General features: G+C 42.2%; 1 long non-coding RNA gene across 1 annotated transcript; it reads right to left on the reverse strand.

The window, feature by feature from the left end:
• Positions 1–25,131: 25,131 nt before the first annotated feature.
• Positions 25,132–54,110, reverse strand: LOC142070953 (uncharacterized). Its single transcript, XR_012666890.1, has 4 exons — positions 53,705–54,110; positions 42,262–42,424; positions 41,076–41,190; positions 25,132–25,185 (listed from the first exon to the last, which is right to left on the reverse strand). It is a non-coding gene; the product is annotated as an uncharacterized LOC142070953 (long non-coding RNA).
• Between the last annotated feature and the right edge of the window lie 17,979 nt (positions 54,111–72,089).

The raw sequence follows: 72,089 nt of genomic DNA on the forward strand, positions 1-72,089 counted from the left end.
TAGCAAAATAATAAGGTCCCTTTTGAGCTTGGATAGTGCCAGGAACCCACTTATGGTCATCTATGTAATCTCAAGCAAGAACACGTTGTCCCATCCATAACTCTTTAACAGAACAGAGTCCATGGTTCTTTGTTTGATCTGTTTGCTTGTTAATTATCTCCCTTTGCAGATCAGGTTTCAACAAATACAGACAAGATCAGAGGTTGTGTCCTTGGAACAAATTTGCAGGCAACTGGTTTGTTGTTGCATGCACAGCATTCCAATATGCTGACAAGAAGTTTGCAAATGTGGCCTGTAATGAATGTGTTTGTCCTGTTGCAACTCTGAAAGCTTGTTTCATGGTTTGAATAACGCATTCTGCTAAGACATCTGTTGCAGGATGCTATGGTGCAGATGTAACATGACTGAGGCCATTACTTTTCATGAAAGTTTGGAAGTCCTCTGAAGTATATTGTGGACCATTGTCACTTGCAATATGTTTTGGCAATCCTGTGTGAGCAAAAAGGCTTCATAGAACTTGTATGGTACTTGCAGAAGTCATGGATGACATGCATGAAACTTCAGGTCACTGAGAATATCCATCCATTACTATTAGAAAATTGGTACCCAAGAATGGTACCTGTGAAATCCAGATGAATTCATTCCCAGGGAACAGTTGGGCATTTCAAAGTTGAAGTGCTACCAAGTCAGTCATATTTTGCACCTTCTGACAGCCAGAACAGTTCTTAGCTAACTGCTCAATCTGTCAGTTAACGCGTGGTCACCAGACATATCCTCTAGCCAATGTCTTCATCTTCACTATGCCAAGGGGCCCTGCATGCAATTCCTCCAGGATCCTTGCCTATAGTTTTGTAGGAATGATGACATGAATTCCCCACGTCAGACAACCTTGAGCAACTGTGATTTCATTCCTCCCAGTGGAAGATTGGCTTTAAACTCTCCACTGTTTCTGTCTTCCAGCCTTTTAAGGTAGCTTCATATACTTCTGCTAAGGTAATGTCTTTGTTTGTTTCTTGTTTCAGTATCATCTGAATAATAGGAATTACACCAATTTGTGCCACATGGAAGATTTCAACAGCTGCAAGTTCACCTTTTTGTTGTGTGGAGTTTGTATCCAACAGTGATAGCCGTGACAACTCATCCACATTACACAACGTTGAACTGTTCCCTTAAATTTAACATCATAGTTATGGGCCCACAAGAATAAAGCCCATCTCTGAATTTGAGCGGCAGCCATCTCTGGAATGCCCCTTTTGAGGTTAAAAATGGATAACAAGTGTTTATGATCTGTCATATACTTCCTAACATACAGGAAGTCCAAATGTCCAAATTTTGTAATTCCACAGACCATACTCAAGGCTTCAAGGTCTGTCTGGGCATAGTTGTATTCTGCTGGGATCTGGAAGCAAAAGTGATAGGTCATTCCTGACCACCAGGCATTACATGGCAGATCACTCCTCCAATCCCATAGGTAGCGCATCACATGCCAAGAAAATTGCTAGCTCCAGGCCTTAGTGAGTTAACACTTGCTCAGAAGTAACTAGCTGCTTTGCCTTCCAAAAAGTGTCTTCACATTGCTTAGTTATTTTCCAGCATTTCCCTTTCTGAAGCAACTGATTCAGAGGGTAAAACAGGTTTGGCAAGAATTTGTAGTAATAGTTTACAAAACTGATGAATGAATGAATCTGTCATGCAGCTTCAGGGTAAGATGCCCTCATAACTGCTTCAACTTTCTCCAGTGACTTATGCAGTCCCTTAGCATGTATGATGTGTCCACAGGACATAACTGATACCTTGAAGAACTCACATTTATCACTGTTCACTTATAATCCATATGCTTCCAACCTTTTGAAAATGTATGCCAGACTCTTCAAATGGTCCACTTCACTGGATCCAGTGACAATGATGTTGTCTGTGTAACACCTACAGTTTGGTATTCCTTGCAGTACCTGGTCCATTAACATCCGCCAGACTGCCGGGGTGGAAGCCACTCCAAAGACGAGTCAGTTGTACTCACACAACCCTTTTTCAGTGTTGATGGTGAAGAATTTCCTCGACCCTTCCTCTATTTCTGTTTGTAGTTAAGTCTGAGCTAAATCCATTTTCATAGAATCATAGAATCATAGAATATAAGGGTTGGAAGGGACCCCAGAAGGTCATCTAGTCCAACCCCCTGCTCGAAGCAGGACCAAATCCCAGTTAAATCATCCCAGCCAGGGCTTTGTCAAGCCTGACCTTAAAAACCTCTAAGGAAGGAGATTCTACCACCTCCCTAGGTAACGCATTCCAGTGTTTCACCACCCTCTTAGTGAAAAAGTTTTTCCTAATATCCAATCTAAACCTCCCCCACTGCAACTTGAGACCATTACTCCTCGTTCTGTCATCTGATACCATTGAGAACAGTCTAGAGCCATCCTCTTTGGAACCCCCTTTCAGGTAGTTGAAAGCAGCTATCAAATCCCCCCTCATTCTTCTCTTCTGCAGGCTAAACAATCCCAGCTCCCTCAGCCTCTCCTCATAACTCATGTGTTCCAGACCCCTAATCATTTTTGTTGCCCTTCGCTGGACTCTCTCCAATTTATCCACATCCTTCTTGAAGTGTGGGGCCCAAAACTGGACACAGTACTCCAGATGAGGCCTCACCAATGTCGAATAGAGGGGAACGATCATGTCCCTCGATCTGCTCGCTATGCCCCTACTTATACATCCCAAAATGCCATTGGCCTTCTTGGCAACAAGGGCACACTGCTGACTCATATCCAGCTTCTCGTCCACTGTCACCCCTAGGTCCTTTTCCGCAGAACTGCTGCCTAGCCATTCGGTCCCTAGTCTGTAGCTGTGCATTCGGTTCTTCCGTCCTAAGTGCAGGACCCTGCACTTATCCTTATTGAACCTCATCAGATTTCTTTTGGCCCAATCCTCCAATTTGTCTAGGTCCTTCTGTATCCTATCCCTTCCCTCCAGCGTATCTACCACTCCTCCCAGTTTAGTATCATCCGCAAATTTGCTGAGAGTGCAATCCACACCATCCTCCAGATCATTTATGAAGATATTGAACAAAACCGGCCCCAGGACCGACCCTTGGGGCACTCCACTTGATACCGGCTGCCAACTAGACATGGAACCATTGATAACTACCCGTTGAGCCCGACAATCTAGCCAGCTTTCTACCCACCTTATAGTGCATTCTTCCAGCCCATACTTCCTTAACTTGCTGACAAGAATACTGTGGGAGACCGTGTCAAAAGCTTTGCTAAAGTCAAATTTAAAGTCAATTTTGCTGAGTTTCTTCCCTCTGACTAACGATCGGAAAATATCTTCAGTGTGAGGTAAGGTGAAGTGCTCCACCCAGACCATGGGATTAATGGTCACCACAAACCCTGACAGCACCTTTTTGCTTCATGACAGGAACAATGGGAGTCACCCATTCACTCCACTTGACCCTGGTTAGTATGCCCACACCTTCTAGACATTCCAGCTCCTTGTCTACTGCGTCTCTGATGGCAAGCAGTACTCGTTGAACCGTAAAGAACTAAGGGTTTGCCCCTTCTGTCAGAATGATGTTGGTTTTGATGCCCTTCAGGTGCCCAGTGCCCTTCTGGAGCACCTGCACAGCTCTAGATAGTATCTCCTCTAGCTGCTGTTGTGAGCTAGCTCTCTGATGGACTTCAGAGCCTTGATGGATTGCCAGTCCAAACGAATGCTCTTCAGCCAATATAATCCAAACAATGCTGGTTCTCCTGTTTTTACAACGTAGAGGTCCAAGTTATGAGCTGATCATTGTACTGTACATTTACTGTGCATACTTCTAATGGGGTGATTTTCTCTCCCGTGTGTGCCTTCAACATAATGTTGGTCCTTTCCATCTTGCTGTTGCTTAAGGTTTCCAGGAACTCTGTGTGTGGAATTACAAACAGAGCTGAACCCATGTCCAGCTCCATCTTAAGGGGTTTCCAATTACCACAGTTGTCAGCCAGATGGCTTCTTTGCCTTCATCTTGCATGGAAGCGACTTCCAGGCATGCAATGTTTAACTTGGCTAAGTCATCCTTATGCCATGAGCTTCTGCTTGCAAAGCATGCACCTTGTGGTGTGTTTCTGGTCTCTTCTTCTTGCCACTTGCCATTTTGTTCTTTATGGTAGACCTGCAGACCACTTGGATGTGCCCCTTTTCCCTCACAGTGCTGACAGTTCCTCATGTCAGAAACGGCAATCAGCTGCACTCTGTCCATCCTTAAGCCACAGTGATAGCAATTTCCCCATGCCTCAGTCTTGTCTTTTCGCCTTGCAATGGAATGTAATTTGTGTGTAGAGTGTTCATTCTTGCCCACAGATTGAAGCTCATATGACTCTCAGATGGCAGCCTTCATAGAAGTAGCTATCTCCATAGCTTTCTTGAATGTGAGGGTGGTTGTTGTCAGGAGACATTGCTGGATCGCTTGATATCATGCCAGTTGACCTCTCAGGGCAACTTGTAGGGTATCTCCAAACTTGCGGAGATCTGCTAGTCTTTGTAGTGTGGCTCCATATGTCAGGATGGTTTCACCTTCCAGCTGGTTGTGTTTATGGAATCTAAAGTGCTCAGCTATCTCCCAGGCATTTGGTGCAAAATGGTCCTGTAATATTGTCACTAACTCAACAAAAGTCTTGGTGCACAGCTTGGCTGGAGACGTCAGACTGCAACATGGGGGGTAGGTCTTATCACCCATATAATTCAGTAACACAGTCACTTGTTTCTCATCTGGTGTGTGTCATGGAGCACAAAATATTGCTCCAGACACTCAGTGTGCGTAGGCCAGTCTTCTACTGTACCGTCAAACATGCCCATATTTTCTTTATGGGACCCCATGATGTCACAGCCTGTGAAACGGTATTTTCACTATCACCTGTTAAACCAGTGTTGCCTCTTTAAATCTTTGTGAGTCTATTTAGGCCATTGGCACTCTTTGTCTAGCTATAGGGATATTGGGTGTGCCCTTCCTTCCCTTAGTCAGGCTAGTTACTGAGGAACCATCTACTGCACCAGGCCTGTGTCAGCCTCCCACTTCAGCACAGCTGCTGCACTCACTTACCAGCTCCTGTTGCTGGAGAACAGTTAAAACAACAGCTGCAGCATGAACCCATCCTGTTCATCACCACTGTTATATCTGGACCAGGAACTTGCCAGTTAAGACATGGACAGAAAGTTAAATAACCTGCTTGTTAATTCAGCTGCTGAGCTGCTTCCCTACTAGGGATCTGGATACATACAGATGGCCTCTAGTGGTTAGGCATGGAGTATGCACAATTACATCACATACATTACACTATAGAATAGAACAGAGAATAGAATGGGGCTCTGGTTCTGTGGATGAAGGGAAAGCAGTGGATGTATTGTTTCTTGACTTTAGCAAAGCTTTTGACATGGTCTCCCACAGTATTCTTGTCAGCAAGTTAAAGAAGTACGGGCTGGATGAATGCACTATAAGGTGGGTAGAAAGTTGGCTAGATTGTCGGGCTCAACGGGTAGTGATCAATGGCTCCATGTCTAGTTGGCAGCCGGTGTCAAGTGGAGTGCCCCAGGGGTCGGTCCTGGGGCCGGTTTTGTTCAATATCTTCATAAATGATCTGGAGGATGGTGTGGATTGCACTCTCAGCAAATTTGCGGATGATACTAAACTGGGAGGAGTGGTAGATACGCTGGAGGGCAGGGATAGGATACAGAGGGACCTAGACAAATTGGAGGATTGGGCCAAAAGAAATCTGATGAGGTTCAATAAGGATAAGTGCAGGGTCCTGCACTTAGGATGGAAGAATCCAATGCATCGCTACAGACTAGGGACCGAATGTCTAGGCAACAGTTCTGCGGAAAAGGACCTAGGGGTGACAGTGGACGAGAAGCTGGATATGAGTCAGCAGTGTGCCCTTGTTGCCAAGAAGGCCAATGGCATTTTGGGATGTATAAGTAGGGGCATAGCGAGCAGATCGAGGGACATGATCGTCCCCCTCTATTCGACATTGGTGAGGCCTCATCTGGAGTACTGTGTCCAGTTTTGGGCCCCACACTACAAGAAGGATGTGGATAAATTGGAAAGAGTCCAGCGAAGGGCAACAAAAATGATTAGGGGTCTGGAACACATGACTTATGAGGAGAGGCTGAGGGAACTGGGATTGTTTAGTCTGCAGAAGAGAAGAATGAGGGGGGATTTGATAGCTGCTTTCAACTACCTGAGAGGTGGTTCCAGAGAGGATGGTTCTAGACTATTCTCAGTGGTAGAAGAGGACGGAACAAGGAGTAATGGTCTCAAGTTGCAGTGGGGGAGGTTTAGGTTGGATATTAGGAAAAACTTTTTCACTAGGAGGGTGGTGAAACACTGGAATGCATTGCCTAGGGAGGTGGTGGAATCTCCTTCCTTAGAAGTTTTTAAGGTCAGGCTTGACAAAGCCCTGGCTGGGATGATTTAATTGGGGATTGGTCCTGCTTTTGAGCAGGGGGTTGGACTAGATGACCTCCTGAGATCTCTTCCAACCCTGATATTCTATGATTCTATGATTCTATAGAGGTGCATCATTACATCGGCATGAAGTGAATTGCAGGATCGGGGCCTACATAAGGAAAGGTAGCAGAATTTAGCCCCCCTATAATCACTGCATGCTCCAATTCCTGACTCCATGGGGAGTTGGATCAGGCCCTAGTTGGGGAAAAGAAGTTGAAGGTATTTAGTTTTCAGCTTTTGCTCAGATATGACTTAACACTACACAAGATAAAATTTGAATGTCCCTTCAGCACAGGCATAGGGGAAGAAGAAACTCATTCCGGTCAACGTTAAGCAGCTAGTATTCTGGAAAATGAGCCACCAAAACTTTTCCTACCTTTGTGAACTGAGTTGAACTGATATGCGGTGGGAGAGGACATTGCATTATTGTTGGAAAATGAGAAGCACTGGGGAAATAAAATTGTCAGGGTTTTGCTTGGAACTGAAAATTGTTGAAGGTTGAAGTCTTTAAAGTAGGAGGTTTATCAACAGAAGCAGAATCGGTGGTTTTTATCTGACTAGCAGTGAGGTCTGCAAAAGGTACTTCCTGCTGATGAAATTATTTAGCTAGAGATTTGGGTCCAGATTTTGCTGTCAGGAAGCCCTTGAAAACTTGTTTGCTGCTGTGGAGCTGTGGGAGCCAATAGATTTGAAATTAACTACAGATTTTTATTTTTTTTTTTTTGAGGGAGCCCAAAGTGTAACAGCAAGGATTCCAGTGCAAGTGGAACAGAGAAGTATCCTTTTATTTTGTGGTGGGCAGGAGGGTATAGACTGTTGCATGTGAAATCTCACAAAGCAATTTTTTACATGGGGTAGTAACCAGTACCATGGTACAGACTGGAGACTCTGTCTTGTGCTGTGGTTTACATGTTCTCAAAATGGAGGGCCACAGTTTGCTACTCATTGCAGCCAAGATTTTCCTAAGTCACTGGTGATTCTGGGTACCCAAAGTGAGATGTCTAAAAGGTGCCTGGTTTTCAGAAAGTGATGAGCAGCCAAACTCTGCAAATCAGGCCCCTTGCACGTGTCTCAAGTTGGACATAAAAAAGGAGGCACCTAAAATAAATCACGAGGCTGCAAGTGGGAAAATATGGTATTAAATGCCAGAATCTATATATTTAGAGCTTCTTAGTTTGTTGGAACCCAATGGCTAAAGGACTCTGAGCAATTTAAAATATTGTTTTTGGATTTTTAAGATAGGCCAACGTGCTTCAAATAAAATTCAGGGAGGAAGTAAATAAGCACCACAGCAACCCTGAAATAAAAGTAGTAAAGTAAAGGTAGCAGAAGTAAAGGTAGCAGAAGCAGAAATAGTATTGAGCACTTCACATTTTCAAAATGATCTAGTGGACAAACATTGGCTCTCATTCTGCAATCTCATGTGTACAGGCAGTCTCTGCACCCAGGACCTCGGTATTCCTGCTGGTGTGGGGGTCTCCCTGTGTATCACATTTTAGGCGCAGGCCCGCTGACTCATACGCGTGGGGGGAAAGAGTTAAGATTAAAGGAGAAAAAGGAGTCACAAACACAAACTTTGGCACTCTTGCAAGCCCCCAAAATAGCTCATCGCATTTCCTAATGAGCAGGAGCTGCTTGAAAAATGCTAGGGAAACTTATCTGAATTTTAATCTAATTACTGGATGAAAAATTTTCAACCGGCTTCTATTAGGTGATGTGTGGTCATAAAATCTCATGTAGGAATACCTCCCTAACTGAAGAATAGTTTTGCTACCTATGAGGAATGCCACCATCCCTGTCTCCAATGAAACCAATGAGAGAGTTTTGCTATTGACTTCATAGGCAGCAGAATAACATCTACAATCTGATTAACAGATTATTTGAGTCTGGGTAAACAGAGGTTTCAAAGACACAAAGATAAAAGGTTCTTCCTTTCACGTCACACTTACCTCTTTCTGTCGTAGCATAAAAGTAGATAAAATGTTTCTTTGGTTGTAATTCATAAATAAAGCTGTTTTATTCATGTTCAAATCCTTCCTCGTATGTGGGCGTGTGTGTGTACGCACGCTAAGGGAAAACCCAGTCAACTGCAGAATGTCACACACCTTGATGCAGACTGAGGGAAAAGGCTAATTTGGGCCCAGATTGTGGCTTTTAAGGCATTGTCCTACACCATGGCAATATAATGCAGCACCATCCCTTTGGGATACGTAGCCTGCTAGCCTCTCCACGCCTGGGTGATTTCAGAGAATAATGCGGGGAGTGGGGAATTGGGCCATAGATTTACTTTAGCCCTGATCCTTCTTGTCCTCACTGAGGTGGTTTCCTCCCTTTGGGATGAATAGAGAGAGTATTTCCTGCCCTGCACACTGAGGTGTGAGCGAAAGGAGTTGGGGGAAGTTTAAATGGCCTGGCTTTCTCTCTTCCACAATCAAATGACAGAGCCTTCACACTGACTAAAATCAAAGCATTCCTGAAATAGCTCATAAAGGTGAACTGAAAATCTTCTGACCTGCCAGAGGCGAGTTCAAATGTCTTCCCCTCGTGCCACCTTGATGGCATCTCTAACAGCTGAAACAGGGCAGGGCGTTTCATTCCTAGAATCCATTAGAGAGGGAAGGTGGGATGTGAGTCCTTAGTATCAGAAAGAGAAACCCAGAATTTGAGCTGTTCCAAAGCTGGTTCCATTAAAAAAAAAAGAATGAGAGAGAGAGAGAGAGAGAGAGAGAGAGATTTTGACATTGTTTCCAGTTCACAGTGTTCAGAATGGACTCGTTTCCCATGTGACGTGATTTTTGTTTTACTGAAATCTTTACCAGGATCTTTCATTTACCAAAACCTCCGTTTTCAGTTAGAAAACAGGATTTAAAGTAGCATTTTTCAAATGCAGCCCACCAGGGCCTTTTCGTGAGGCCGCAACAGCCTCCTGGGCAATGATGGGGGGTGGGGGGGCAAAGCATCGGTCCCTCCCTGTTGCTCCTGGATGTGCTGTCCTGCACAGCCTCTGGAGACAGGTGGGGCATAACGCTGCAGAAGCAAGGTGAGTTCTCGACCCACCTGGGGGGCAGGGGCAGGGGGGCTCTGGCTTCAACCCTGGGGTGGTTGGACAGCAGGCTCCAGCGGTAGGACTTCAGGAGCCTGGCTGCGTGGCCTCAGGCTCCGGCTGCAGGGCTTCGGGCTCCAGCCCCGGGAGCTGGCCCTGGGTGCTGATCCCTGACTCTGGCTGGCAGCAGCGAGCACCAGCCCCTGGCTCTGGCTGTAAGGCAGCGGGTGCTAGCCCTGAGCTCTAGACTCACAGTGGCAAGCACTGGCCCCGGGCACCAGCCACCAGTGTGGCTGGAGCCCTGGGGTGGTTGCACAACAGGCTCCAGCCACAGGACTTTGGGAGCATGGGTACATGGCCCCAGGCTCCAGTCACAGGGCTTCGGGCTTGGGGCCCTGGCTCTGGCCACAGGCACTCACACCTGGCTCCGGCAACGGGCACCGACCCCAGCTGCATGGCAGCAGGGCTCACCCCCCATTGTCCCGGGCCACCGCTGCTTCCTTCTGCGACCTCCCTCCCCACCCGCATCCAGGGCTTAATTTGTCCTGGGGCTTGCTGAGAAAAGTGATATTAACAAACATACAAGGATCGCTTTTCACAGCAGACTTACCAGCTAGCTGGGAGACTGTGAAAAGTGATCCTTGTATGTTTGTTAATATCACCACTTATCAGTTTTCAGAGCCTGCTGTGAAAAGCGATATTAACAAACGTACAAATATCACTTTTTACACAGCATTTTTATTAAGGCCACACAAAAAATTGACATAAATAAAGTACAATTATTTGGATGTGCATACGTGCATATTTATTTGTTTTTTCTAAAGTTAATTAAATAACTCATGCGATTAACTCAAAAAATTAATCGCGATTAAAAAAATTAATCGCGATTAATCTATTGTTAAACAATAGAATACAAATGGAAATTTATTAAATATTTTTGATGTTTTTCTACATTTTCAAATATATCTATTTCAATTACAGCACAGAATACAAAGAGTGCGTTACTCACGTTATATTATTTTTTATTACAAATATTTGCACTGTAAACAAAAGAAATAGTATTTTTCAACTCACCTCCTACAAATACTGTAGTGCAATCTCTTTATCATGAAAGTGCAACTTACAAATGTATTTTTTGTTACATAACTGCACCCAAAAACAAAACAATGTAAAACTTTAGAGCCTACAAGTCCACTCAGTCCTACTTCTTGTTCAGCCAGTTGCTAAGAGAAACAAGTTTGTTTACATTTACGGGAGATAATGCTGCCCACTTCTTAATTACAATGTCACCTGACAGTGAGAACAGGCATTTGCATGGCACTGTTGTAGCTGGCATCTCAAGATATTTACGTGCCAGATGCGCTAAAGATTCATATGCCTCTTCAAGCTTCGGCCATCATTCCAGAGGACATGCTTCTGTGCTGATGACGCTTCTTAAAAAAATAATGTGTTAATTAAATTTGTGGCTGAACTCCTTGGGGGGAATTGTATGTCCCCTGCTCTGTTTTACCCACATTCTGCCATATATTTCATGTTATAGCTGCCTCAGATTATGACCCAGCACATGTTGTTTGTTTTAAGAACACTTTCACTGCAAATTTGACAACATTTAAAGAAGATACCAATGTGAAATTTCTAAAGATAGCTACAGCACTCAACCCAAGGTTTAAGACTCTGAAGTGCCTTCCAAAATCTGAGAGGGACAAGTTGTAGAGTATGCTTTCAGAAGTCTTAAAAGAGCAACACCCCTATGTGGAAACTACAGAACTCGAACCACCAAAAAAGAAAATCAACCTTCTGCTGGTGGCATCTGACTCAGATGATGAAAATGAACATGCGTCGGTCTGCTCTGCTTTGGATCGTTATTGAGCAGAACCCGTCATCAGCATGGACATATGTCCTGTGGAATGGTGGTTGAAGCATCAAGGGACATATGAATCTTTAGCATATCTAGCATGTAAATATCTTGTGACACTGGCTACAACAGTGCCATGCAAATGCCTGTTCTCACTTGCAGGTGACATTGTAAAAACGAAGCAGGCAGCATTATCTTCTGCAAATGTAAACACACTTGTTTATCTGAGCAATTGGCTGAACAAGAAGTAGGACTGAGTGGACTTGTAGGCTCTAAAGTTTTACATTGTTTTATTTTGAATGCAACTTTCATGATAAAGAGATTGCACTACAGTACTTGTATTAGGTGAATTGAAAAATACTATTTTTTTTTACAGTGCAAATATTTGTAATAAAAAATAAATATAAAGTGAGCACTGTACACTTTGTATTCTGCATTGTAATTGAAATCAATATATTTGAAAATGTAGAAAACATCCAAAAATATTTAAATAAATGGTATTCTATTATTGTTTAATAGAGCAACTAATTGTGATTAATTTTTTTAATCGCTTGACAGCCCTAATGCAAATATGTAAAAGATACATGGGAGCTATTACTTCATCTATGCTATTTTTTTTTCTTTTAAGCCCTAGATGAAAATTTTAAAGGGCCAGGGTAAAAGATCCTGTTGCATGATTTATTACACCACTAAAACAAAACTGCTCTCTATCCCTAGCTGTGTTTTTAAAGAAAATTACTGTCTGGAAGCTAGCTCTTTCAGGTTCATAAAGTTTCATCAAAGTAACTGGAGCCTCTGTAGTTTCTTGCCAGGTGATCACAGCTCTTTTACTTGCAGTGACATTTTCTCAAAGTTTTCCCGACCCAGGTATTATGATTCCCCCAGTTTTGAAACAGGGAGAGATTCTGGTGCCTTCTGGTACTTGTGCGGAAAGCCCTTTCCCTATACCAGTAAGCCCATAGGAGGGGACTGTAAGCCAGCAGGCCAGCTCAAAAAGCAGTGTATCAAAAAGCATTCCTAACAGCATCAGGATTTTAGTCCCTTTTCTTTAGGGCTTGAGTTTTATTTCTCAGAATAAAGCAGTTCAGCATATAAGCCATGTCCTTTCCCCTGCAGGAGCCTAGATAGGGCCAGCAGATGTTCATCCTCAAACCTTCTGTCTTGGAGTAAAGGAGAGTAGTTCTGCTCCCTTCTGCTCAGGCTTTCTTCCAACAGACTGGCTTCCAGCCTTCCTAACCTTATCCCTACAGGATTTCATTCCCAGGCAATCTGCCTGGGAGCTAAGGAGAACCACGCTTCTCTCTATCCTATTCCCTGAACTCAGGCTGCCATTTATATCCCAACAGACATAGATCTGAGTCACAATCTCCAACCTTGTGACCCCACAGCTATCCCCTTCACCTGGCAGGGCGGGTGGAGCCCCAACCCTTTTAATGGGCCAACTCACTCTATGATAGGGAGGCAGCCATAATCTTGGGGTTTGTACACCAAAGCTTTCTGTATACACTTTCTGTGCATGTGCACAAGGGAACCTCTATAAAAGAGGGGTGGGCTGCAGAAGGAAGACCCATCATGCCCTGCATGCCATGGAGGGGGTCACCAAGCCATTCTAATGTAGATGAAATGCAATGCATTTCTGTGTATTCTGAATGGGATGAAAACCCCAGGTCCTGATCTCTTGTGATAATGAAGAACCCTAAGAACCCTAAGGCTCTTCACAAGGGCAGGTGTATTCATCCTTCTGACCAACATGGTTGTTCCTACCTACCCATGGCTCCCCTGTGATTTCAACTGAATGTGGTAGGGTTTGTTGTTTCCTGACACTTCTCTTAGTGCTGTGTGCTCCTCCTAACAGCTCCACTTCAAAGGTGGCTGCATTTTACTAGCAGGCAAAATGATTCCTATGTCTCGCTGGTATGATCATAAATAAATGGTGGGATTTTCAAAAACGCTCAGGGTTGACCCCACTCTGCTCCCATTAAAGTCAACGGAAGTTCAACCATTGACTTTCGCCTGACCAGAAGTAGTTCTTTGGGATCCACTTGGGTGCAGAGTGCAATATCACCACAAACATCCCAAATCTCAAACTTCTGTGAACTCAAAGAAAGTCTGGAGCTGGGGAGAGACTGAATCTCTGTGCCTTGGGCCCATCTCTACTCATTACGTATATTTGATAATTTTTAATAGAAAGTTCCCAAGGTAGCTTGATGACTAGTCAATAGCTATAACTCTTGCAGTATTCAGGAAAGCTGCCAGACATTGTCTAATACTCATTATACTCTGTTGGCTTTTTTCAAGAAGCATGTTCCTAGTGACAAGCTAAGACATAATTATGACTGATCACCTCTCTCAAAGAAGGTGTGGCATCGGAATCTACTGTACTCCACTTAAAAGGAGGCTGGAGTTCATGATGGACTGATGAGCGAAATGTCATAAAGAGGAACTGACACGCAATATCCTAATTCAGAAGAATGTGCAAACCAATCTCCAGAACACAACAATTCGCTGACTTGCTGAAGCTAGCAAATGATTGGGAACATGATCTAAAAGCCCAGTATCCCATTTATCTCAGGCTAAATGTCGATAACATAGTTTGAAAACTTTATCAGACACAGGCATGTCCTGCAGACATTTGGGCCGGGAATTTCCTTGCTCTAACCCCTAGATGACCTCCTGGTTAAATAGTTGAAGGAAACTAGAGAGATGAGAGGGTTAGCCTCTCACAGGTGTCATACCCACATTTGTTAAAAAATATCATAGGTTCGGCTGATGCTCTGCAGCCTGTCCAGCTACAAACCCCACAATTTAGAACTGCACACTGGTGTGCAGCCCCGCTGTCCGCACTGATAAGCTGAGGAAGAAATTGCCACCACAAATTGTAAAGGGTTCTTTAAAGCTCTGCCCAAGTTACGGGAGTCATCTGTGTACAATAACAGAATGTGGAGGGTAGTGGTTAGAGCCAGGGGCCAGCAGCAAGATCTCTTTTGCCATATTAGAATAATAGAATCATAGAAGATTAGGGTTGGAAGGGACCTCAGGAGGTCAGCTAGTCCCACCCCCTGCTCAAAGCAGGACCAACACCAACTAAATCATCCCAGCCAGGGCTTTGTCAAGCCTGACTTTAAAAATCTCTAAGGATGGAGACTCCACCACCTCCCTAGGTAACCCATTCCAGTGCTTCACCACCTTCCTAGTGAAACAGTGTTTCCTAATATCCAACCTAGACCTCCCCCACTGCAACTTGAGACCATTGCTCCTTGTTCTGTCATCTGCCACCACTGAGAAGAGCCGAGCTCCATCCTCTTTGGAACCCCCCTTCAGGTAGTTGAAGGCTGCTATCAAATCCTCCCTCACTCTTCTCTTCTGCAGACTAAACAAGCCCAGTTCCCTCAGCTTCTCCTCGTAAGTCATGTGCCCCAGCCCCCTGATCATTTTCGTTGCCCTCTGCTGGACTCTCTCCAATTTTTCAACATCCTTTCTTTAGCGGGGGGCCCAAAACTGGACGCAATACTCCAGATGTGGCCTTGTCAGTCCTGAATAGAGGGGAATAATCCCTTCCCTCGATCTGCTGGCAATGCTCCTACTAATGCAGCCCAATATGCCGTTAGCCTTCTTGGCAACAAGGACAAACTGCTGACTCATATCCAGCTTCTCATCCACTGTAAACCCCAGGTCCTTTTCTGCAGAACTGCCGCTTAGCCAGTCAGTCCCCAGCCTGTAGCGGTGCATGGGATTCTTCTGTCCTAAGTGCAGGACTCTGCAATTGTCCTTGTTGAACCTCATCAGATTTCTTTTAGCCCAATCCTCCAACTTGTCTAGGTCACTCTGGACCCTATTCCTACCCTCCAGCGTATCTACCTCTCCCCCCAGCTTAGCGTCATCTGCGAACTTGCTGAGGGTGCAATCTATCCCATCATCCAGATCATTAATAAAGATGTTTAACAAAACTAGCCACAGGATCGACCCCTGGGGCACTTCGCTTGATACTGGCTGCCAACTAGACATTGAGCTGTTAATCACTACACACTGAGCCCAACAATCTAGCCAGCTTTCTATCCACCTTATAGTCCATTCATCCAATCCATACCTTTTTAACTTGCTGGCAAGAATACTGTGGGAGACTGTACAAAAGTTTTGCTAAAGTCAAGATATATCACATCCACTGCTTTCCCCATATCCACAGAGCCAGTTCTCTCATCATAGAAGGCAATCAGGTTGGTCAGGCATGACTTGCCCTTGGTGAATCCGTGTTGACTGTTTCTGATCACCTCCCTCTCCTCCAAGTGCTTCAAAATGGTTTCCTTGAGGACCTGCTCCATGATTTTTCCAGGAACTGAGGTGAGGCTGACCAGCCTGTTGTTTTCCAGGTTCTCCTTCTTCCCTTTTTTAAATATGGGCTCTATATTTGCCTTTTTCCAGTCGTCCAGGACCTCCCCCGATCACCACGAGTTTTCAAAGATAATGGCCAATGGCTCTGCAATCACATCAGCCAATTTCCTCAGCACCCTCGGTGCTACTAGTCACTCTTTCACTGACTTTACATAAGTCACATACCTCTCAGTAGCCTCCATTTTCAGACGAGTTTAGCTTCACCTTATCAGGCCCTCAGCACCCACACCTGTGGCGATTTTTTCAGAACTGCTCAGCGTCCAACATGCCAAGCTGTTTTGAAAATCTATCCACAATGGTGGTGCTGAACATCTCTGAAAATACCGGCCTGTGGTTCAATTGAAGCATATGTACTGTGGCTACAGTAATTCCTGCCTTTAATTTAAACGTTAAAACCAAACTGCGATAAATGCGGCAGTACGAACCATCGCAACGCCAGAAAATACCAATACGTTTACAATGCAGCTTTAGTTCACAGACTTTTATGGGGAAGGGTTTTTATTTATAGTACCAGCCACAAACAGAATTAAAGGACAGATGAAAGGCAATACACAAATAGATAAGGACACAATGCTTCCTCTGTGTGTATGTGTACACAAACTCAATTTTAAGGTGAATTAACATAGATTTTTAGATCCTGGAATGCAGCTAGACAGCATAGAACACTGGTGACATGGGGGGACACAAAATTATCTTAAAGCTCACCCTGCACTTCCCTAATCCTTCAGCAGCTTTGAACATGCCAAGCACCTGTGCCATGTTAGAATAGCCTCAGGGCTGCCCTAACATAGCCTAGGTTGCAATTTATATTTGCATATGCAAATCCAGGACTCAATCCTCCAGACCGTATTCATATAAAACTTCAATGAGAGCTTTGTGTGTATAAGTACTTCCTGGATCAGGCCCCGGTTACACAAGCACAAATTTAAAATGTTGGCCCCTGAGAGAAGCTGAGATGCAATCTGGTCTGGTACATGATCTGACAAGACTAGAATCCAGGAACTCCTGAGTTCAGTCTGAACCCAGCCATGGTTAATTTGCATTGAATTTCCCAGCTCAGGTCAGTTGGATTCATATGATTAAATAAGGTAAAGCTGTCTGGGTTTGGAAGAGCATTTAATTTGCACCTAACAGTAAATCTGCCTGTCAACACGAGTTTCAACAACCATAAAAAAAAATTAAATGTAACAATGTCAAAAGTTCCAAGTAAAACATTTAATTGTAACCCTATGTTTTCAAAATAATTATGATTGTTTCCACACAAAAAGAGAGTACAAAGTAAAATCTGAAGCGAGTCATTCATACGTTAACTCCCTTTGTACTGCACTTACTCTAAATAGCAGCAACTGTTGGAGTTTATGCAGTAAATCACCCAGCCTTGAATAAGTACTGCAACTCTGGGGAGAAATGTATTGCTATTATTTTTAAACGGCACAGCCTGCTTGGATTAGGATTTTGGGGATGAAATAGCTGGACAAGAGGGAAGTGGGGCAGGGGGGAGGGGGAACCAAATATAGAGTTTTTCCAGCAGAGGGGAAAAGGGGATCGCTCTGGCTTTACTGCTACCCGAGCTTGCTCTAACAATTACATTGAATGTATCATTCAGAAATCACCCTGGGAAATTGCAGTCTCAAGAGGGAATTTCCGTTCCCCTATAAAGTAAGCAATGACATAAAATCAGATGGGTTCCTAGGAGGTTAAAATTAAGGAACTGGCATTGGTTCTTTGGAAGCCTTGGTTCAAATCTGGTTTAGGTTACTGAAATGATTTTTGTGGGTTGACCTCAATCCCGAAGAGATGACTGTTTATATTACAAATCCTCTGCCATCTCCACCCCTTTACTCTGCTTGAAAAGTACAAAGACTATATTATCTTTTCACCCCATGACAAGAAGCAAAGACATTAATAAATTGGCGTCAAAGGCTGAGAGGTGCTGAGAACCTGCAACTCCTATTGATGTGAATGGGATCTGAAGATGTAGCACACATAGTTTTGGACTTAGATGTTTAGGCCAAAATTTGCAGGAATCGCCACTGACCTGAGGTCCCACAGAGGTTCTGTACGGCCAATTTGATACCCCTTAAGGCTACCTTTCAATCTCTGTCCTTCACTCGTGGCTAGTCCAGGGTTTATGGATCTGGTGTGGGCCTCAAGCTAGCAGATTCCATCCTTTAGCTCTGCTAGTAGAAGATCATACCAAAGAGACCATGTTCAGTCCTGGAAGAAGACGGAAAGAGGGACATCAGCGCATAAAAATCTCAATGTGTTTTACAAACATTAGTGGAGTGACCATTGGAATATGCCAATGAATAGAGAAGTATAATTTTACCCATGTTAGAGGTGAGAATTCTTATGTATAGCAAGAGTTCAACATCATATAGATCACACGTTAGCAAGTAGTCCCATGTGCTTAAAGTTAGGCACATGCTCAAGTATCTTGCCAAACCAGGGCGATAGTGAGGTTGTAATTGAGTTGGGAATAGAACCTAGGAGTCATGTTTCTTAGTCCCCAGTGCTAACCACTAGAGCATATATTATGGGGAAAAAAACAAATTAGCTGCATTGTCCCCCCTGTGCTCCACCATCACAGAACAAGAAGACACAAAGACATCAGTCCTGCTAGTATCTAGATTCTACTCAGATTGGAACTACGCAAATAAGACAGAGAGTATCATAAAAAATGACACTGTCAGGAGATGAACTCTCCCTGAGTATGGCTCTCTCTTTTGGAAAGAGGAGTGAAGACTTACAAGCCCAGCTCAATCTAGACAAGATAGCCCTCATTTTAAATGATGTCCTTATATGATTAGTAGGGTTACAGTAGCACCTAACTGCCATCAGGGTTCCATTGTGCTAAGCATGGTATATACACATAGTAAGAGACATCCCTCGCCTTGAAAAGATTAAAATCCAAATAGACCAGATAGACAAAGGGTAGGACAGGAAACAGAAGCAAAGTGATTTGGCCAAGGTCACGTAGCAGAGATAGAAATAAAACCTAGGGTTCTCAAGTCCTACTCCAGTGACAAGACTGTATCTCACATAATATCAATCTTCTCCATTTTTGTACCAAAGGAAAGAAGATCTGTAGAACTGCAGCAAATGACGTGCAATGACATCTGAGCTATCCTTCCACAATGGAGCAATCTTGAATGCTGAGCGATTTTCAGCTTACCGTGGATTGTTGTTTGTTTGTTTGTTTTTTCAAAAAAAGACAAAACACAACAATGTGGGAAGGATTTTGTCAAGAGAATTAGAATTTAGAGGGCCTCATTTGGTATATTGTTCAATATTGTGAAATCCATTAAACAGCCCACATATTGTCATAGGCTTAATAATTCCCATCCTCACCCCACCCCTTTTCTGCAGTCTAGCAGGTTATCAGCTTGCCATGCTCTGTGCTTTAGATTCAGTCATCGCTGGCACGCAAGGAAAGCCTGCAGCAACCAAGCAGGGCATTCCTTCAATCTGTATTTAACAGTTAATTGCAAACCTGTTCCTTGAAGTACTGCCACAATTCCTTGCTTCACTGCAAAGTCTTTGATATCAACCTACTGCTTTTGGAAAGATTACAACTTGTGCACTTGGATACTTCTGGTCAGATGTGCACAAGAACATCAAGTATGAAAGTAAAATTGCTTTTTGAGCCATATGCAACCCCAACAAACCTCTCAATTGGCATGTTAGATACGCTTTAAACCAGTACAAACCTGTCCTGGAGCCCACTCAGCACAACTGAAATTTCTGAAAAATGGGCCAGATATTGATGTAAATTGGCATAACTCCACTTACTTCAATGGAGTTACACTGATTTACATCAGCTGAGGATCTGGCCCAAAAAATCTCAAATCCAAATTCTTACCTCTGTTACAGTGATATAAATCCAGAATAACTCCATAGAAAATCATTCATTGATATCAGTGTGATAGAGAATGGAATCTGATGCTCAATATCTGGTGTCTTAGTTTTTTTGAAGAACCTGGTTAAAGTGATTTAAACACATTTCACACATTGGAGATTTTTGGTGCTCCACACACAGAAATGTTACTCCCAACTAGAGCTGGACAAAGTTTCTTGGATGAATAGTTCATTCACTGAAACATGCAGTTTTGTCTCAACCAAAAGCATCCTCAGATTTGACTGGTTGGTGTGAAAAGAGGATAAAAACACTCCAAAATGAAACAAAATGTTTTCTTTCAAGGCAAACAAACATTTTGTTCTACCCAAAATGATTTGTTTTCTATTTTTGTTGTTGCTATTGTGGCGATGGTGAGAAAACCAAAAAAAAAAAAAAAAGTTCTGTTTTGAGTTGACATTAAATGATTCTTTTCTGGATTTTTCAGTTTGTCTACCAAACCAATAAATTAATTCTTTGCTCATTTCTAATCCCAACTCCACATAAAGCATAATCAAAAGTTCTGTGCCTATGGGATCTAAAAGAGGTTGGGGGGAAAGGAACCCTCCCCTCTCCCTAAAATCTTCTGGCTTGGTGGAGAGTCAGTTTGTAGCTATTCCATTGCCACTGTTATAGTCTACAGGTTTTACCCATAGGCTGTAGCAGAGGCTGAGAACCCTGCATGCACGCTAAGGCCAAGTTTAGCCTTGTGGTCACTGCAGGCCCACTAGCTTCTACCTCAGCCCCCTTAGCAACATCACACTGGAAAGTTCTTCTCCACTCTACCGTGGAGAGACACACCATGTTGCTCAGTTCTTACACACTCAAGGATTTTCAGAGTTCTATGTATGATTTTCAGTCCACCGTCAGCCCCACTCTGAGCATCAGACCCACGATGTTTTGGTTTGGCCATTATAAAGTTACACATTTCAGAGCCTTATCTTGAGCCAAATGTTCTTGGTGATCTCTCTTTTTGACCCCTGGTTTTATTAGATATGATATTGTGTCTTCTCCAGGAGTGATTCTGCACTGCTGACTCCACCTACCAGGAAATCTCAGGGAGTATTATAATGAAATAGTGATACTTTGCAGTACACCGTGTAACAACCATAAATTGGTTATCACCAGAGATTGAACCTGTGCCTTCAGAGGGAATAACAGGAGCTGCTACAGTCGTAGCTAAAGGAGAAGATCCCCTAGGTGGTAGCTGTAGCAGACTTATAACTACAAATGTGTGAATTCAGTTCAGTGGCCAACCCGCCCACCCCCTCCCCCCCTGCAAAATTGATTTCAGATTGACGCAAAACAAACATTTTCTGAGTTTCTTGGTAAGAAGAAAAATTGAAAACACTTAATTTAGAGTTGAACAAAACATTTTGTTTGACCCAAAATGGAACATATCATTTAGTTTGAGATATTTTAACCTTATTAAAAAAATATTTTTGAAGCAAAATTCCAAATGGAAAGACATTTAATTTTCATTTTTTTCAGAATTTATTCCCAACTGAAACAATTTGGTAAATTCAACATAAATTTGTGAAATGTTTCAATTCACTCAAATCTACATTTCTTAGGAAAACAAAATTTTTGGCCAAAAGTTTTCCCCCAGCACTATTTATAAACTCTGTGGATCAAGCACAGAGGGTTGATGCATAATACACATCGGACAGTGGCTTAATGACATGTTCAAATGAAGTAGCTCAAACTAATGCTCAAGCACTCCTGAATTAAGACACACAACACTCCAGTGAGGTAAAGTAGTATGTCCATATTTTAAAGCTAGGGAAAGGTACAGAGGCACAGAAAGGTAATATGACTTGGGTTCTATATTCCATTAAATGTATATATACACAAAACTGTTCTTCAGCATACACATTCAAATGCATATGAATTAGTTAGAACAGCTATCCAGTGGTTTCTTTGTAGCTTATTATTATTCTTCCATTTTTACATAGTATTTATTGTCCAGGATTTATACATATTTTCACAATCAAAGATCACATGTTTTAGAGTTGTCAATCTAGTTAATTATTGACCCATTCAAGCTTCCCTTTTTTTGGAAGAGGAGGTTGAGGATCTTAGAGGCAGACAATTCTGACCGTATCTGGTTTTCAGATATCCTGTCAATCTTATCTCAGACCTGGGTATGGTACAGAAATTGCACTGCATGTCTGCGAATAAAGACTATTTGTCTATGTTGATTCTTTTAGATCTGCCATCTGATTTTGATATCACAAACCACAAGGATTGGGTTACAAGTTTGTAGTCCCTAGCAGGGTTTGACAATGCTTCTTCAGTGTAACCTCACTCCATTTTACCTGAGAGAACCCAGAAGTAATGGGCATTTGCTTGTCTGTCCGTACAGTCTGCTACGAGGTTCCAACTTGTTGCCTCTCCTATCCAACATTATATGACACACTAGCAAGAGTTAGTGAGGCAAAGTCATGGATACTTTGGTGCCTTCATTGTGCTCATGGTGCACAGATATATTTCTCCCCTTGTCAAGCATGGCTAGTGAAATTAAGTGATTTACCAATGTCTAAGTTAGATTGGGGCTTAAATGAGGGCCTGTTGGCTGAGACTCAACCCACAGAAGAATGAATTAATGCAAGCAGGTTATAGGAGAAGCAACTGGAAGGACTGCTGGAATGCCCCTGCCATATGTTAGTCACCTTCTTCACCTACAGGGGCAAGATGACAGATCCGTGTAGTTGATAGTGGGTGTTTGTTTTAATATTCATGATTCATAGATTTTAAGGCCAGAAGAGGCCATTAGGATCATCTAGTCTGACCTCCTGCATAACACAGGCCAAAGAATCTCACCCAGCAGTGTCTGCATCAAGCCCATCACTCCTGTTTGAACTATGGCATATATTTTAGAAAGACATCCAGTCTTGATGTAAATACTGCAAATGGTGGAGAATCCACCATGTCCTTAGGTAGATTGTTCCAATAGCTAATTATTACCTACACTTTAAAATTTGCATCTGAACCCTACTCTGACTTCAGCTTCCAACCACTGGACCTCCGTGTCTTTTTCTGCGAAATTAAAGAGTCGTCTCATATCAGAAATTGCTTCCCGACGTAGGCATTTGCAGGTGGTGATCAAATCACCTCTTTACCTTCACTTGGATAAACTAAGTAGATGGAGCTTCTTTAGTCACTCACAGATTTTCCACACTTTGAATCATTCTTGGAGTAGCTCTTTCCTATTTTTCAACATCCTTTTTGAACTGTGGGGACCAGAACTGGAAATAATAATCCAGCATTGGTCTCACCAATGCCATCGACAGAGGAAACAGCACCTCCAGACGCCTCCTTAACATTCCTCTGCTTATGCATCCAAGGATCATTTTTACTGCACTGGAAGCTCCAGTTTGGTTGCTTCTCTACAATGACCACTAAGTCCTTTTCAGTGTCCAGCTTTCCAGGATATAGCCTCCCATCTTGTGATATTGACCTACATTCTTCATTCGTCAGGGATTGCATTTCACCTTGTTAAAACACCTGTTGTTCAAATGAGCCCAGCTTACAAAGTGATCCAGATCAGTCTGCATCACTGACGTCTCCCCATCATTGTTTATCACACCATTCATTTTTGTGTCCTCTGCAAATTTGACCAGATGATGTGATGTTTTTCCCCAGATCATTGATAATGGTATTTAATGGCATTGGGCTGAGAACAGACTCCTGTGGGACTCCACGAGAAACACCTCCATGGGACGACGATTCCCCATTTACAATTACTTTTTGAGATCTGTCAGCTAACCAGTACTGTCCAATTAAAACATGGGCTGCACTGATTATGTATAGCGCTTCCATGATTTTGACTGGGATCGATGTCAGCTTAGCTGATCTGTGGTTTCCCCAAAACATTCTGCTTCACCTTTTTTAAATATTGGAACATTAGCTTGCTCCCCTCCCCAGGTCCTCTGGAACTTTTCCAATGTTCCAAGATTTGTTAAAAATCAACATTAATAGTTCAGAGAGCTCCTTGGCCATTTTTTTTTTTAATATCCACGGGTGCAAGTTATCTGATCCTGAAGATTTCAATATGTCTAACTTTAATAGTGTTTGTTTAACATCCTCCCTAGTTACTAATGAAAAATAAAGTATTTAATCATCACTGTAAGGTACGAATACATCACCCTGTTTCTTTGTGAGTACAGAATACTTTGAATATTATTGTTTTTTCTTCATTGTGACTAATGGCTAGTAGCCTACCTATACCATTACTAGGATTTCATTTTTCCCGATATATTTCAAGAATGCCTTCTTCTTGTCCTTAACTCTGCAGTCCATAGATTTCTCACTGATACCTTTAGCTTCCCTAGCTAACTCTCTGTAATGTCTAATTGACAATTTATACTCATGGCTTCCGCATTTTTCCATTTGGTATTTCTATTATTATTATTTTATTGATGCCTTCACCTCTGCTCTTGACCAGGATTTTTAACCAAAAAAACCTTATCTGAGATCCTCAAGTATTACTGATCTATTTGGAAAAAGAAAAGGAGTACTTGTGGCACCTTAGAGACTAACCAATTTATTTGAGCATAAGCTTTCGTGCTCAAATAAATTGGTTAGTCTCTAAGGTGCCACAAGTACTCCTTTTCTTTTTGCGAATACAGACTAACACGGCTGTTACTCTGAAACCTGATCTATTTGGGTTATTGATACATTGTGAAGAATCTCTGGATAGTGAAATCTCTGGAACAGGCCCTTAACTGATGTAAATTGACATAATTAGAGTTACAGGAACTGTTACACCAGCTGAGGAAATAAAGTAATCTTTGATTATAACATATCAGATAAGCATCTAGGATTTGGACAGATGCTTTTGAAAAGTCAAAGTAACTAATAAATAACCCAACACACTGCTTGTTCTGTACACAGATATTTTAATTCCAGTTAAGCCATTTTTCCCCTGTGCTCAGGGCTGAATTTATATGAATAGTGATACTCACTGCATTTCAAGAAAAGAGTAATATTTCTTCCCTGCTTCTTATTCTCATGGATGAAACCACAATTGGAGTAACACCAAAGAATGTTTCCACAGGACCGCATGCACATTCATCATGTTAAAGACTTCAAACAATTACCCAATTTTATAATTAAGTACATGTAAGAGAGGGACCTGCATCAAAACTTTGGAGCTCAATAACCCCAAACTTTAGGGGTGGTGGAAATATGAAACTGGATCCACATCAGAAATGTACAAACTGCATCATTTTAGCTTTATAAGGGGCAGAACCTAAAGCCCAGAACCAAATCCAACTGAAACTTTGTGGTGTTCAAATTCCATGTCCAAATGTTGTGGCTTGGCCCATTTAGGGAATTCATAAATAAGAGGGTGGATATTATAGTTAAAGGAATTATGTCTTTGACTTTAATTAAAGCAGGTTTGTTGTAAGGTTACCTCTGAGATCAGTAAGACTACAGCAAACCAACTTACCTATTGTGGATTTGGAAGTTTGATTCAGAATTGATTGCTATTGGATTTGCCTTCTGTCTAGGAAAGACTGTGGCTAATGGAGAAGAGAGAGAAAAAAATAATGAAAATGTTATGGAAAATGGAGCAGAGAGTGGGCAGAGAGAAAACAAACAGAAAGGCTGAGCGGAAAACAGCAGAAGGGAGTAAAAATATGTAATGAAAAATTAGATTCATACTATATACCTTATACAAGGACCTGAACTGTATCTGACCCTAACTTTAGGATGTTGGACTGGAATCCCTAACAGAGATAATATTTTTGTTTTTTCAGATGAATCTCCCCGATAAGTTTAATTTTAGTAAAAAAAAAAAGATTTTGTAAGTGCAAAAAAATGACTTCATGAAATGAGTGCATCACTGAACTCAGAGAGTTCTGAGAACATCATCTGTGTGGCTGTTTCTGTACCTCTTCATAACTCATTGTGGTCACCTTAGCTATATTTTCTAAACTGGCCTCTGTACCTGGGTGCCTTCATTTTAGGGGGGTTCAAACTGAGATATCGAGGCTTGAATTTTCAAGAGCGGCTGGCTACCGATTTGGGGTCTCTCAGGCTTTAGCTGGCTGACTTGAGACACCCTCAAGATATAGCAAATTGGGCACCCAAAAATTGAGGCACCTACGTTTGAAAATGTTGGACATAAAGGACCGAGCTCTGCTCCCAACTAAGTGATTTAAAAGTTTGCTACTGATGCCATTTTAAAGATTAATTCCAATGTCTGTCTCCCACTCTGTTTTCGCATAGTATGTGTGTCATTAGTGTATACCAGGCAAGAGGTATCTTCCATTACACTTCACTAAAGAATGGATTGTTTCCACACTGTGATGGACTTTCCAATTTTCCACATCAGGACCTTATTCTCTTTATTGCCTAGTTGACCATACAAAGTCACAAACACATTTATTTCTTTTTTTCTAGCAATTAGTTCTTCAATATGTGGGCAGATGTTACTTCTTAGCTGTAGCCTAAATATATGCGCTTCTATGTGCCGTAATATGTAATAGATCATGTTCCACATACAATTTTAAATGACTTCAAGACTTTAATCATAATAAGGGTTCAAGAGTTAACATTTCTTTCATCCACAGATTATATCTGAACATTTCTAACAATCTGGTTAAGTTGTATGAAAAGCAGAGAAATGGACATGAAACATGCTCCAGATTTTGCTTCTCATCTTCCTCAACACCAGAGGGGACGGGGACCTCAACAACAAAATGTCCCTCTTTCTCTTTTTGCTTTAACACCAGGAATAAATTTCTATAGACCAAAATGGCTGGCAGCCGGTTATAAAATGTTACAAGTGTTCTTGTTAGTCACCTGTAAAATGCCATATAGGAGATCTCAATCTTTGATCTTTTCCAAACTTTCATATAATCAGCCCCACCATTCATTCAATGAACCCCAAATTCTTTGATCTCACAATTTTTATAGCTTCCTAGTATACTTAGACTGTGTCTACAGTTGGAGCTGGGGTTGTGATTCCCTCTTGAGTAGACATACTCGTGCTAGCTTGCATTGAGCCAGTGTGCTAAAACCAGAAATGAAGCCCTGATAGTACATGCAGCATGGGCTAGCCACCCAGCGTACAATCCCATTCAGATCCCATCAGTATGAACTCAGGGCAGCTAGCTTGTTTTGTCGCTCCCTGCTGCTTGTGCTACCAAAGCCAACCTTCTATTTTTATCATGCTTGTGTGGGTTCGTCTGCTTGAACTGGGGATCACACCCCCCAGCTCCAAGTGTAGATGTAGCCTGAGATGCTCATATAATCAGATCCTCCAGTGATAAGCATGGTATAAAAACCTATATAAAATAGAATAGTTAAAAAAAATCTCTCGGTCTAAAACGTTGTTCATTTAAAAGAAATGGCTGCATTGACAATAAGATGTCATTCCTGATCATCACTTTCCAGTAGTTGCCACTGAAAAGTCAATAGTTACCACATAGTGATATCTCCTAATTTAAGAATGGGGAAAATTGTTATCTGCCATATGCCACTGTGGGCCCAAACTTCACCCATGAGTTGGGAAGGAAAAGGGAGGGGCTTGAACCAGGGGCAGAGAGGGAGAACTACAACCCTAGAAGCACTGGAACAGCTCAGGCAGATGCTGATTAATGTCAAACTGACCCAAAAAGAAATATTTTCTGACAGGAAATTTTAGGGGAACTTTTGTTCCAATGTTGGGCCTTTTGTCCTGATTCACACCGAAAACAAATGTGGAAATAGTGGAATTTCCAATGGAATTGCCGATTTTTGCTCCCCTCTGCTAAACACCAACCTTGGTGGGAGCCCCTAGGCCCTACTGTCATATAAATAAAAACATTTTCTGTGGTGCATGCAATTCTCAAACAGCCACAACCATTTTTTTTTCACCATCCCATTCAGGTTTTTGTCAATGTCAAGTGTCAAGTTCCAGTTGTTAGCTCTTTCAGCTGCACACCACTCTGAAAAGTGAAGTTAGCATTTCTAAAAATAGGAAATAAATATTTTCCCACCCTCATGGAACTCAAAGCAGGCTGAAGGAGTTTGTTCACACTTTTTGGGTGGGGGTAGGGGAAGGCAGGTGAAGTCACCTTCAAAGAATGATTGAACAGGTGAATTTTTCATAAAGTTCCAAGCATATGAAAAAGTGGCTGAGATGGAAACCATTTTGCAGCTGTAACAACATTGGTCACTACCAGGCAACTGGTATAATGGGAGAGATGGGGCCTGATTCTTGTCTCACAACAGTGTGACTCAGTCAGTTTTACTGGAGCTACTTTGGACTGACAGAAGTTGTGCCAGGAAAAATCAGGTGGGAATTCCTGGACACTATTTCCATTGTCTTTCAATGGGCATCGGGTACCAAATTGCCCTTTGTGCCTTTGAAGGGTCCCCTTTAATCCCACTTTGTCTCAATTTTCCCTTTTTTTGTAAAATGGGAATAATTAGGCTGACCTACCTCCCAGGGATGATTCCAATGTCTGTAGAGAGCTTGGATGATGAAAAGCAATGTAATTCTTTTTATTCTAAACTTGTCTAGTACTTATCACCAAGTGATCTTAACACGTTTCACAAACATTATCTGAGCCCTAATACCCACCACCACACACTCTCGTGAGCTAGGCTTCGTTGCTATATGCCCATCTTACAGTTATATATTTCTTGGTAAGTACTATCTTTGTGACTTCCTTGAGATGAATGATTTTTAATCCACCCTCTGTAATTTAAGGAAACAAGTTAAAAACAACTGAATGTCGGTACGTCTGAAATGTTTGTTCCCAGTTACACCAGAGAAGCCCATTTGAAACAAATGAGTAGCTTCAGCTTTACATCGGTCTGAGATCAGAATGGGGCCCCTGAGGTTGAATGCCAACCTGCCACTGGATAAATAGAATTTCTTCATAATGTTGCTCCACTGATTGGAAGGGCTGCCGGTTAATGACCTTTCATTACAAACTTCCTTTTTTGGCACAGCCTAGCCATTAGGCCCCAGCCATGCTTCACGACCCCTGGCTGTCTCATTGCTGGCTTTGATCAGAACTTTGTTCATTGACACACATCTAATAACCAGGAGTGGCACCAACTAAACTATCAAAGTCCTGATTTATGACTCGCCTCATATCCTAGGCCAAACAGGGGATGTAATTAGCTATGCTACCAGCTGGCAGTTTGACCTGACCGCCCATTTAGAAGCATTGGGGAGGGGGAATAAAAAATAAAGTTACCAAAATTACAGTTTCTTCTGTTGAAAAAAAAAAGCGAGAGCCCTCTCACAGTAGTAGCACTTTCTAATAAGAGTGTCAAGTAAACCAAAGCTCAGATTTGCTCTCACACACTTTCACGGTATAGAGACCATCGCCCATCCTGGAGGCAACTGAATTGATTGTTATTATTACAGCAGCACATAGCATCTCCAGAGGAGACTGAGGCCCCATTGTGTTAGGCACTGTGCATGCACATAGGGAAGAGACATTTACATTGTAAGATGCCCCAAAGATTTTATCATCTAAAATCCATAAAGCAGGAAGAGGGAGGAGAAGAAAGAGACATGCCTGAGGAGGCCGGAGCGCCTAGTTCCTAGTCTAGTCCTACCCACTAGGCTACCTCCCAAGTGATGGGCCTGTACCAAGCGCACCAATTCCTGACATGCAAAAGGAAACTGTTGAATGTATCTTAACTTCCAATAATGCAATTTAGTGAGTAGAAATAGGGAAGGGGAGCCAGCAGCACTAAACAGCCTGCTCATCATCAGGTGCTCCATGGACCATCTTACCTGGCGTGGTTACCCGTCAGCAGAGCTGAGCAGTACGACAGGTTTGAAATAAAAATCTTACAAACCATCATGCCAAACTAATTGAACACTTTGGCCCAGTTCCTTAAAGGTACTTTGGCATCTACATTCACCACCTAGGCACCACTGACATTGTCATAGGCACCCACGGGTCCCCTCGGAGCCTACGTTTCTGCCATTTGGCATTGCAAAGCCTCCAAACTGATGCTGCTGCCCCATGGCTAATGAGCTACTCAGAGGCCCCAAAGTGGGATTCTCAAAATTGGTTTCTCATCAGCAAGGCCTGATCTCATAAGCATGCTCAGGGCATTTCCCTGTTGCCTGCCAGCTCCCCACATCAGGAGGGCTGGAGACAGGCCACTGATGGTGCTGTGTAGCCCCCTTGCACCTTACCTCTGAGCATGAGACAGAGGCATGGCTTTCACTGCTAGGTCATGGGCTACATACACAAATGATCTGGCCTAGGTGCAGAACTCTCAGTTAGGGTTTGCATCTGAAGATCCCAAGTAGAGGGAAGTGCCTAGTTCTGGCCTGTCAGCCAGGTGCAGCAGGTCAGCCAATCAGGAGCCAAAGCCTCTCTCCACAGCTAGCTTAGGTAGCTCCCTGTTCAGTTGGCTGGCTGTGGAAATCCCTTCCTTAGGTACCTACCTCTCCCCAGGCATGGTACATGGAGCCGGGGTGACTAGCTCAGTGCTCTAAATTCCATGGGGTGGCAGACTGCAGAGGCTTGGACATTGCAACACTAGCAGAGCAATAGCCGAGTGCCTTTAAGGATCTGGACCTCCTTGCCTTAATTTAGCAGCACATGATTCTTGCACAATTAAGGGCTAGTCTATACTAGAAGCACTCCATCAGCTCAGCTGCACCACGGTAGCACGTCCGGTGAAGATGCTCTATGTCGATGGGAGAACTCTCCCATCGGCATAGTAAATCCACCTTCGTGAGAGGCAGTAGCTAAATCAGCAGGAGAAGATGTCAGCTGTCCACATCGGTGCTTAGGTCACTGTAAATTACATCACTCAGCGAGGTGGCTTATTCACACTCCTGAGCAACCTACATTATACCAAAGTAAGTGGTAAGTGTAGACCTGGTCTTACTTCACAGCCTGTCCATCAGACAGATAAGAAATGAAAACAACAGCCATGTGTATCAACATACTCAGAAATGCAGGTCATAATTATCATTGCAGCTGTACAGCCAGCTAATGGGGAATCCTTAAGGGTTTCTCCCCTGGGAAGTTCTAAAATCATCTAATTTGAAAACACTGATATGTTAGATACTTTGAGGTATCTAAGTTTGCATTCCTTTTTATAAAAATGTCTATTCACATTTTACAGAGTTTTTTTTGAAGAAATATTTTAAAGGTGAAATATCATTTGTAGAGCAGGTTTGAAAAGTTCTGAATTTTGAAAAAGAACAATGTAAATGTCAATATTTGAAATTTCAATTAAAAACAAAATACTCATAAAAATTTAGGTGAAAAATGTCCTTCCATCATTTGCATGTAAATTTTCAAAAACAGTCGCTAATTTTCAGCATCCAGTCTGCATTCTATAACAGAGATAAGGAGCGACCGTAAGGTTCAGATCTGAACTTCTCCATCACATGATGGCATCTTGATCTGGGGTTTTGGATTGGGCCCATCTCTGTAAAATTATTTTTAGCATAACTCTAACTAAATGTTTGAAAATTCACCATTTTCATAAAATCAGCAAGCAGCTGCATCTCTCTGAATTGTTGTACAAGGCAATTTGTGTTGATATCAAGACCGTGCTGTAACATTGGATGAAATGTTCTGGACTCCACAAGGTGGTAATCTCCTCTTCTTTTACTCCACAAGAGGATAAACTGTGAGATTTTGACCGTTTGCCTAGCTATTTGCCTTCCGGGCCCTAATTACCCACCAGTTCCAACTCAGCTGAAACTGATTACACAGACAAACCAGAGGCATGCGCATCTTAATAGAAGAGTGTTAACAGGGAGAATCTGATGATGTAGCTTGCAGAGGTGAGGCAAAAGTTATTCTATATGTGGGCACTTGTAAAGGTCTAGTATTTCAGCATGTGGTTGACTTCAAATGTTTTCTCGTATCAGCATTTTTATATCTGTTTTCCACCCATCTCCGTGAAATGTCCTTTGAAGGTTAAATGTTAGCAATATTCTTTAGCCTTTGGGCCTTATTTACAATTACTCTGTTCCTGTGCTTGGGGCAGGGACTGTGGGCAGGTGGGGGGAAAGCAAAATTGACTTTAAGCCTCCTTTGAACTTCCTAAGTTCTGGGGTCAGACCTCAGGGCTGCTCTAACATACTATCTGATTCCTATACAGAGCATTCTGTCAATGCCCTGACACCAGGGGCTAGGAGCAGGGCTCACACAGACTCCTTCTGACAATTCTTCATTATCTGGGGATGCCCACTGCACAGGGAATAGTCTCAAGGGTCCATTTCCACCCCCTTTAAGGCCCTTGACACTGCAAGAATGGCTTAATCAGATATTGGTGTAACTGACAATTGGGCCCTTCATTTGGATTGTACTAGACACATTGGTGTAGGACAGGATCCGGCTGGCTTTTGTGAATGCTTTATTTGGATTTGAAATCACAACAATCCTTGCAACAAGAAAATTTTCAACCTAAAACTGGTCCTGCTCATTGTCTGAGAAATCTGTGGGAAAAGACAGTACCAAACCTCTACAAGGTTCTCCTTGCTGCATTTTCTCTTCCTCTTCTCCTCAAGGAGGAATGTCATGGAGTGGACTGACCCTCAGGGAGATGGGCTCAGACCCACCCATGTCTAATTATCTTTCCTAGCAGATGATTTTGGCCTTGAGTCAGCTGACCGGGATCACCTGATAGTAGCCTGTGCTAGTCAGTGGTCAGACTAATGATCACAATGGCCCCTTCTGAGCTTAGAATCTATGAAACTATGAATAAGGAAGGAAGGAAGGAAGGAAAGAAATGACCAAATAACCAAAGAGAGTGAAAACCATAGAGGAGGCTTGCCAATTCATAGCCGCCAAAGACAAGATATTCTATGCTACTGGAGTCAGATGAGGATGGGAGGATGGGGAGGCTGTGACTGCCAGAGAGAAGAAGTGCAGGAGGAATTCCACACAGCTAAAAGCATCCGGTCATTGCAAATGCAGAAAACATCTCTGAAGATCCAACTGGCCAAATGGAATGGAGAAGTGACCAGGACATTCTGGAGGATGCTCACTCAATCCAACCTACAAGGTTACCAAGTATGACATAAAGAGACCTTCAAGCATCCAAAGAAGACAGACAATCCTTGTCAGGGATTCTACACTAGGAAAAATGGAGAGAATGTTCTGCAAGGGACAGGCAAATAAGAAGATGGTGCACTGTCTTCCCAGACCCAAGATTGAGATGTGACTGCAACGTTGGATAGGTTTCTGAAGTTGGCAGGCAAGACTTGGCACTAAAAATAGTGCTTCATCACAGATTATAGATGATTTTCAGGAAACTCAGAAGAGTACTGAAGGAAAGGAATGGCCAAGTGATCATCATGGAGATCTTTCCTGTCCCACAAGTGAAGAAAGACGGAAGGTGGAAGATTTTGGAAGTGAACTGGTGACTAGAAAAGTGGTGTAAGGTAGCGAGAGTTTTGTTTTGTGGAACATTGGGCCATGTCCTATAGGGAGAGGGAAGCTGTATAGTTTGGATTCCCTCCATTCCCAGTAGAAGGGAAATCAACTTCCCCAGGACAGGCTAGATTATTCAAGAGGGTATTAAATGAACGACAAACAGAGGGATTAAAAGGGGGAACAAATGAGCACTTATTTACCACAAAATCAAGATGCTGAGAACAAAACTATTCACGGCAACAAAGGGAAATTCCTCTCCACTAATGGTAGACGCCTGAGTAACAAACAAGAGGAACTGGAACTACTCATTTATGAGTATAAATTTGACCTAGTTCATATTATTTCAACCTGGTGGGAAGTTTCAATTGATTGGAATGTTAAAATCACTAGTTATAACCTGTTCAAGAAGGGTCAAGTAGGCAAAAGGGATGGGGAGGTGGCATACTATGCTAAAAATGGAGTCACTGACAACTCAGAGGCAAATGGTCTTGAAGGCTTATGGTTCAGTGTTCTAGCTCACAAAGCACAGGATGGCATATTAGTTGATGTCTGCTATAGACAGCCAATTGCACTAGAGAAGATAATGACCTGTTTCTGAAGCACTTATCTATGTGTAGGAGAAAACTGTGTCATCATGTGAGACTTCCACCTATCCTTAGTCTTCTGGAAGACATCTGAGTAGGCATTGCACAACATTTTGATTAAGAAACTAGAATGATATAAAATCAACACGGTACACATTAAATGGATTAAAAACTGGCTAATAGGACTCAGAATATAATTGTAAACTGGGAATCATCATCAGGGTATGTTGCTACTGGACATCCCGCGGGGATTGATTCTTGGCCATATGCCTTATGTTATTGAATATATTTATCAATAACCTGGAGAAAAAAAAACTAAATCATTACTAGTAAAGCCTGCAGATGACACAAAGGTTGGCAGAGTGGTAAATAACAAAAAGGACAGGTCACTGATATAGAGAAATATGGATCAATTAGTAAACTGGGCACAATCAACTGTATACCCTTCCATATAGCCAAATATAAGATCATACATCTAGGAACAAAGAAGGAAGCTCATAATTATTCTGGGAAGCAGTGACTCTGGAAAAAGTCTTGGGGGTCATGGTATATAATCAGCTGAACATGAACACCCAGTGCGACAGTGTGGTCAAAAGGACTAATTCAAACCTTAGATTATAAACAGGGACATAGTGAGAAGGTGGGAGTAGAGAGGTGATTTTATGTTGGTATTTGGCACTGGACTGGAATTCTGTGTTCAGTGCTGGTGTCCACACTTCAACAAAGATGTTGAGAAACCAGAGAGGGTTAAGAGAAGGGCCATGAGAATGAGTAAACAATTGGAAAACAGGCCTTATAATGAGAGATTCAAAAAGGTCAAGCTATTTAGCTTTTCTGTAAGTTCCTTCATGGGGAACTTGACAATAAAAGGCAAAAGTTTAACAAGATACAGGAGCTTGGAGTTGAAGCCAGATAGTTTCAGACTAGAAATAAGGTGCAATTTTTTTTGACAGTGAGGAACATCTTACCAAAGATTGTGGTGGATTCTCCATCACTGGCAATTTTTCAATCAAGATTGGATGTTTTTCTATGAGAGACACTTCAGTTCAACCACAGCTATTGGACACAAAGCAGGAATTAATTCAAAGAAGTCCTATGTCCTGTGATAACCAGGTGATCATATTAGATGATTGGTCTTAATATCTGTAAATAGTTTCTTACAGCAAAAGGTCAATTGCTGATTGAGCTTGAAGGCCGAACTATCCTCACTCCTCTAGTTATGTTCCCTCCAACTCAATTTTGACATTCTGTTGGGACACAGGTACTGGTCCTGTAATTTAGTCATCAAGGCTTTTGGCTAGCATCTTGTTCAAATATTACAAGAAATGTATCTTTAAATGCACACTCTTTCACATGAAAAACAGGCCTTTGGCTTAGCAAAAACTAGGGCAACATGATGTAAAAGAATCTCACACCACAGATGATGGTGTATATTAGGAAGTAACTCGTTGCACCACATAATAAAACCACAGTAAACAACTCACTATTTATGGTGAGGTTCTAGCTAAAGGAATGTGACCTTTTTATTGTCAAGACTTGTAGGCAAAAAACTGCAATGATTTTAAATGTAAAATGTGGGCATTACACAAAATCAATGAAACTAAAAAGTAGCCCATTTTAAAATGAATTAAAGGTTTTTTTTAAAAAATATACAATGTATAATTATCCTGTGGAATTTGTTGCCACAGGTTGTTACTGAGGTAAATATCTTAGATTTGAGAAAAGATTAGACACCCATTTGAATAAGACTAGAAACTGTAATTATCTTGCTAGGATGAAATTGACAGTCTATTGAATTTTCATGTTTCAGGTTGTAAGCTAATCATTAATTAAAGCCAGGCAGATATTTCCCCCCTATTGGCATAAGATGGCACAGCTGGCCAGGTATATTCTGTGGGGTGAATGAGGATGTGCTCCTTCCTCTGAGGCCTGTTATAGGCCCCCTGCCACTTGGTCTGCTCTGGCATGGCAATTCCGTAAATCCTAACATGGCAGATACTAGCATGCTGGTCACAGCTTTATTTACATTAGGAGCTAAGATGGTCCTGTGCTTCTTTGCTTTTAATGGCTGATTTCAAAGGACTTTGGATGAGGCCCTAAATGCTGTGGGTAGAACACCTTGAGAAAATAGCTTTAAAGCAAAAACACACTGCAACAGAAACAAGGGGGCGGCCCCCACTGCCTCAGAATCAAAACCCTGAGACTACAGTGTGAAGAAGCTGCCTTCTATGAGAAAGGTAACCAGTTCCGAGCCTGACTTATTTCTGTTTCAGGAGGCACTGAGTTTCTCTGCTCATAATCCTCTAATCAAAAAGAACAGGAGGACTTGTGGCACCTTAGAGACTAACAAATTTATTAGAGCATAAGCTTTCATGGGCTACAGCTCACTTCATCGGATGCATGAAGTGGGCTGTAGCCCACAAAAACTTATGCTCTAATAAATGTGTTAGTCTTTAAGGTGCCACAAGTCCTCCTGTTCTTTTTGCGGATACAGACTAACACGGCTGCTACTCTGAATCCTCTAATCGTATCTTACATCTAATTTTAGCACTCATGCTTTTCTGCTTTACTGTTCATAATTTTTTCTGAGTTTTGTGTGCTGCTTTGTCTGCTCTTTAAGTTGAGGCAGTATGAAAATGGCATAGTTTAATAATCAATCATTAGCCGGAGCCAAAGGCATTCTTGAAATAAACCATCAGTCAGGAAGCAGTACCTACAATAGAGATAGAGGCAATCGTTTGACCAATATTTTCCTGAAGAAACATGGAGTTTGGTTAAAAAAAAAAAGTGTGAGAAAATTGTCAATGTTGAGAATTTTCTGATTTTCAGTGGGAAAATTCAAAATTTAATGTTGCATTTTGAATTGCCTTTTCAAAACATCAGCAGTTACCATTTTTTACAAATCTCATCTGAAATTTTTCTGGCCTTTTCATCCTTTGATATTTTGACTTTTTGTCCCATTTCGGGGAGGCAAATGTCAATTTTCTAGCTGGAAATTCTGGTTTCTAAACAGCTCGAGTATTTAGTGAACGAAGCAACTTTTCTAAGACCAAGTAGCAGGAAAAGAAGCAGAAAGGTCTTTGCCACAAATCAAGGTTTAATAAAACAATAATATACCTGCGGCCGCAGATCTCAAAGTGGTTTACAAAGGAGGTAACTATCATTGTCCCATTTTACAAATAAGGAATTTGAGGCACAGAAAGGGGATGACCCAGCAGGCCAGCTCAAGGAAAAGAACTTATTTTTCCTGTGTCACATGCTAGAGCTTTATCCACACTGCCTCCCTAGATATATTGTCAAAGGAGCTCTGCACCTGTGACTGGGCCCGGATTTGGATGTCCAATACATTTTAGGTGCTTAGGTCTTTTGAAAACCCTGCCCCTATCCTGGTATAGGACATGTACCCTCCTTCTTCCTGGATTGACACCTGCTCTAAGAGAAGTCTTCCTCCTTCAGTGGCCTTGAGCACTGGTGAGAATTAGGTCCAGCTTCTGCAAAGTATTAAATTGTGTCCCACAGTTGCCTGAACTAACTCCAGGGGATTGAAAATGCTAAGACCAGATTCTGATCTCATATCACCTTTATACTAATGTAACTCAGTGGAGTTATACCTCTGGGACTGAGAGCAGTAATTGCCCTTAGTTCTGTCAAAGAAAATGCTGATTTAAAAAATATATAGATGGTAACGAGGGGGGAAATGTGGTGAATTAAAGCTGAGAGGGACTGATCTTGCCAACAGAGAATACTTATCAAGATGGAGAATAAAGAACCTTTCCTCTTTTCGTTGTGTTCCAGACTAGCCTAAGAGGGAGAAGCAACCTCTTTGGTGTTATTAAAATCCTGCCTCAGCTGGAAGTCATTTGATGCGTGTGAAGATGTGATTATCCTCATGAAGCAGAGATACCATAGCAGTGGTCAGACTGGGGCTAAGTGCTGAGTCAGCTGCTCCACTGAATTTGAAAGTTGCATGGATTGCAAACATCCAATCCAAACATCTTTACAGCTATCAGTCTGGATGCTGTGGGCAAGAAAGACGTTGCAGGGATTAGCAAGTGCACCGAGGCTGATATATGAAACAGTATGGAAACTTCACAGTTCAGGTGAATTCCCCTGCTTTCGCGAATCTCTTAGAACAGAGCGATTTTCCTCAGTCTGTAGCTTTATTAGGATTCGCAAAAAGAAAAGGAGTACTTGTGGCGTATCCTAACAGCACCTACAGCCAACCAAGAACAGGAACCCATTTTGCTAAGTGCTATGCAAATATAACCCCTGGTGAGCAAGTGTTACAGGTCTCCCTCTAGGCTGATCCACAGAGGGTAGGTGTTGTTTCAGTCCTTTGAGCTGCAATAGCTCATTCTGGTAGTTCCCCAGTTCAGTCCCTGGTGAGTCAGCTAAAAGGCTGGCTATCGCACAGATACATAGTCCCTACCCCAAAGAGATTGCAATCTAAACAGACAAAGAGAGTATGAGGCTAATTTCACAGATGGGAAACTGAAACACAGAGATGAAGACTATCTACATAGGGAAGTTGTACCAGTTTAACTTAATGTTTTGAAACCAATATAGTTACACCAGGGAAAACCCCTGCGTGGACATTTAATTCAGTTTAAAAGTGACTTATTTCAGTTTAATTTAAACCTGTTCCTGATCGATTTAAACTAAACTGGAAAAATCCACTCTTATGCGGAAATAAGACTATCCACATGGGGGTTAGCACTGGTTTAACTGTATGCATTAAATTCACACCTTAGGTTATAATAGTTTGATTTTTTTTCCCATGCAGATAAGGCCTAAGTGACTTGTCCAAGGTCACATAAGAAGTCTGGGGAAAAACTAGGAACTGAAACTAAATCTCTTGAGTCTCAATTCAGTGTCTTAACAAAAAGGCCATGCATGTATGAACATACTCTGGGCTTGGGGGCTCGGGAACAAGGGAGGAATGTGGAAGTTGCAACTCTGGGGTAGGGGGCAGAGACTGGTGTATGTACCCCAAGGCGTGGGAGCTAGGGAAGAGGGTAGATGTATGCCTAGGGAGAAAGCAGAGTCTAGTGCACACATCCCCTGAACATGCACCACTGGGAGTTGTGTTGGTGCGTACACTCTAGGATATGGGAAATGGGAGTCAGGGTAGTTTTGAGATGTTCACTGAGTCATGTGGACATTCACACTTTCTTTTGCACCAATGCTTCCCTGTACTCTTTGGACAGCTTACTCCTGAAAACCGAAACATGGATCTGCAGAAAGACAGATGCAAAAGCCACTGTCACCTCCTACTTTTCATCTCTTGATCCAATTTACTGTACCGTGCATCTCTTCAGTGACGGAGCTGGATTAAGTCTCCGTGACAGAATGTCAGGAATGCAGATTTACTCCAACTTGTTAAAACAGTGGCACGCATCCCAAAGAAGACAAGGAACCTTTCCTGAGGTCACCTGTTAGCATTCTCTTCCACTCTAAAATGTGTCTGTCCGATTATCGTATGACTAATGTGAACATCGGCTTCCACACTTTAACAGACCTGCATATATATATGTGCCTGTTCTGTGTGTCCCTTAGATGGGTGGAAAAGAAGAGCAACGCAGATTAAGCCAATGGACTTATGCTCAGGTAAAATTTGTGTGAGATCAGAATCTGGTGCATATTTGGATTCACTATGCATGAACTTTAAGTTCATATGAAGGTTTGCAGAAAGGCTGTTTGTACAAATTCTTCTAGTCACATACGAACAAGGGTACTAGCGAGAGAACTGATGAGCTTTGTCTCCCGCTAATCAAGCCCTCATCCCTTCCTCTTATGCCAGAGAGTGTAGGTAATAGAGCTGGTCAGGGAAACTTTGACAAAACCCTGCACGCCAACCTAAGTTCTCCTTCTCTCCTGCACAGACAGGTGTGTGGGACAGGACATGCTGTGGACCAAAGTTTAAATCCAAGAGTCTCAGCTCTGGATGTATGGTTAAGCTCACACAGAAATAGGGGTAGTGTGACCAGATAGCAAGTGTGGAAAATCAGGACACCTTTTTTTTTCCTTCGGAGGGGAAGAGTTCTATGTATAAGACAATATCGGGATGTCTGATCATCCTAAATAGGGGTCACACTTACAGTTTGAATCCAGACCCCAGATTCAATTTGCCCAAAGTCCAATCAGTTTTGAGAGATTGGTCCCAGCCCATCTACAAGACGTAATTATTTTGTTTCAACTATTTTATTTATTTATTTAACTAAATCTAACAGTTATTCACCTTTTTTATCTCCATGATGCAAGCTTTTTTTGTTGTTTTATTTTAACCTGTGCTACATAATACATTTCTTTAGGAGAGTGACAGATTATTTTGTCACTGAGAACAAGTGAAACCTTTCATCATAAAATAAAACACAATGAAATAAAATAAACTTAGCTGTTAGTATTCGTTCATATTCCATTAAAACAAAAAGAAGAAATCACAGTTCATAATGTTAGTGTCCAACATATTTTAGAATCTATTAGAACTTCAGTGGACTTTCCAGAAATACTGGACCTGATTCTCATTTACACCAGTACAAGTCATTCGTGACTTTAGTGAAGTCATTAGGCCTGATTCTCCTGTCCCTTAAATGGGTTTAAATCAGGAGTAACGCCACTGCAATCAATGGATTATGCAAAACCAGTCTGAGTTGGAGGAGAACCAGGCCCACTGACTCTGCATGGCTGCATAGTACGCAGCAGTGACAGCTTTGAACAAATTTAAGAGGGTTGATACTGAGCAGAAGTGATTATTTTGGGCATAGGATAAATTGGAAAACGAGCTTTTCCAAATATTGTGCACACTTTCCAGCTGCTGTACTCTGGTAGGTGATGTGAATTTTCACCATTAATTATAAATCACTTCAGGAGAACAAGTTGGAGGTATTGTGGTGGGGGTGTTAATTATTCCTTCGATCATTGTGGAGTAATTAGTAGTTTTTTAGTGGGATTGCCCTGATGTAGTGAACATACTAAAATGCAGTCCGGTGGACTTAAATGCAATGCACAGATGAAAGCCGATATAGAGGAGAGATTTGCTGCAAAATGCAGTAACTGCTCTCAGTTCAACTGTACAGTCTTTAATTAACTTTTATTTTCTTTAAAATTCCTCTTTGCACATCTATAAAGCCATGCAGAATGCATGCGAATTAAAATACTTTTGTGGCAAGGTATGGGGTGAGCTTTTTCCTTTTCTAAGATCAGCTCTTCCTCAGCGACTCTATGGGAAAATAGGCAGCAAGCGACACCGGGTGGGTTTTTCCAAAGCACGTAGGGTTGGCCCAACTCTGCTCCCACTGAAACCAATGGAAGCAGAGATAGACCAACACTAAGGACTTTTGAAAATCCCACCAGAGTACCAGAAATGATACCTGACCTTGAAGCATTCACTAGAAAGGTGAGCAGACACAAGAAGCCCTGCCCAGATGAGTATATGTGGTTAGGATGGAGTCCTGGCCCTACCTCTTTGTGCAAAGCTGTACCGGGAAGGGAAGAGCCATGTACATCCTTTGTGCTGCGAATGCCTTAGAGGGCAGCAAGGGATTTCCCGCTCTGACAGCTTCCCCCCTGAAGAGGTCTGTGGAAGACAGAAGCTCAGTTTTGCAAAGGATTTCAAGTTTTTCAAATCCGGATTCATTCTGAATTGGAGCCAAAAAGGGAAAACTTCAAAATTCTCCATGAAGGGAAATTCCCAGGGGAAAAAATAGTTTCCAGTCACTCAAGACATTTGAGGTTTCTTAGTTTGCATTGTATTATATATAATATAATGCACAATTTAAAAAAAAATTAACAAAAACTTGTTTCAAAACAAATAAGTGAAACAGGCTGTTTTAACATTAATGGGGCTACATTTTCTGTTTCTTTCTAAACAAAATTCCACCAAAATCTACCCAGGTTCATGTTGCATTTCGATTTTAGCAGAACTGCATAGGCCAACAGAATATGGTTCCATCAAAGTTTCTCTGACCAGCATCATTATGTGCACTTTCAGGCATAAAGGGAAGGAATGAGGAGCTGATTAGTTATAGCCAGAGTGTCATGCACTCTGGTGATGCTCAACCAGCAGAGAAGTCCCACAATTTAGAGATGCCCTGGGGCAGCTCTAAAATATACAGGGGGCTATTGTGGTCTCCAGCCAGCTGAGAATCAGGACAGTGGAAAGGTGACTTAGAACCTTTCTATCCACTCCCCATGTCTTGTATTGAGCGCAACTTGACTTGACCTGGGGATCTGGCTCAAGATTTCTCAAATGCATTTCCCTCAAATACAGTCCTTAAAAATCAAGGGTATTAACAGGTAGAACTAGTTAAAGTAATTATTAATGACGCATTTGAATGTGATCTTGAGGAACTAGTGAGCATTGTGGGTGGCTATGTCAGCAACAAAAGGGAGGTAACTGAGGTGGGGAGGCGTCTGTGAGTGCATTTGGTTAAGTGGTAAGACACGTAACGTAAAGTTGATTTGAATGTTCATGCTTCTTTGGCAGGTGATTTCCTTGATTTTTAATGACTAGGGCTGTGAGGAAATGCACTCATGCAAATTTAACCCTCAATGAACAAAAAACGTATTCATATGAGAACTTCCCTGCATTCATTGTTTTGAATACGAAGCAAGGAGTGACAGGGGATTAGGTTTAAAATCAGGATACCCGCTGTCCTTTGAAAGAACTTCTGAACTCCACTGTTGCAGCCTTCCTTCTGCAGACCTGTCCACATCTGTCCGTAGGGCGCGTGGGAATTAATTATAGCCATGGGAGATATAGGAAGTAGTTGAGTCAAATGGAAGGGGTGATGGACAGGCTTTTATCCAGGCTGAAAATGTAAAAAATGTGACATGTGAAACATGGATAGATGGCTCTTTTCTCCCTGCCCCTGGCCCAGGCCCCTACATGCTTTACCATGTCCATCCCCATCATATGCACCCCCGGGACCCATTTGTAATGAGCTGCATAACTCACACATTGCTTTGCCACTCAAATGTAGCCACTCAGAAGGCATAGTGATAAAACAGTTATAAAACATCATCAAACCATCATGTAGTCCCACACGTTAGAGACCAGCATGTCAAAGAGCTCAGCACCCAATATACACCCAACACACTGACGACTTTTGCAAATCTGGCAGTTTTATACCCCCACACCACCGCATACACATTTGGCATGTATGTGTATAAATATACACACACAAGTGCACACACATACATTATTGCATAATAATCTGCCTCTGTGTGTATGTAACTGGTCAGATTTGTATGTAACAATGTGCGTGTATGTATGTATAAATATATGTATACGTACTCATTACTGCATGTAGACTTGAAGCAAAATATCAATGCAATTGACATATTTGTTCACATCCATTTTGTTTACCAGAAACACTAACTTAAAAGGAAAGATTATTTTCTTTTTCAATGACAAAGCAGCAACAGAGGCTGAGAGGTTTAAGAAAACATACAAATGTGCCATCTAATAGTCCATCAAATAGCCCTTGTCACACAGACAAACCTTTTATCTCTCTCTCCCAGATTCTAATCAGGGGTACAGTCTGCATGCTTCTTGTGTTACTGCAGCAACCAATCCAGCTGGGATTCTCTATGCCCTGGGAAATAAACTCATTTTGACCTAAATGAAACATTTCAGTGTCTTGTTTTACCTTTTCACATTAACAAACTGGCTTTTATTTGGTATTCAAGTCAACAAAGGTGCATTTCTCTTGAAGGCAGAATGTGTATGCTCTATGGGGGAATTTCTTTAATTGTATTAAGACAGAGAGGCTGATCCTAGAAGACGTGATGATATGTCATAAAAGAAGACATGTTAGCGTGCAGTGTGATAGAGAATATGACATTTAACAGAGAACTCGGCGGGAGAGGACTCAGAGATTGGACCCCATTGATGGAATTAACACAAAGAGGAAGAAGAGGGGAGTTTTACTGATAAAAGAAGTGACTTCGGGAAATGCGATCACAGGACTAACTTTATGACTTTTCATTGTACTTAAATAACCAACTGACGTTCACTGAACACTTAGTTTAGAAGAGGAGGGAAAGCTCCAGTTTTTCATTGCTTCTGTTGTATTTAAACACCTAGATTCAAAGAATTACAATGTCTATTGATATTTTCCATGATCATCAATATATGTCCATAATGCTGTAAGAGAAACTCTTAGTTCGAATTCAGTGCTCGTTTCATTGTGGTTGAATCACTGTAAGTTAGAGCGGAATTTGGCTGTGCATGTTAGGCACAGTTTCCTGGGTTTACATTCATTACTTGCCACCACAATACAAGATTAAAAAGGGAGGAACAAATAAATAATTTGTTAAACTGAATATTGAATTCTAAAAATATAGATAACTGATATTCCATGTAATCATGGATGCAATAACGTATCCAGATATTCATGGATACAAATAACAAGCAAGCATGCCCAAACCCTCAGTCCGAACATCTAAAACTATGGAGGGGGGAGGGGGCCAAAAAAAAAAGAAAGAAAAAAAGCACATCTGTGAAATTCTTTCACCAAAATCTTCCCATGCCTGCTGCACTATTTTCAAATAGCCAATTGAAGAAGGGCAACAAGTATCCACAGTCTCTCAGAGATTAGTTGAGACAGGCATCTTGGATGTCTGTCACTAAATCATTGCAAAGCTCAAGTATTCTTAAAACACACACACACACACACACACACACACACACACACACACACACACACACACTATGCCAAGCAACTGAATTCAGTTGCCAATAGTTTCCAGGGGAGACCATCAACAAAGCATGTCTAGCTCATGGTCTCTCGCCAATTGTAGGTTCATGTATTTGGCCTGACTTCCCAGCATGTCTTGCCCCAAGCCCAGGACTTGACTATTCTGAGAAAGTACATTTCCTAGCAAACCTGCTCCCCTGCATCTCAGAAAGAGATTATCTGGGAACTATTCAGTTTATTCCCAATTCAAAACTGATGAGCCCGCCCCCCCAAAATCATGAGAATGGCTTTAAAAATATACAAATTTGGGGTTATTTTTCTTTGGCTGCTGGCATTTGAGCTTTTAGGGTGTACTCAGGTCACATTTTCAAGCTCTTCTTTGCAACCAAAGGGGGCTAGAAACTTACTTAAAAGAGAGAGAGAGAGAGACAGACAGACAGAAAATTGAGATTCTCATATAATCACATGACTCCAGGAAATGGGTCTTTACCTTCTCTCTTGCTATTGAGAAGAGAGAGGAGTCCTAGTCCACTCTGCTCATTGAACTCAGGGTCAACAGAATTGGCCTTATTAAATTCCAGACTGGTTCCCCTCTGTAACCACAACCTTTTTCCAATAGAGATGGATGAGGCAAATGGGGATCATGAAAGGAAGGATTATCAAGCGGTTAGGGCACGAGCTGGTGACGTGTGTTCCAGTCCCTACTCTACCACCTTTGGCAAGTCACTGGGGCACCGAGGCCCAGATCCAATCATTACAATTTAGGAGCCTAAGTGTCTTTGAGGATCTGAGCCTTAGCTTCTCTGTGTCTCAGTTCCCCATCTGTAACCCGGGATAATTCCTACCTCACAAGGGCGTTCTGAGGGTGAAACAGGGGAAAAGTTTGTGTGGTGATTATGTATTATGGCAATGAGGGCCATGTCAGTGAGTACTTAAGAGAGATCAGTAGTGTTGGCAAAGTAGCCTTCCCTCACAGTTCTTATGGGGTCTACACACCCCATTGCAGAGGAATGGATGCACACGCCCGAATTCCCAGTTGGTTCTCTTCTCTCCAACAGGCCAAATCGAAACCCTAGAACCAAACAGGCCTGAGCGTGGCTTCGTTTTGAAACACGGGCTCAAAAAATTGTGCAACTTGGACCTATCCTCTGATGTCCCAGTGAAACAAAACTCTTGCTTTGCTTGATTTTACCCTTGCTTCCAGGGGTGTATGTTAGAGGGCCGTGAAGCTCTGGCTGCTCCAGAAAAGAAAAAAAAACAATTGGAAAAAATCATCCTGTCTGTTATTTTCTATTATACATAAACTCAAAGATGAACGTGATGTGGCAGAGACATGGAAATGGCTCTGCCTCTGCCATGCCAAAACATTGGACAAGGAAACTAAAAGCTGTCTAACTAAAAATGTCAACTCTGTGCATAATATGAATTATATTTAATAATATATTTTAAATTATGGTTTGAAGAGGAGGGGGCAGAACGGAGTTCATGGATTTGCCTCCCTCCTCCCTTTTAAGTATGTCGAAGAAGGTGGTTTTTTTCATGTGAATCATTATTATTATTAGAAATAATTCAGTGCCTTAGCCCATAAAAGAAATCCTCTTCTGATCAGGGCTTGCGCCTTGAGTGAGTAAATAAATAGCATCCGTTTGATGTCACAAACGTGGCAGCCGCATGTTTATTTCTTCACTTTGAAATAAAAAATAAAATAAGAGCAGCTACTCTTCCCCCCCCCCACCCACCCCCCCGCTTCCTGAGGTTTGTGTTGTTGTGAAATAAACAGATGCTGCTGGCTGGGAGAGGGGGAGAGGAATGTGAACACTCTGAATGTTTAAAATAATCCCAGTTGCTGTGATTAGCAAGCATAACAAAAGAGGGGTGATAAGGAAATAGAAGGCATCAGAAATGACTGGGTTTGTTTTTGTTTTGTGTTTTCTACGGTAAAATGTCTGACATTGCCAAAAAAAAATAAAAAAATAGAACCTGCCCTTGAAAACAGACATCTGTTTTCAGTGCCTTTGAGACTTCGAGCATGAAATGGAGGAACCATATAAGAAAAGAACCTAGCAAAGAGTTTTACCCCCTACCCTCAAAACATGGAAAGCTACAACAAAGTCAAAGCAAAATAACAAACATGAGCACTAGCAGCCATTTTATGGACCATGGTTCTTTTTTTCTTTTTTAAATGAAAATTTTCTGTGAATTAACACATGAACCTCAAGTTTCAAACATGAGCCCTGGAGTAGCGTATTAAAATCCCCCATCTGGACTCCCAGATCAGCACTCGGGAACAGAAATGCTTGTTTCGTGCATCTAAATACTCATGTAAGCATACACATGTAGAATTTGTATTATTTATTTCATTGTTATTTGACAAGAACCGACAATATCCGCAGCCCTATACAAGAAACAAAGTCCAGACAATCGAGTCTACAACTCAAGGGGACTATAATCCAGAGTTAAACTTTACTGACTGCAAAGTAATTATACTGATTCACATCCAATGAAGGGCATCTGACCCAAAGAGACCAAGTTCGACAAATGTATCCACTTTTCCCCCTGGTACTAAGTGCTCTCAACTCCTGGGGAGCCGATGGGAGCTCAGGACGCTTAGCACTTGGCAGGATTGGGCCCTGAGAGCGCATGAAAGCACCTGATGATTTGGACAGATGGAGAGATGAACGGATTCTCAAGTTATCCTCAGGTCAGGATGGGCAATGGTAGTGCAAGTTTCCTCTCCAAAGTGCCTCATCTCTGGAAGGGCTACGTCTGAGAAGGAGAGAGAAGTAGCCTGGGGGGGGGGGGGGGGAGGCGGGGCGGGTGTGGGGGGGGGAGAGTGCTGGTCTGGGACTCAGGAGACCTGGAATCTATTCCTGGCTGTACTTGTGGCTGCTTGTGCAAATCACTTTACCTTGTTGTGCCTCAGTTTCCCCATCTGTAAAATGGATGACATGCTGACCTCCTTTGTAAAGCACTTTGAGATCTACTGATGAAAAGTACTGTATATTAGTTTGGTGTTATTAATCTCTATATACATTCAGTCCTTGGCCTCTCAGCTGAAGCTGGCAACAAGCATGCTGCATCAATTCTTAAGAGAGATTTTTGTGAGGTGGACATCTGACCACGAACAGTGAGGACTTTGTGTCATGCTGATGTGCAGCAGATTTGGAATGAAGAGATAGGGAGTAAAAAGGTGCCATATCCCACGGCCAGTCCCCGTTTCTCTTTATGTGGTTAATTACATATGCCCAGGTCACACATTCAACCACCAGTTCGAGTCCGTGGGCCTTCAGGGCGCTCAGCAGCTTGCAAGATCGTGCAAGTCATTCATCCCCTCTCCCCCTCTCTGGCCCAATGGCTCTTTAAGTATTTATCCACAATGGAAGAGTCATGGGGCCAGAAAATGAGAGGATAAATGTAGTCCAGTGGTCAGGGCACCTGCCTGGGATGTGGGAAAACCCAGGATCCAGTCCCCTTGCTCCAATCACTCTCTCATAATTTATCCACAGTGGAACAGCTCCCACAAGAGAGGCTGAAGAAGCCCCACATCAGAACATCCCATCGCACCTCTTCCTCCTCTGGCTGTTTCCTGGGGAGTGAGGCAGGCACCTAACTCATTCCAGCAAAAAGAACAGGAGGACTTGTGGCACCTTAGAGACTAACCAATTTATTTGAGCTGTAGCTCACGAAAGCTCATGCTCAAACAAATTGGTGAGTCTCTAAGGTGCCACAAGTCCTCCTTTTCTTTTTGCGAATACAGACTAACACGGCTGTTACTCCGAAACTTGTCATTCCAGCAAGAAACACTTTAGGAGCCTAAGCTATCTGACTCTCAGGGGCGGGTTCTGATTCGTGGATCGCTAAACTGACTTAGGCGGTAAGTCCGGGACGCAGATATCTATGGGGTGGGGGGTGGGAGGGGGGGCTTAGCACACACCCCTCTGGTAGGCCTCTCCCATTGGCTAGCTTGGGCAGCTCTGCGCCCAGCATGCTGGCCTTTGTGGATCACATTCTAAGGCACCATCTCTCTCCATTCATTGTATGGGGAGCCTAGGAGCCTAACGCAGGCTTTGCAGATGGCAGGGTTGTTTCTCTGTCTTTCTAGGCACCCCAAAGTTAGGCACCATGACGCTCAGTGTTACAGTCCCTAAGTCCCTCTGTGGATCTGGGCCTTATTGTTCATGGCTCATTTAATCCTTAGTCTCTTATTATTTATTTGTATTGCAGTAGTGCCCAGCGGCTCCAATTAGGCTTGTGATCTAAAGAGACAAGAAAGACAAAATGTAACAGAGGAAATGGCTTGCCCAGCCTTGCATAGCTGAGAACAGAACACGGATTTCCTGACTGTAAAGCCAATTCCCCTATCCATTAAACCATGCTGCCTCCTGTGTGGAATTGACAAGCTTATCAATCAGGGTCATTTGTGCTGGTGATATATATATATATATATTTTAATGTGGCCACGTGGCCACAGGGAACTACCAAATTTCTTTCACCAAACAGTCCTCAAATGGTGACAACTGTCAGCAGTTAGCAACCAGGACTGGATCTAAGCTGGTGATATCGAAGCAAAAGGCTCAGAAATGGTTCTCTGTGTGTTAGAAAAGTGCTACCTAGCCCTGCTGAAGTTGTCAGCATTCCCATGTAAGCCCTTATTTTTAGCAGTTTGTAACTCAGCTATAACATCAGAGATCTTATTGGGGAACCACCTCTCCCCACACACACACACACCCTGCTGCCCATGGTTACCTACATAATAGACACAAGCTTCTGAGACTTAAAGATAAATGCAAATCGTGTGTTCAGATCATGAAAAATAACTTGGGTCTGGGGAGAGGAGGAGGAGGTGGTGGTGGAAGGCCTTAATTGATTCCTCTTCATTTTGAAGTGGAAGGAACTTAAATCTCATAGCTGTCTTCTGGGAGAGTTTGAATGAAACAGAAGGAGTGGGGTGCTGAGGAATGTGCAGGGCGGGGGGTCTGCTGCTTTACCTAACTGTTCATATTTTTCATGAGTCACCAGTATATATGACTCATGTTTCATGAGTATGATTCTCCTTGAATGCCATAGATTTTGGGCCAGATCCTCAGCTGGTTAAATTGACTTCAGTAGCGATATACTGATTTACACCATGTGAGGATCTGGTCCAGTTTGTGTCTCCATGGATCAATGGCCAGGACTAAGCTGTGAGTTTGTATCATACTACATACCCTTCCCTACCGTTAGAACTCATTTTACACTTTTTTATAGTAAACACAGCATTGGAAACGTATCAAGAAGCAAAAAGCTATCTAATTTTTGTCCTTAAAAGCTTTGATATATTTTAAAAGGCTTTCATGTGTTTAAAATTTGCTAAGAAGCTAAGGTTTTGGCACATGAATAATTGTTTTAAAGTGGAACAGTCTCTTTAATAAGAAACCTACCTCAAGCAAGTACTTTAGGGTTAGAAGACTGGGCTACAAAGGAATTTGGTATGCCTTATTCACCTTTTCAGACTCAAACACTGGAGCCAGGATTGAAAACCAGGTATTTCAGGTGTCTGCATTTAAAAGACTTTGTTTATGTTAAGGCTTAGGTCACCTTAACAGGTATGTTTTAATGAAAACATTACCTCTCAATGACCTTTGGGGTTTGAAGGTGAAAATGCAGTCACTGGAAAAAGGAATCCTAATTGTCATGGATGAAATCTTCAGCATTAAAGACATTGTTTCTCATCCTTGCAATGTCTTGCTGCGGTACCCAAATACACTCACACTACAGAGCAGAGGACAAAGTGGACTCTGATGGCTGTAAGTGAACTGAAAAAACACAGGGTTCCAACAGGTTAAAAATTAAAGCCCTTCCAAATCTTTTCAGCAGGCATTCAAGACAGGCCTACAAAAGCAATTCTAAATCCTTTACTATACAAACCAAACATTTTGCCTACATGGCTCAAATGGGAAAAGGATCTGTGCTGGTATCAGTGTCCTATAGGACATTAATTGGTTAATGGCAATTTTTTCCCAGCTACTCAAAGAATAATATCTAGTCATTATAGCAAACTAAAGTAAAGTGAACTAGCAAGAGCACACTTTATGTAGCATAGTCATTATAAATTGTCTGGGCATCTGGGACAAAGGTTCTTTATGTCAGATATTAAATCTATTCAGTCGTTTATTCGTAACATATTTGTGGCTTCAAAAAGAAAGGACAAAAGAAAAAGTTTTCCTAAGGTTGTTGCATTAACAAAACTGACAGATCTTGTACGTTTTCAATAAGTCGTTTGAAGCAAGCTACATTTTGCAAACTGTGTTAAGTTCACTTGTCACTGGAATGTCATCAACAAGACGTTCATTGCCTTTCCAACTGGATCTTTTATGTATAATTGCCATATGTAGTGTTGAAATCTAAAACTTGTGGGGGGGAGGGGAGGTTAGAGAGGAGGGAAGAGAGGGCGGATGGGACCTGTCAAATTCCTAAGTTCAGGTCAAGACAAAATGAAAAAAGCTTACGTTTCAACATCATCATTTTACTCTAGTTTAGAAACATGAAATACATCATATTCATGCTCAATTCTTGCAGAGGATAAACATAAAAAATAGCATTGTGGGTCCTTCTCATGTTACTTACTTAACTAATGGGATTCACCACCACAGGGCTTTTGACACACAATGGAAAACTTGTGTGGCTGGTGGGTGTCCAGGCTGGAAAGGAGGTGGGCATTGAGGGAAAAAAATCTTCTGAACTATCATGGAGTATATAAATACCAATTTTAAACATCTAATGCTGCCTTGAGCCTCCAAATACAGGGTTTGGGCACCCAGTTGTGTCTTCCACATCTGAAAGATTCTCAATATCATTATTTTGATAAGTAGTAACTTGGGTAGGAAATGTTATAGGGCTGGACAACATGATTTGAAAGTTCTGTAACCATCTTTTATGATGCAAGGGAAAGAGTTATTTGCTTTTGGCTGAAGAACAACAAAAGCAAGCTCTTAAAAAGCATGCTAATAATATGTAATATTACATATATTTGGCTGGTAAAGTGCATCATAAATGGCTTTCATGTAGCATTCAGAACAAAAGTTATGAGGAAGAAAGCCCAAGTGCTTGGCAAAATATGCAATTAGCTACCTCCATAAAGCAGGATTAGAGATCAAATTGCGATCCTTTCAAGATTAAAGAGATGTCAAAAAAAAATAATTACCTGCAATAGAAAAGGTTATTGAGTTTATGGTGGAACTCATCACATGACACATGCACTGCACAGCCCAGCAGTTATAAGAAAAGAGAGAAGAAAACAGCAATGGATTTGAGTATGTACTAAATTAGGCCCTGAACCTGTAATTGACTGCATCTGCATAGGCAGACCCCTGGGCCCACATGCACCCTTACTAATGACAGAGGGGTTCTGCCCACAGTTAAGTGCTTGTCCAGGCAGAGTTCGTGCGTGGCAAACTGGAGTGTAAATCTACAGCACTCCAGCATGCCGCGCACTAACTAGCCGTGCAAACCCTGCTACTGTGCACTAAAAGTTGTGTGGTGAGCTCTGGCATACTGGTGTTTCAACCAGCCCTAGGTCAGTGCACACTACGGAAGTTTTAGTGCATGATGTGAACAGCCAGTTAGTGCTTGGCAGGCTAGTGAGAGGTGGATTCACACCCCGGCTTGCCATCCACTAACTCTCCATATAGACAGGTGTCAAGGATATGTCGACACCACTGATCAAGGTGAGATTTAGGCTAGTGAGATAACAATAGCCCTGAAGATACAGCAGAATGGATCCTGGTTCAGGTCTACAACCCAAGTACGGACTCATGGTCACAGAGCTTACCTAGACAGCTAGCCCATGAGGCCATATTTTCACTCCTATTGTTTCCCACGCTAGGTGGATTAAAGCTAGTGCAGGTATGCCTACTTGTGCTACAATTACACTTTAATTTGCAGTGCAGATGTACCCTCAGTCACGAATGCACTAGATTCGTGACTGAAGGCCTAATCCAATTCCTACTAAAGCCGACTTCCAAGCTCCTATTGACTTCAGTGGGAGTCAGGGTGGGCTCTAAGCGCAAAGACCTACTCCATTGACTGCCATGGGATCAGAACGAGAACCTAAACTCTTGGGGGGCAGATCCTGAGGTAGCATAAATTGTCCTAGATCCACTGAAACCAATGCAGCTATGACTATTTACACCACCTGGACAGCTTGATTTGAAAACCAAGTTTTCATGCTGAGTTAGCATCCAAATGAATGTGAGCCTTCCACTGGTCCCACTGAAGTCAGTGGATGGAGAAGGCATGGATGGGTTTTCCACTGGCGTCAATGGGAGTAGCATTCAGCCCTTAATCAGATCATGGGAAAAACAGATACATGAACTCATCTGAGAAAAGGAGGACTTGTGGCACCTTAGAGACTAACAAATTTATTTGAGCATAAGCTTTCGTGAGCTATAGCTCACTTCATCGGATGCATTCATCCACTGAATGCATCCGATGAAGTGAGCTGTAGCTCACGAAAGCTTATGCTCAAATAAATTTGTTAGTCTCTAAGGTGCCACAAGTCCTCCTTTTCTCTTTGTGAATACAGACTAACACAGCTGCTGCTCTGAAACATGAACTCATCTGTATTTAAAAGAAAATAAATAATGGGTCCATATCATTGCCTAGGAAAAGTTACCGATCCATTTTTACTTTCCTTTTATATCTAATGATTGCTACAGTGCATAGGAAAAGTTTAGTAGATACCATAAAATAACATTCACATCTCCTACTTGCCTACCTGTTTTATCAACTACATATAAAAGCTGAGAAATATAGAAAAATGATACAGAGATTTGTATTCCAAAAACCTCTGCCAAATGAGGATCCTGCCTAGATCAAGCAAAGGCTGATGTCTGACAAATTTCATTTAAAAGGAGATTTACAAACTTGACGTAACTTTGACAAGTTGTACTTCGTAACTTGGCAAAGGGTAAGTTTTTAAAAAAGATACAGACACATAGATATAAATATTATATGTTGTATTGTGGGTGTAAAATTTTATTGCACTGGAAACTTCTTAAAAGGGATAATTTGTCTCATCTTGTCTCTTGCAAATGCCTATTTAAAAATAGAGAATTTATTGGCACCTTTTGTTAGCTGGTTTGTTACCTTATGCCTGGCCAAAATGTTTTAACACTTCACTATAGTCACTAATCTGTTTACTAAGTGCAATGTGAAAATAACTCACAACTTACCAAAATCAAAAACGAAGTTTATGGCAGCTTCATCATGCAGTTTGAAGAAAACTAAGCACACAGGAAGCCGAATTCTGCAATGACTTACAGCCTCACCTTACAGCTGAACCTGATCGTTATATGTTTTTTCTGAATAAATATAGTTAATTATCTTAAATATCTCTGCCACAAGGCTTACCTGCCCTGTAGCACTCCCTTCTGGCCAAGCCTGGCACTCCAGGTGCTCCCTGCCTTGGTTTCCTTCTTCCTAGGGTTTTCCTTCTCTTCCAGGCGGGTCACATGGCTCAGCCCTCCAGCTGCGTCACCCTGAGTTCAATCCCCTCACAGGGTAATAAAAGTCCAAACAAAATTTCCACTTAGGCTCTTCTTCAGCCCACACTTCAGAGTTAACTTTTAACCTCTGGATCTTGTAAGCCCTGACTCCCAGGCTCCTTCCCTGAAGTCCTCTGGCACATCACAGCCCCTCTGGGCTACCTTTTAGTTTCTATGACCGTGACATAGAGCTCTGACTCCCAAGCTCCTTCCCTGGAAGCCCCTCGCAGTCTCCTGCAGACCCTCATTCAGGGCCTTCCACAGAAAACTGAGTTTTCTCAGCTCTTTTTAAAGAAATCGCCCAGCTGCTCAAGACCAGATGGGGAGGGTGGATCTAGCACAGGTGTGGCACAGGTGTGGTTAAGCCCAGCTACCCTTAAAGGGCCAACCAACCTGTGCCCATCTCACTTTCATTTGCTTGGTTGATGTTTCTCTAATCTTCTCTTTTGTTGTTTGATTATAGGACTAATCCAAAACCAAGTGAGTTCAATCAGTCTTTCCATTGAATTTACTAGGCATTTGGTAGGAAGGAACTTAGAATCATAGAATCATAGAATATCAGGGTTGGAAGGGACCTCAGGAGGTCATCTAGTCCAACCCCCTGCTCAATGCAGGACCAATCCCCAAATTTTGCCCCAGATCCCTAAATGGCCCCCTCCAGGATTGAACTCACAAGCCTGGGTTTAGCAGGCCAATGCTCAAACCACTGAGCTATCCCTCCCGCCCATTGAGCCCTGATCCAGAAAAGCAGAGAAGTGCCTGCTTAATTGTAAATTAATCATGTGACTAGTTCTATGTGATTCAGTGCTTCACGTCACTTAATGAACTGAGGGAAGGTTTTCAGATAATACGGTGATGAGAGCAGTATAAGAACCTGTATAGAATAGAATGGGATAGAATTTGTCAGACTGAGGCCAGTGACCGGCCTGATCTATCTGAGGTTTTTTCCATCAAAGGTCAGAACTCTTGCGTTCTCACTTAGGCACTCCGGTTTGAAAAATGTTGGCCTTAAACTCTGGGGTTCAGTTTACCCATGCATGAAACAGGGGATAAAAACACTTTGCTAACTTCACAGGGTCTTGTAAGGTTTAATTAATGTGCAAAATGCAATCTAAGACCTTCAGAAAAAGGGTAAACCTTTCACAAATGAAGTGACTTAGGACCTAATAGATATGTCTATACTGCAAAGAAAAATCCACAACGCCAAGTCTCAGAGCCCAGGTCAACTGACTTGAGCTCATGAGGCTGCGGCTTCAGGGTTAAAAATAGCAGTGTAGACATTCCTGCTCCGGCTGGAGCCCAGGCTCGGAAACCCAGTGATGGGGGAGGGTCTTGGAGCCCGATCTCCAGCCTGAGCAGAAACATCTACACTGTTATTTTTAGCCCCGCAGCCTGACCCCATGAGCCCAAGTCAATTGACAGGGCTCTCAGACTCAGCCCAGTGGGTTTTTCTCTGCAGTATAGACGTACCCGGAATTCCAACAATGGGATTTGGGCTTTTAAGGTACTTAGGAATTTTTGCAAATGTTACCCAAAGTATCCATAAAAATCCAAATCATTCTTATCCTATACACATTATATTGGCTTACTCAGCAGGCTGCTTATTATTTTCACTATTTCACTTAAATATCATATTATTATTTTTGTTAGACCTCTTTTGAAATACAGAATTTCCATCCCACAGGAAATTCTAAGACTCCAAAATGTAGTTTCATCCTGAATCAGGACAGAAAGTAGAAATCTTGAAATTTTTTGCAAAAAGAAAGATTCTGGAAAAAAACTGTTTCAACCTTATTGAAATGTTTCATTTTGTGGCAAAATTTTTGACCAGGTCTAATTATTGCTATCCTATATCCATCTAGAACATCGCTTATTAAAAATCCAACCCCAAACCTAATGAAGTCAGTGTAAGGGCCCCCACTGACTTCCTTTGAGAGGAAGGATATTGTAGTTTGGGAACTGGAGCAGGACTCAGGAGTTGAATATTTTTGCTCTAGTACAGACTTCTTCTGTGATCTTGGGCAAATCACTTAACATCTCCTTGCCACAGTTCCCCATCTGTAAAATAATTGGGGCAATAATACTGCCATTTCTCATCTTGGCTGTTCACACAATAAGATCTTTGTAGTAGGACTGTCTATAAACATTTGTATACACAGTACCTCGCAGAATAGGGCCCGGATCCCAGTTTGTCCTTCTAGGCGCAACCATAACACAAATATTAAATTCACAACCATCACTTGGCCAAAGGATGAATCCAATCCTAATGAAACAAAAGAATTAAAAATACACTTGTTACTTACACATCTCATACAATGCAACCATCATGCTACCACCAAAGGCAACTAACTATTCACAACAATGACGCCGCAAAACTAACCGAAAACTTTATCTAGCCCCAATAACCATACTCTCCACCACTCTTCAGGGGAAAGGATGGGCAATTTAGAAGGGGGGGGGGAGTGGACTCATTAACCTATTCTAATAATAAATCCTTATCGCCTGCTCTATGCATTTCAGCTTTTCTAAAATCTCCACACTCTATATTTAAATATCTGCATCCTATGCACTTTGCCAATTAACTACTGATATTAACAGCTCAACACTCTCTCTTAATACACGACACCACTGAGTTTCATGAGAGAGAAGCTTGCCGAGGAGAGGTCATTGCCGAGGAGAGGTCATTGCTAAGGAAGCACACTTTTCTCCTTTATAACTCAGGAAGCAGTAAGCTAGTCAAGTAGCGGAGCAATTGACCTAGGCAGTATATCAAGGCTAAATAGACACAGAGTAAATTATAGAAATGTTGGCTAGACAAGCTACTAACTGTCCCTTTAGCAGCCCATAATGTCGGTAATTCTATTAGCATTATTGCCTATTATGCAATACGATGCCCATATAAAATCCCTCTTTTTTCGTTATTATAAAATGTGTAGCCCTGCCGTTTATTTCTATTTAAAGGATGCCATTTGTTTTATGCTTAAGAAGAAATGAGCACTGGTTTCAAAGGCTATCAGGGACCCAGTCCTTTCTGCCACGCCTCACTGACTTCAATAGTAGATTTGGATGCAAGACTGGATCCCAAATATGTTATTTTGTGGTTCAATCCCAGTTAACGTGATCAGCTCAGTTCAGACATAATGTTACACTTGGGGAAAGAGTTGTTAGTATCTATCCTGGCTGTAACCACAGGGTGGGGCTTTTTCTCCCTATGTGTCTGCGTAGTGCCTAGTACATCATGGCCTCTCAGTACTACTGTCATACAAATAATAGATAATAATGAGGCTAATTTGGGAGGGGGCGGAAGCTAGAACCCAGATTCTTCCTGATTCATTCAGCACTCTGAGTGATCAAGTCAGCACTGGCACATGGAGAATTTCCCTTAATAGATCTACTCTCTGCTCACACCGTGGCATTCTTTTTCCTGGTACGTCGGATATAGCAGGCAAGCTCCGAGCAAGCCCCGAGTATAGGATGTGGAGTGTCATAAACATACAGCTAAGGGTAGCATAAAATCCCTCCTTTACCTATAAAGGGTTCAGAAGCTCAGATAACCTGGTTGGCAGCTGACCAAAAGGACCAATAAGGGGAGAAGATACTTTCAAATCTGCGGGGGAAGGTTTGTTTGGGGCTTTTGTTGTTCTCTCCGGAGACAAAGAGAGAGACCAAGCAAGTAATCCAACTCCTACTGAATGATACATCTAAAATTACGGAAATAGTAAGTAATAGCAAGGAAATGCGTTAGAGTATCTTTTGTTTTAGCTTGTGAATTTTCCCTATGCTAAGAGGAAGGTTTATTCCTGTTTTTTTTTTGTAACTTTAAAGTTTTGCCTAGAGGGGAATCCTCTGTGTTTTAAATCTTATTACCCTGTAAAATTATCTTCCATCCAGATTTTACAGAGGTGTTTCTTTTACTTTTTTTTCTTCATAATAAAAGTTCTGTTTTTAAGAATCTGATTGGAGTTTTTAGTATCCTAAAAACCCAAGGGTCTAGACTGTGCTCACGGTGTTTACTCTCAAGCCTCCCCAGGAAAGGGGGTGAAGGGACTTGGGGGGATATTTTGGGGAAACAGGAATTCCAAGTGGTCCTTTTCCTAAATCTTCATCTAACTCACTTGGTGGTGTCAGCAATACCATTCCAAGGACAAGGAAGAAGTTGTGCCTTGGGTAAGTTTTTAACCTAAGCTGGAAAAAATAAGCTTAGGGGGTCTTTCATGCAGGTCCCCACATCTGTACCCTAGAGTTCAGAGTTGGGAGGGAACCCTGACATGGAGTAAGTGGTACTTCACAGGGCATTTGGCCAGTGTGGCGTAACTGTGTGCCAGATTTAGTCTTCAGGAGGAAGAGTGCTAATTAAGGAATCAAATCAGGCCTTCCTCTTTTTAACTTACCAGTGGTATAACTGCTGCTAATGGCACAAACACAACCTCTATTATTTAGACCCTGACTAGGCAAAATATTTACACACCCATCTGACTTTAACTGACATGCTTAACTTTATGTATGAGCAGACGTCAATAGGAATTTAGCAAGTGCTTACAGTAAATAATAACAGTACCCTTAGACAGCGGTGGTCCATAGCACCCAATGTCCATGACCACAATGTACAGCTTTATTCCAAGCATCTAAGAACTCCACAGGGTTATGACTGATCTGGTGCAACCAGATTATTCATGGGCAACCACGTGGCTGCCACCAGTCCATGAGCAGGTAGTGTCTTCGCCTAGCCTCAAGTCTGATCTTCAGAGCTCGATGTACAAAGACTTTGTTTCTGAGGCAGGTTACATGACTGAAAAAGGGCAGCGGTAGTGGGCAGTGATGACTCCAGTCCTCCCGATGCCAGCTCTCAATGATACATCCCTATTACTGATAAAGTCAACCCACCTTATAACCTGTAGTCGCTGCTGGCAATGCATATATAATGCCTCCAGCCTTCTGATGTCTTGTCTAAGCAATGTCCATGTCTCAGATCCACATAAGAGAGCATGCAGGTTTGACAAATGCATACATTGTATCAATATTGAGAAGACAAAAGTTCTCTATCAACCTGCTTCAGGCCTAGCACATGATGTACCACAAAACACCATCAAGGGTCAGATTTTGGAGAAAGTTGGGCACTTTTGCTACCTTGGTAGCCAACTTTCTCAAAATGCAAAAATCAACAGTGATATCCAGCACAGGATCCACTGCGCAAGTGCTTCCTTTGGGAAATTCCTTCGACACGTTTTCCCAGACCATGACCGCGGCAGGACACCAAGTGAGCTGTAGCTCACGAAAGCTTATGCTCAGATAAATTGGTTAGTCTCTAAGGTGCCACTAGTCCTCCTGTTCTTTTTGCGAATACAGACTAACACGGCTGCTACTCTGAAACCTATAAGACAATTGCTGTTCCAGTACTCCTCTGTGGATGCGAAACTTGGGTGACCTATCGACAGCACCTCAAGAGTCTGGAGAGGTACCACCAACGATGCCTCCGGAAGATCCTTTGCATCAAGTGGCAAGATCACCGCACTAATGCCAGCATCCTCGCTGAAGCCAATGTCCCTAACACTGAAGCAATGACCATCCTGCACCAACTTCATTGGGTTGGACATTGTGTGCAAATGCCAGACTCTTGCCTCCCAAAACAAGTCCTCTACTCTCAGCTCACCCATGGTCAGAGGAAACGCTACAAAGAGACACTGAAAGCGTATCTTAAGAAAACCGATGTGGACATCACAAGCTGGGAAGAGCAAGCCACCAACCAACCCCAGTGGCACCATGTCCTCTATCAGGCTGTGGCCCACTTTGAGGAGAAGCTTCTTGCCCTCGAAGCTGAAAAGAGAGAGAGGAGGAAGGAAAAAGAAATAACTTTCTCCCAGCAGGCCGCTGGCCTGCCACAAAATGTCTGTGCCTGTGGGCAGATTTGCGGTTCCAGGATCGGACTCCTGAGTCATCTCAGGACCCATATGTAAATCCATGGTAGAGATCAACCTCGAATCGAGGGATCGCCAATCAATCACATTTGTACATAGATTCATATGCTTAAAGTAAAGCACATGGTAAAATATTTTTTTCAGAATCAGGGGCTTAATTTCTTAAAGCATCACCATGAGAATTTTGCAGGGAGGTTGGTGTAATGACAGAAAAACAGTGACGCCAATCAAATTCTGAAATTTAGCAAAAACAATTGGGTGACCTTTAATGTTCAAAACAATTTTCTATAATTGTGTTGATGTTTCCAGCTTCAGAGTTAATATTTTGCAGAGCTATTTGCTGTTGCTTGAGCATTTGGCAAGTAATAGCCAAGAGCAGTGGATAACCTTAAGCACGTAGCTGCAGAGTTGCAGTGGCAAAAGGGAAATCGGATGGCAGAATTATCCATCTTCTGCCAGTTTTTGAAACACTGACTCTTCACTGGGCCAAATATTTTTAGATATTTTGTGACCTGAGCACGGAGCACGGGTACGGGAACTGAATCCTAATCCCAAACCTGACATTACGTTTTCTGTGGCTTTGGGAAATTTACTTAACCTCTCTGCCTCTCTTTGCTCATTTGGAAAACAGAGATAATAATACTTAACTCATAATAATACTGCCTTGAACAGGTGCGCTAAGGATTAGCTATATAATGCCTATAAATCTCTTTGAAGATGAAAAAATTGTCATAAAAGTGCTAAGTAGTATTATTAATTAAATGATCGTGGAGTTTGGTGTAAGGGAGTAATTGCTCATAACTTCTTAAAATATACCCTGGAGAATGCATTGCCTATTCCGTGTGTGAATCATGTAACCCTAGATGAATTGGTCAGCAATGGAAATTCTATATGTATATATTCAAATGTCCCAAAGTCTGTGAACACAAAACATATGGACATGTTCATCTTGAGGTGGCTCATACATAAATATGTGTCTGAGAGTACCTAATTTATTCACACTCATTGGGTGTTATGTGCAAAAGTACATAAGTACTGTGCACATATAATTCTGGCAATTTGGGCCACAGCTGTTAAATTAATATGGGAAAACTCCAGTGGACTTCACTTATTATTGAATAGAAAGAAAGAAAGAAAGAAAGAAAGAAAGAAAGAACTCCCATAAAAAATTATATTTTTGCATTCTGCATATAGCTATACAGGAGAACATGTCATCATATAAATATTTTGCACTACAAACCGGGTTGTTTTTAATAAGGACGGTCGACAGACAGTGTCTTTTTCCATATTTAGGGATTTCAGCTGGTCAAGCTCAGAAATCTGTTTAGTTCTTCTATACCATCCCCGTAGTATTCCAACACTGTAGTAGCTGAGCACCTCATGGACAGAAATGGCCTTAGTTCCTTAGCTGTTGTAAACAGGCGTAAGTCTCTGGCTCTCGATGCAACTAAGCCAATTTGCACGAGAGGAGGCCCAAAGTATTTGTCTATAGAAACCCCCAGGGTGGAGGGGAGTATAATCTCCATTTTACAGATCAGGAGTGAATCCTCAAAGCATTAAGTGCTCAAAGTCACACGGGAAGTCTGTTTCAGAGGCAGGAACAGAACCCGAGTCTCCTGAGTTCCAGATGAGAAGTGCACAAAAATGAAAATGAAAATAATAATAACAACTGATCCCCAAAACTGTTTGGTTTCTGTTCAAGTGGAGGGTAAAACCTTGGGCTCTGCTTTGTTTTTATGCAAGTTAGGTCACCCGCCGCCTAGGAAGGGTCCCAGTACGGAGCCTAATCCAAAGCGCCTGATGTGAATGGAAGCCTTTGGATCAATGAGCTTTGGATCTGACCCCTGGTGGTGTTGAGTGCCCTCATCTGCCCTTGACTTCCATGTGATCTGGGAAAGCTGAGCACCTTGCAGGGGAGGTTACGCTCCTCACAGGATGGAGCCCAAGGATATTTGTAATTATATGTTTCGCACAGTGGGTTTTGAAACTTTGCCTGTGTTAATTAAATGCCCTGAACGTTACGTCCTCCTCCCTGATCTTTATGCTACAGCACCCCAGCCATACCAACCTCCCCAACTATGATTTATTAGTAAACACACTATTCATTAAAATGTGCTTTATTATTTATTAATGATAACCTGAACTATGGAGTGTTTGCACTCCTTCACACGGGGAAACTGCACAAATGTTAATTAAGCATCCTCACAACGAACACCTGTGAAGGAGGTAAAGTTTCTTATAAACCTCATTTGAATAAAAAATTTAATCAAAAAATATTTGTTGGGTTCTCCCCTCCTTTTCTTTTCCTTGAAGGCACAGAGTGATGAAACAACCGCGATCAATATTATGAAATTTGAATGCAATTATTGCTTTAAGTAAAACAAAGCTCAGCCTCACACAAAAGGTGTGGAAACTCAAATTGCTAAATGATCCCATCTCAGTCACGCTCTCCGGTGTTTTTTTGGCAAAGCCATGCTGTGAATTATTATGGGAAAATTAGAAGACATGTCCCGTCCCATGCGGTTGCCATGTAAATATATGATTCGCAATTAGGTAATAACACTGGAAGAAGCTTAAGTTACACCACATATGAGTAATTACAGTCCCGGTAAGCATGCCATTTTGAATTGTAAAAATAGGAAAATGATGCCTTTTGTTTAAGATATGACTATTTGCAAGAGTTCTGCCAGACCTGTCTTGTTTAATCATGTTAGCTCAACAGATACCGTCTTTTAACTAGGCCCTTTCAGAGACTGAAATTCAATGCATTCTCACCAGTAAACCAGTAGCATTATTACCCAGTTAGTGTTAACATTCTTGAATGAACTCTGTGCTGTCTCATTAGTTATAAGGAACATGTTTCAAATACACGCAAGGCTGCTTATTTATTGAATACTAATATTAGCCCAATTATTGTTATGTGCGTTAAAGTCCTAGAGGATCCAACTCAAATGAGGGCCTGTCTTGCTAGGTGCTGTAGACATACATAGTAAACGACAGTCTTCATCATCAGCGTCATCATTTTACAGAACTGAGACACCGAGATTAAATGATTAAGTGAGTTGCCTAAGGTCACACAGAGAATCTGTGGTGGAGACTGGAATTAAACCTAGCTATTCTGAGTCCCAGTCCAGTACCTTAAGCCCATGACCATCCTTTGTCTCAGAACAGCTCAGGTTTGTCACTGATTCATTTAGAAAACTTCCAAGGCCATTAGTGGGCAAAAGCTATCCATCAATGACATCACAGCATCTCATTGTCAAGGACAGGTCATGGGTACCCAGACCTAGTGGTCAGAGCCAGAGTCCACAGTCAGGAGTCAAGAGTCAGATGAGTCAAGATAGCAGGAGATTAGAAGCAGGAGACAAACCAGAGATCAGAACCATAAGTCAGACATAAAGAGCCATGCCAGGTCAGGTCAGGACACCAGGAAGTCAAGCTGGGGATGGGGAGCGAGAACAGGAGGCATAATTTCTCAGCTTAAGTAGGGCCAGTGGGCCAATCAGCTGCTCTGGGACTCCACCACTGGGACGTTGGGACAGAGCCTCAAACTGGTGCTGGGCTTCATTGCTTCTTGGTCAGCAGTTATCAGCATGCTGCCAAATGGAAGGTTGAAGCATGGCTGCTCTTGTGGACCTGGGTTCAAGGCCCATGGGTCATGAAACTTGTGGTCTAGATAATACTTAGTCCTGCCATGAGTGTGGGGACTGGACTAGATGATCTCTCGAGGTCCCTTCCAATTCTGTGATTTGTTCTCTTGTGGCTGTTTAGTCTGATCTGTGGAGAGCTAGATCACAAATAGATATGACATAGGAATGTATAGACTCCTGCTGAAGATTTGGCATGAAGGGTTGGGCCCCTTTTCAGTCATTTTGTGTCCATCTTTCTCAAAGTGTTTACAAACTTTATTGATAGTTCCTCTCCATTCAGATCTGTCCTTTGCTGTGTCTTTGAAATGATCAATATTTATGCCCCATGAGATAGGATTCTACATAACAGTGTCTGTGCAGCATTTATGTTTACCACTGTACCTGCACTTTCCAAGTTTCAGCTCACCATAGAGGGCTTCCTTTTATGAGTTTGTCATAACTCATTCTGATAACGTGACCTGTCCATCAATGCTGAGCTTTGACAATCATTTCTTCAACGCTAGTTGTTTTTGCTATTTCTGGGATGTTAATATTTGACACTGTATTGTCAGCAGACTCTCCGAATAGGCAGAAGGCAGCTCTTGTGAAATTTTTCAAGTTGCTTGATGCGTCTGTGGTAAACTGTTCAAGTTTCACACGATAGAAAAGGGACGCGAGCACTGTTGCATTGTATATCATCCGTTTTGTTGACAGTTTGATGGAATGCTGGTTGAGTAGCCTATGGTAAAATCTTCTGAAAGCCTGGCTTGCCTTTTTATTCTGTTTGATATTTCTTGATCCAGGAACTAATACATGAGATGGTACTGCCAAGCAGAGGTGAAAGTGAGCCGATACGGGCTGGTACAGCATACCGGTAAGAAGCAGCTGCCCCAGGGCCGGCAATTTAAAAGGGCCCGGGCTCCTGACCACTGCTACCGCGGCAGCGACCGGAGCCCTGGGCCCTTTTAAATCCCCCCAGCCATGCCCCTTCCTCCCAAGGCCCTGCCCCTTCTGCCCGAGGCCTTGCCCCTTCCGGGGGCCGGAGCTGGCCCCTGTACCGGTAAGAATTTATTATTACTTTCACCCCTGCTGCCAAGGTATGTAAAGTGATTAATGTTCTTTAGTTTTATATCATCTGTGGCGATGTTTGGCTCAATGGTAGTTGTTGATGGTGCTGGTTGGAAGAGGACTTCAGTTTTTCCCAGGCAGATGGTAATTCCAACCTGATTAGTTGCCTCTGAGAACCAGTCCAGGATAAGTAGTAGGTCACTTTCATTTTGACTAGGCAGAGAAAAATCATCCGCAAAAAGAGCTTCACACAGGAGTTCCCCAAGGACTTTTGTCTTTGCAGTAACCCCTCAGAGATAAGAGCTTTTCATCAACCCTGTACCCTATGTAGATGTCCTTTGGAAGGTTGTCAGTTGCATAACTCAAAACAGCTGAAGAAAAGACCAAGAGACCAAAGAAGAGACCATTTACAAAACTTTCACACCCTTTATTGGGTATCTGCTGTGTGGAATGATGAGAAAATAGGGACCTGGATAGAAAGGGGGGGTCACCCATTTGACCCTTGTATTTTGCAGCAGAAAACAACCATTGGAAAAAGAATGCTAGACAAGAATAGAAAGAATGATGCCCAATATTCACAATAAAATTTGCGTAATATTTAATTTTATTTATATATTTATTTGGATATTTTTAATTTGACTATCCTCCCCTCCTGATCTTCAGACAAAATATACAACCCAGTGAGAACCATCTTATACATTGAATCAATAGCCAAAGTGAAAACCAGCCTAGCTTATCCAACCACCCACAGACTCTTCCCTTTTCCACACTCAGCCTTTCCTGCCAAGAAAAACATTGTGGGGGGGAAGATGCTTAAGGTCAACAAATGTGGGATCCGACAGACTAATGGGGAACTAAATCTTAGAGTTGATGACCCTTCGCTGGGCCTAACCTGCCTCCCAATTAAATCTGGGGGCTGTTAGCTGAACCTATTCAGTAGAGCTCTGCAATCATGGTATCCAGCAAGAAGAGACCTGGTTTCTGAGTTACCCAGGGCACAAATTGTTTTAGACCTTGTAGACTAAAACAAATACTTTGGTTTGCACCCAAAAATGAGCCAGTGCAGATTATGGAGGTCAGATAGAGTATGTTTCCTGTAGGAGACACTGATAAATGAGGCAGTTGCGTTCTGCACAAAGTTAAGTTTCTGTGTGGTCCTCAAGAATATCTCCATAGAGCATACATTGAGTTCATCCACTCTGGAGGTCTCAGATTATAAAGCCAGAAGGGACCATTGTGATCATCTTGTGCAACCTCCTACATAACACAGCCCATAGAACTTCCGACCATTAATTCTTCTTTGAACAAGAGCATACATTTTAGAAAAAACATCCAGTCTTGAATTTAAAATTTCCAGCAATGGAGAATTCACCAGAAGGCTTGGAAAGATGTTCCATTGGTTAATTACCATCTCTGTTAAAAAATAAATGCTTTATTGCCAGTCTGAATTTGTCTAGCTTTCACCTACAGCCTTTGGATCATGTTATATCATTATCTGCTCGACTGAAGCTCTCTGTTAACAAAGTTCTGATCCCCAGATAGGTACTTAAAGGCTGTGATAAAGTCACCTCTTAACCTTCTCTTTGTTAAGCTAAACGGATCAAGCCTCTTGAATCTATCACTTGAGGGCAGGGGTAATCAATTATTTTTTATCAAGGTCCAAATTTCATGGTCGAAGTAGAGTCAAGGTTCAAACTCCAGCGAAAATAATACAAAAATAATAACGATCATGATAATAATAAGTAAATAAAAAGATGTCACAGTCCATTCAAAAGCATCTGGGGCTCCGGAGTTGGCCTGCGAGCCGCTTATTGACTACCCCTGCTGTATGGTATGTTTTCTAATCCTTTGGTCATTCTCATGGCTGACTAAACTGTGGATAAAGATGTTTACATCTGAGAGGAAAACTCAGAACCTACAAGCAGTACTAAGCACTCTTAGCTACCTTCACACACACCCGCCGCCCTATATGAGCTAACCTTTATTTGTCCACTCTTCAAACATCCCCAGTAGGGAATAGCCTAACTTGGTTCCGCTGGCTGAAGGCAATAACCACTGACTGCAGAGGGACAGAAGAAAAAGAAAGTAATAGAAGGGAAGAAGGAAGAAAGATAGGGAGGAAAGTGTTTTGCAGACTCCCTATTATTGCTCTCTTTCTCCCTCTCTCTTACTTTCCAGCTGCTGTTGGGTATTTTTGCTGCTTTATCTTATTTTGTCCTTCATTTTCTTCTCTGTGGCCATTCAGTCTGAGACTAGCTAACTTTATGATCTCTGTCCCAAGCCTGTGTTATGTTCTGACCACTATAGCATGGCCAAGATGTACAGCGGGGTTAAATTGAACCAAATTTCACCAATTTCCATCCAAAATTAAGGGGGGATATGTGGACATCCCAACAGACCTGCTAAAAGAAACATGTCAGGTTTGCCTAGTGTTAAGAGAGACCCACCCAGAACTAATGAGATGCCGAGCCTCAAGTGAGTTGTAAATTATTCACACATCACAACAGAGTGGAATACACTGTACTGTTGCTCAATGCTGTCTTCTCCATTCACATAGCAAACATGCACAAATGATGCAAGTTTCTTCTTTGCAGCCTATTCTTCTTGCTCCCAGAAGACTGAAAACAGTTTTACTGAAGGAGTCACTCAAGCACAGGGTTGAGAGGAAAGTTTCAGAATAAGAACTTGTGTGAGTTCAAGAACCACAAAGCATCCACTTGAATTTCTGGTCTTGATATTGTGGTAAGCAACTAAGATCAAGGTTCCATTGTGCTAGGTGCTGTACATACACATAGTAAAACAGTCCCTGCCTTGCTAACAGAATGGTTAACGTTTATTAAACAAAGAATAGTTGCCAGGAGACTAGAGAGCTCCAAACAACAGTATAGTGATCTCCCAGGTAACTCTCCATCACTTCAGAAGCAATTCTAAACACAGCTCTGTGTGGAGACTGCAGCTTGTTGGGAAACGTTTTTTTAAATAAAAAATGCTGATTTGTGAAAACCAAAACTGGTCGCGAATCAGGGTCAGTTCGGCTAAATCTCCTGACCCGAAAAAATGTTGGGGCGGGGGGGTTCCATATGGTTGAAACATTTTGTTTTCACACTCTTGAAACTAAAAATTCTGGTGTTCCAATTCTAAATTACTTTCGGTTTTGGAAATTTAAGCTAATGAGACTAAAGGTTTTTAAAAGAAAACAGGGTCAAAATCAAAATGAAACATTCCTAAATTTATGAAACAAAACTTTTTGGTTGACACGAGCTGAATTTTTTTTCCGTTTTTTCAGTTGGCAATCTGGTTTTTGGAGATTTTGACTTTTTCTCCCAATTCAAGATGAGAAAAAAAATTAACTCTTGAAAATAGTCAAGGGACTGGAAAACTGATTCCTACCCAGGTCTGGCTGAGGCTAGTTAATTAAGCCAAAAAGTAAGCTAGAACATTAGGTGGAACCAAAATCACCTTTCAAGAGTTGCAGGCTCTTCTAGCCAAAAGAAATACGGCAAGTCAACAATGACTTGAGATTATCCCCTCTGAACACACTGTGAAAGAAGTAACCCATGAGTGAGAGAATTATCATACTGTGTAGCGCTCACATCTGAACCAAGAGCAAATTTCATTCATTCCTGAAACCTAATCCAAATGGAAGGCTTGGTTCTCCAGCATCTTATATTTTGGGTAGTCATTTACACCTGTGCAAGGTGTGTGTAAAATACTATTCTTCGGAATTGACAGTGTTTTCATTATCTGCTTTGCATAGGTGTAAAAGACCATACAACATGGAAGGCAGCTGGGGAATCTGTTCTGGAGATTAAAACAAATTGGCTCTACTCTTTTTCTCTCTTTGTTTTCATGCCCCTTTGCACATCCTGAATCCCACTGGTATGAATGAAGTCTCACAAGCAAATCATAACTGTTCCTTCGATATCCACAGACTGATTTTCAAGCTGGATCACTGCAATGCAGTCTACCTGGAACTACTCTTACAGATCACCTGGAAACCCTAGTTGGTACGTAATGGTTTTCCTTTAGGTGGATTTAATCGACCAGCTAGGTCGACAGAAGAATTCTTCCAGCAGGCTAGCTCCTGTCTCTTGGAGAGGTGGGTTAATGGAGGGGGAAAAGCCCTCCTGTCAATGCAGGAAGCATCTACATTCCAGCTGCAGCTCCATAGCTGTGTCTTGTAGTAGCCATAGTGTAGACTGAGTCTTCTTTACAGATGAAGGGGCTTGTCCACTGTCAAGGTGGGTCAGCTGCAGAACCAAGTGGCAATGGAAGGTTTTTGCACGGTTGCTCTCACCGGATCTTACAGTCCCTCCTCAGAGAAAGGAGATGGCCTGGAAGGGACCCTGCTTCCTCAACCATTAAGTGATAACTCTTAGTGAATGAAGCCTGCACTTCTGGTTTCAGAGACTTTCAGTCTGGCAGAAACATGGGGAAAAAAATAAATTAAAAGGCACCAATGCAAGGGATAGAGTCCAGAGTGACCTAGACAAATTGGAGGATTGGGCCAAAAGAAATCTGATGAGGTTCAACAAGGACAAGTGCAGAGTCCTGCACTTAGGACAGAAGAATCCCGTGCACTGCTACAGGCTGGGAACCAACTGGCTAAGCAGCAGTTCTGCAGAAAAGGATGTGGGGATTACAGTGGATTGGAAGCTGGATATGAGTCAGCAGTGTGCCCTGGTTGCCAAGAAGGCTAACGGCATATTGGGCTGCATTAGCAGAAGCATTGCCAGCAGATTGAGGGAAGTGATTATTCCTCTCTATTTGACACTGGTGAGGCCACATCTGGAGTATTGCGTCCAGTTTTGGTCCCCCCACTGCAGAAGGGATGTGGACAAATTGGAGAGAGTCCAGCGGAGGGCAACGAAAATGATCAGGGGGCTGGGGCACATGACTTACAAGGAGAGGCTGAGGGAACTGGGCTTGTTTAGTCTGCAGAAGAGAAGAATGAGGCAGAATTTGATAGCAGCCTTCAACTACCTGAAGAGGGGTTCCAAAGAGGATGGAGCTCGGCTGTTCTCAGTGGTACCAGATGACAGAACAAGAAGCAATGGTCTCAAGTTGCAGTGGGGGAGGTCTAGGTTGGATATTAGGAAACACTATTTCAGTAGGAGGGTGGTGAAGCACTGGAATGCGTTACCTAGGGAGGTGGTGGAATCTCCATCCTTAGAGGTTTTTAAGGCCTGGCTGGACAAAGCCCTGGCTGGGATGATTTAGTTGGGGTTGGTCCTGCTTTGAGCAGGGAGTTGGACTAGATGACCTCCTGAGGTCCCTTCCAACCCTAACCTTCCATGATTCCATGATCTCTGAATTAAAATTCTGTAGCAGAGTCATTAGGACTATGAACTCCATTGATGCAGCAGAAAGAGGGTCTTCCCTGACTTTCCAACTTTCCCCAGCTTTCCTTGTTTATACAGTACCTACTACAAAGTGTCTCTGGTCCTTAATTGGAGCTGCTAGGCACCACCCCCAAATAAATAATAGGTGGAGCTGGTAGCACCATCTACGATTAAAGTTGCCCTATACTTCCATTAAAAGAGCCTGTTTTCAGTTGCTTATAATTTTGCAAACTTTAATTATTTGGCATGAAATTTTGTATGTTGGGTGTCTGCCTATGGCTCTTTTTTGGCGGGCGCGGATGGGGGGGAGAAGGAATTGAGCCATTCCCAGGAATCTGAAGGTGGATTTAAAAATGCCAACTAGAAAAATTGGTCCAACTGGTAGAAGAATTTTGATGACACCGGTTTCCCTTGGAATTCTAGAACAAAAGGCCAAAAAGTCCAAACAATGTCAGAGCAAATCATTTTGGCTTGTCATTTTGAAACAACTTTTTGTTTTGTTTTGTTTTTTCATTTTGTACACTTAAGGTGCCGGAGCCCTGTGGGGAAACAATTGTATGTGATCATTTAACCAAAGACTGTAACGCATACACCATTTAATGGGGCACAGGCAAACTGAATAAGGGCATTTCCTAACTTTTGAGTGCTTGACTTTGCAACCTTAATAATGTTCTTTTCACATAGTTTTGTGTATAATAATAAATAAGATTCAGTGGCAATGGCGGTAAGATTTTCAAAAGTGCTCAGCATTGGCCTGTTTGAACTCAACAGGAGTTTTAAAATTGTTGTAAATGGGAGCAGAAATAGACCCGGGCCTATGTTTAAAATCCCTTGCTAGTCACCTTACGGAAAGCCTTTGATCCAACATTGTCTGAAGCCAGTGAGAGTCCTTCCAATTTCTTCAGTGGACGTTGGGGAAAAAATAACTTCATAAATAACTCTCTAACTTCATAAATAATTCAATTAGTGACATTTGTGTTACATAGGAACTTTAGTGACTAGCCAAATCTGGTACTTAACAGAGGTGGTGTTTCACTCCAGGTTAAACTAGATTGTAGTGGTAACCGTTCACTGAAGACGTCCACGCAGTGTGCAGCAGCAGTCAAAAACGCAAATGGGATGTTAGGAGTCATTAAAAAAGGGATAGAGAATAAGATGGAGAATATCTTATTGCCCTTATATAAATCCATGGCACGCCCACATCTTGAATACTGCGTACAGATGTGGTCCCCTCATCTCAAAAAAGATATACTGTCATTAGAAAAGGTTCAGAAAAGGGCAACTAAAATGATTAGGGGTTTGGAATGAGTCCCATATGAGCAGAGATTGAAGAGGCTAGGACTTTTCAGCTTGGAAACGAGGAGACTAAGGGGGGATATGATAGAGGTCTATAAAATCATGAGTGGTGTGGAGAAAGTGAATAAGGAAAAGTTATTTACTTGTTCCCATAATATAAGAACTGGGGGCCACCAAAAGAAATTAATAGGTAGCAGGTTTAAAACAAATAAAAGGAAGTTCTTCTTCACTCAGTGCACAGTCAACCTGTGGAACTCTTTGCCTGAAGAGGTTGTGAAGGCTAGGACTATAACAGAGTTTAAAAGAGAACTGGATAAATTCATGGAGGTTAAGTCCATTAATGGCTATTAGCCAGGATGGGTAAGGAACGCTATCCCTAGCCTCTGTTTGTCAGAGGGTGGAGATGGATGGCACGGGAGAGCTCATTAGATCATTACCTGTTAGGTTCACTCCCTCTGGGGCACCTGGCATTGGCCACTGTCGGTAGACAGGATACTGGGCTGGATGGACCTTTGGTCTGACCCAGTATGGCCATTCTTATATTCTTATGTTCTTAACCTTTGGGTCAGGTTAACGGCATGGGAAGGCCTATTTGAAGTAGTCTGTTCTGCAGGCTTTGCTGCGTAACCCTTTTGCCTGGTGGTGTTCGGGGCAAGAAAGACCAGCTTCAATTTTCTACTGGTTCCTTGTGAAAATTTACACAGCACCAGCTTACCAAGAAACTATATATGCCATCCTGGGTGTCCTTGATAGGCAATACTTCCCCACTTTCGAGAACTGAGTTCAGGGGGTTAAAACAAGGAGCACTTTGTGGAGGGGGAAGGAAAGGGGAGACAACAGAATGAGGTTGTAAAGGCCAGCAATTAATAAATTAACAATGCCTGTGAAGACCCACCCCCCAGGAGTCTTAGCAACAGTACCAGCCTCAGTATGCCCCTTGCAGTAGAGAGTGACTAATGCATTCTAGCAATTTCCCATCTCTCCACTCACAGTTTGTTGTG

This window comes from Caretta caretta, chromosome 1, assembly GCF_965140235.1.
Source record: "Caretta caretta isolate rCarCar2 chromosome 1, rCarCar1.hap1, whole genome shotgun sequence".
NCBI lineage: Eukaryota > Metazoa > Chordata > Testudines > Cheloniidae > Caretta > Caretta caretta.